Below are 72,089 nucleotides of genomic sequence, written 5' to 3'. Positions count from 1 at the left end.
CATCGACGGCAGCCCCTCATCATCCGAGAGTTCACCCACTCCGTTCGTATTATTCGCTTAGTGTTCCGGTTAGTCATTGCTAGTGCTTATTGGTTTATGAACTGTTGATAAATATCAAGATGATCTGTGAATGCATGACTAGTATGATTGCTTGTTAACTGGTTGGTATAGAATTGGGTTTGTTAACGATGCTTAATGATGGATGTTTGTGATCTTGACGGTTTGATTAATGTTTAATAGGGATGCTTGTTGTTGTCAAACTGAATAAGATGTTGATCGATGAAATAGATTTACTAATATTGTTGAATCTGATACCGTGATTGTATGTGAATGGGCTTGATGTTCTTATCAATCGGATGTTAAGTATTGGAACTATGTTTACCGATTTGATGAACACTGTATGATTTCTGTAGTATTACTGTAATCCATGAGATTGATGATTTGCTGAATGACTGTATGATTCTGTATGACAGCAATTAGGGTTTTCTGTTCGTAACTGTTATGTGACGTAACTAGCATTTTGACGAAACACTTGGCGATGAAACAGGCATGGCGAAACAAGTGTGTTTCGGCGAGACCATTTACGACGAAACAAATGTGACAAAACAGAAGTGTTTCGTCAAAGGGGGGGGCTCATGGCGAAACAAGGGTGTTTTGCCGAATGGGTAATCTGCACAGTAACCTGGTTTGAATCTGTTAAGTGCTAACTGGATTAATTAACTGCTGTTAAATGATGAGTATGACTTGTATGAGCTTGATTACGTGCCTTTTGTCATTCGTGATTTCTGATTGAATACCACTGTGGTTGTATATGTATAAGTGAACTTAGTGAACATAAACTGATTATGTATACGTGCGTACTTTAGAACTTGACTGATTATTTACGAGCACATACCTTAGCATACCGAGCAAACCAAGGTGAGTTCACACTCTTACCAAGGCATGGGATTCCCGGGGGTTGGGAATGGGATTGAATGATTACTTGTACTTACATTGTTACTGGGATTATGTACCACTGACCTCGTTAGGGGAAGGTCACTTATAGATACTGCTAGACTAGTAATACATGGGAAGTCCCCACTAATCTTCGCACACATACCTGGAATGGCCGCGATGCACATACTAAACTTCGCACACATGCCTGGAATGGCCGCGATACAAATACTAAACTTCGCACACATGCCTGGAATGGCCGCGATATCGATACTAAACTTCGCACACATGCCTGGAGGGCCGCGATACAAATATAACTAGTCTAGAATACATGGGAAACTCCCACTAATCTTCGCAAACATGCCTGGATGGCCGCGATACAAGTATATACGATACAGGGTTTAGTAAACAAACATACGGTTTACGAAATGATTGCTATAACTAAACAATCAACTGTGAACTCGCTCAACTAGTTTGTTGACTCGTTGTTACATGCCTTGCAGGTCAATAGGTACTAATGGAGCTTGCACTGGGAGGCGCAGTCGTTGTGGACAAGGATCGTGGATGCTTTGTTAAAACATTTATAACATTCTAAACTTATTACTGATGTTGGGTTTTACTTTATGCTTCCGCTTAACATTGAAACTATACTTATGTTTTGAACACCTTTCATATTGGTTGGTTGACGCCCTCAGTCGAAAGGATACTATGCCTAGGCGCGTACGAGCATTACAACTTACCATTCAGTCTAGTCTTCCTGTATAAATACGAGATGCTCAGGTAGAAGCATTGAAACCAGAAAATGTCAGGGCTGAAGCTTTACGTGGTTCACGGCAACGGTTAGAACAAAAGGAAGACGGCGCTTACTATGTAACAGGACGCATCTGGGTCCCACTTTATGGCAACTTACGCGAGCTTGTAATGGATGAGGCACATAAGTCTCGCTACTCAGTACATCCGGGTTCGGTAAAATGTACCACGATCTCAGAACTACGTATTGGTGGCCTAGCATGAAAGCCCACATAGCAACTTACGTTGGCAAATGTTTGACTTGTGCGAGAGTCAAGACAGAATATTAGAAACCATCGGGCCTACTTCAGCAACCCAAGATACCACAATGGAAATGGGAGGAAATTTCCATGGATTTTGTTACTGGCCTACCTAGATCCCAGCGTGGGAACGATACTATTTGGGTGATCGTGGATCGACTCACTAAGTCTGCACACTTCTTGGCTATCAAGGAAACAGACAAGTTCTCTACCTTAGCAGACATCTACTTGAAAGAAGTGGTTTCAAGGCACGGGGTGCCAACCTCTATTATCTCTGATCGTGATGCACGTTTTACTTCGGAACTGTGGCAAGCAATGCACAAAGCTTTTGGCTCATGATTAGACATGAGCACGGGTTATCACCCTCAGACGAATGGACAGTCTGAGCGTACTATCCAGACTATAGAAGACATGCTTCGTGCATGTGTAATCGACTTCGGCAACAGCTGGGAAAAACACCTCCCTTTAGTGGAGTTTTCGTACAATAACAGTTACCACACTAGCATTCAAGCCGCTCCATTTGAGGCATTATACGGGCGTAAATGCCGATCACCTCTCTGTTGGGCAGAGGTGGGCGATAGTCAGATCACAGGTCCAGAACTTGTAGTTGATGCTACTGAACGGATTGCACAGATACGACAACGCATGGTGGCAGCTCGTGACCGTCAGAAAAGCTACGCTGATAAGCGCAGGAAACCGCTCGAGTTCCAGGTTGGGGATCGAGTGCTACTCAAAGTCTCACCTTGGAAAGGTGTAGTTCGGTTTGGCAAACGAGGCAAACTCAATCCACGTTACGTCGGACCATTCGAAATCATAGAAAGAATAGGCAAAGTGGCCTACAAACTGAACTTACCAGCAGAACTCGGTGCACTTCACAACGTTTTCCACGTGTCGAATCTGAAGAAGTGTCTGTCAGATGAGATCCTCATAGTTCCTTTGAAGGAGCTCACTATCGACGAACAGTTACATTTCGTCATGGAACCTGTTGAAATCACGGACCGGGATGTTAAGGTCCTCAAAAACACCAGAATACCTCTTGTTCGAGTTCGATGGAACTCCCGTCATGGCCCAGAGTTCACCTGGGAGCGTGAAGATCAAATGGAACTCAAATATCCCCAGTTATTCCAGAACAATGCAACTACTACTGAGGCTGAAGCTACTACAGAATTTCGGGACGAAATTCCGAATCAACGGGGGGATGATGTGACACCCTAGGAAAACCAGTGAACTATACAACACAACTAGCTTCCTCAGTAACCACATGCCAAATTTCGGGACGAAATTTCTTTCAAGTTGGGGATAATGTGACAACTCGAGTTTCCAAGATTCCTTATTCACATTTATTGCACGTTGACTGTTTAGTTGCTTGATTGATTTCCTTGTAACTGTACACGGAATTATAAGATGAGACATTTGTTTGATATGCTATCTGCATAGCATGAGTAAAGTGTTTGATTGGTTAGATTCCTTGGGCATGAACTTGTATACTTACATGACCGTTGAGTTTAGAATCGATGAAACAGAGTGTTTCGCCGTAACACTTATTGACGAAACGCGGTTCGACGAAACAAAGTTGTTTCGTCACACACACCTCCGACGAAACAGTGTGTTTCGCCGGCCCAGAATTTCGCCAAAGCCCATTACGGCCCAGTACATTAGTATGCGTATAAGTTACACGGAACGGCTTCATTCGTCACACTTTAGTAGAATCGAAACCCTAGAGCTCTCCTGTACATCGACGGCAGCCCCTCATCATCCGAGAGTTCACCCACTCCGTTCGTATTATTCGCTTAGTGTTCCGGTTAGTCATTGCTAGTGCTTATTGGTTTATAAACTGTTGATAAATATCATGATGATCTGTGAATGCATGACTAGTATGATTGCTTGTTAACCGGTTGGTATAGAATAGGGTTTGTTAACGATGCTTAATGATGGATGTTTGTGATCTTGACGGTTTGATTAATGTTTAATCAGGATGCTTGTTGTTGTCAAACCGAATAGGATGTTGATCGATGAAATAGATTTACTAATATTGTTGAATCTGATACCGTGATTGTGTGTGAATGGGCTTGATGTTCTTATCAATCGGATGTTAAGTATTGGAACTATGTTTACCGATTTGATGAACACTGTATGATTTCTGTATGATTACTGTAATCCATGAGATTGATGATTTTTCTGAATGACTGTATGATTCTGTATGACGGCAATTAGGGTTTTCTGTTCGTAACTGTTATGTGACGTAACTGGCATTTTGACGAAACACTTGGCGACGAAACAGGCATGGTGAAACAAGTGTGTTTCGCCGAGACCATTTACGACGAAACAAATGTGACAAAACAGAAGTGTTTCGTCGAAGGGGGGGCTCATGGCGAAACAAGGGTGTTTCGCCGAATGGGTAATCTGCACAGTAACCTAATTTGAATCTGTTAAGCGCTAACTGGATTAATTAACTGCTGTTAAATGATGAGTATGACTTGTATGAGCTTGATTACGTGCCTTGTGTCATTCGTGATTTCTGATTTAATACCACTATGGTTGTATATGCATAAGTGAACTTAGTGAAGATAAACTGATTATGTATACGTGCGTACTTTAGGACTTGACTGATTATTTGCGAGCACATACCTTAGCATACCGAGCAAACCAAGGTGAGTTCACACTCTTACCAAGGCATGGGATTCCCGGGGGTTGGGAATGGGATTGAATGATTACTTGTACTTACATTGTTACTGGGATTATGTACCACTGACCTCGTTAGGGGAAGGTCACTTATAGATACTGCTAGAGTAGTAATACATGGGAAGTCCCCACTAATCTTCGCACACATTCCTGGAATGGTCGCGATACAAATACTAAACTTCACACACATGCCTGGAATGGCCGCGATACAAATACTAAACTTCGCACACATGCCTGGAATGGCCGCGATACCGATACTAAACTTCGCACACATGCCTGGAGGGCCGCGATACAAATATAACTAGTCTAGAATACATGGGAAACTCCCACTAATCTTCGCAAACATGCCTGGATGGCCGTGATACAAGTATATACGATACAGGGTTTACTAAACAAACATACGGTTTACGAAATGATTGCTATAACTAAACAATCAACTGTGAACTCGCTCAACTAGTTTGTTGACTCGTTGTTACATGCCTTGCAGGTCAATAGGTACTAATGGAGCTTGCACTGGGAGGCGCGGTCGTTGTGGACAAGGATCGTGGATGCTTTGTTAAAACATTTATAACATTCTAAACTTATTACTGATGTTGGGTTTTACTTTATGCTTCCGCATAACATTGAAACTATACTTATGTTTTGAACACCTTTCATATTGGTTGGTTGAATTATATTTACTATTTACATCATTCAATATGATTGGTGGCTTGATCCTGGTCATGTCACGCCTCCATGCGGTGGTACTCCGCGAGTGGATTTTGGGGGTGTGACAGATTCAACTATGTATGTACATAATTAACTAATTGTAAGTATAACAAGTAGGGTGAGGTTGCTCTACAAAGTGTAGTAAGTGATCTTGACGATTGGATGATTGTGTTTGATGGCTGAGATCATCTTAGTGGCATTTTGGTAATATGTATGTCTTAAAAATAGGATGATTTAATTAATTAGGGGTAAATGTGTCATTTAGCTTGTTTTAAATATGGAAATGACTATCATACCATAAACCATCACACATTTCTCGCGACTCTCTCTCTCTCTCTCTATCTCTCTTCCTTCTCCCCTTCGCGAAGAAACACAACGTTAAGAAAACACATCGTGAATCATACAATATAACATATCGTGAAAAAACCCAAGAAAACATATCGTAAATCATACAATATAACACAACGTTATTTAACTTGTATGGTGTGTTATACAATATAACACATCGTGAAGAAACTCAAAAAATTATAAAACACAACGTCAAGAAACCACAAAAGACATGTCATTTGTGAATCATAACTGGTATACCACATTGTGAATTAATCTGTAACTTGTAAAACACATCGTCAAGAAATTACAAGTATATCTCCTTCCTAAACACACAACGTCAATAGTTACAAACACATCTCCTTCCTAAAACATAAATTGCTATAACACATATCGTCAAGAAATTGTTCATGAAGGATTGTAGTTTGTAAAGCACATCGTTAAGAAATTGTTCACGAAGAATTGTAGCAGGTAAAACACATCTCGTTCCTAAAACACAAATTGCCATAACACATTGTGAATTAACCTGTAACTGGTAAAACACATCGTCAAGAAATTGTTCATGAAGAATTGCAGCTGGTAAAACACATCATTAAGAAATTGTTCATCAAGGATTGTAGCAAGTAAAACACCTATTCTTCCTAAAACATAAACCGCAATCAACCATGGCATTTGAAATCGTGATTTTTTATTAGTAATATGAATTGATCGAAAGAGATAAAATCTAATGGATTGTGTTTGTGAATTAGCGATGATCTTAGTATAAAACTAAAACTTCCGAATTTAAATTCAAAGAAGATATTCAGTTAACATAAATATCTCAAATTGGTTTAGGAGATAAAATCTTCCATAAATAAAATAATTATCCAATTACAAGTTTGCCCTTTTGCATAAAAATATTAATTGACACATGTCAAATGAAGAATGCTTCCTACACTTTGTAGGAAAATTTGGCTTTATAGCCAACTCCTATCCATAACAAGTAATTAATATATCCAATTCATTATTCAACATAATTAGAACTAAAATGATACAACATGTGCCTTCCAAATCAAATCTTATAAATGTTTTATTGATGAGAAAGTGGATATTGGAGCCGATGAGCACAATCTAGACTGAAAATGTTGAGGTGTAATCGTTGTTTTCTTTATGTTGTATTTGCTAATTTTGAGCCCATGCTTAGTGCAATTGGATTTGCCCATGGTTTTTGCTTTTGTTTTTTTTTTCTCTTCCTTAAGTTGGGTGTTATACCGCGTGGATCGCCCTCGGGGTGCTGATATGGATGGATGGCAGAGCGGGAAACACCGCGTCACTTGTCGCCCCTGTTCCTATAATTTCCCAGGGTGAGCATGGCCACGGTCACGTATGTACATAAATGTTGAATCAAACTTACGAGCTTTTGTGTGCGCAAACACGTGTTGTTCCCCTGTATTTTTTTAATGGCGTACGGTTAGGATGTCGTTAACCGAGTTAGTAGTTAGTATCACCAAGTTAGTATAAAAATTACCTTTGCCTGTATTTGATCCCAGAACCTCTAAGAGAAGCAAAGCTTCCCACCTCCCCATACCATGACCATTAGGCGAATAGATCATTGGTTGTTCCCTTGTATTGTTTTTATGTTTGTGTAATTAATGAATACCGGGTAAATTACACTTTTCGTTCTTTATGTTTGTACCGGATTGCAACGGATAGCCATTAACTTCAATAATTACAGTCACAATCTTTTTTTTGCAAAACTTATAACACCCTACGTCCTTTAGCACTAACTAAGTTAAATTTTTCAGTTAAATATGACATGTGCCTTGCACATAAGGGTAGGTTAGTAATTTTACTATTATACTTGAAATATATTTAAGAAAATAAATAATATCTCATCCTCTACCTCTCTATCTCTATCTCTTGTCTCTCTCCAATCTTTCTCTCTCAAACCAACCCCCACCACCACTGTGACAACCACCACCAGAACCACCACATCACCGCCTCCATATAGATCCACCACACCGTCACACCGTCACAACGCCTCAATCCTGATCCGCCACACCGCCACCTCCATCCATCCAAATCGCTACACCGAAGAGTCTCAATAACTCGACCCGACTCATCTCCAAAACAAGAACCGAACCAGATCGTCCTGCTCAACCCACTGACACAACACATGGTAATGATGAACGAGTTAACGAAACCGGGTCAGCCGCCAGCGAGTCAGGCGTCGATTGACGGTTTACCGACTACTGAGATTAAATGTACAGACAAGATTGAAAGTGGTTGAAGATTCATGGGTTGTGTCCGGTTTTTCGGTTTAAGATGCCGGTTGATGTTTCGGTGAGAAGATTAGGGGTGAGGTTTGGGTGAGTTTGGTGGTGTGAGACGTCAATCTGACTGAGGGTTTGGATGATGAATTGTCGATGGAGTCGTGAAAACATACTTTGACGATTAGTGGTACATTCGAATTTTAGGGTGGTATAGTGGAGATGAATGATTCATATGACAGTAGTAGTTTGTTGTTTTTAGTTTCTTAGTTTGTTCATCTTAGAACTTGCAGTTATGCATTTAGTTTGAACGTTATTCTTAGATCTGCAAAGGGTTAGAGGCGGTGGGTGTGGCCGGAGTTGTGGCAGCAGGATGAGGTGGTGGCGGCAGGATGAGGTGGTGGTGGCAAGATGTGGTGGTTAGGTTTAGGAAATTGGGGATGAAGCTTATATGCAATATTTTTTGTTTAATTTATTAACATTTAAATAAAAACATGATTTGACCAAAATACCCTTAAGTGAATAAATTTAACTGAAAATTTTAATCTGGTTAGTACTAAAGGACGTAGAGTGTAACAGGTTTTGCAAATAAAGGACTGTGACTGTAATTATTAAAGTTAAAGATTATCCGTTGCAATACAGTACAAACATAAAGGACGAAAAATGTAATTTACTCATGAATATTATACTATGACCAACTTTAATGTTTGTGTAACTAAAGAATATTATACTAGACCAATTTGCATCAACAAACCATGTGTGATTATTTTGATAAAATCACTTTTTAAGATAAATTATATATGTATTAAAAATGTTTATATATAAATTTATAGATGTCAAATGGTGTGAAATCATTTGATTTCAGAAAGGTTCGGTCGTCACAACATCATGAATAACACTTTATTGGATTTTCCTCTTCTCATTTTCATTAAAATATAATATTATTTTATCATTAAGGGAAGTTGTTTATTTTACAGAATAAATAATATCATTTGCTCTTAGAGTCTTAGTATTTGTAATAAATAAATAGAAAATAATTCTCGAGTTTGGCGCCAAAAAACTGGATGATGAACCAAATGGTCAAGAAAGCAAAAGCTCACAATATATGGCGCTTTTTTCGTCGGACCAAAAAAATATAATACATAATTATAAATGTAAATTTGACTAAAGATAATATAATACATTGTTGTGAGACGTTAGTTGTTATATGTATGATAACAATATTATGAGAGTTGAAAGATGTATGTCTGTATGATACTATGAAGTGGCGGAACTAGTCCTTTGATTCAGGGGTATCCCAAATTTTTTTTTTATCGTGCAATCACATAATAGAAAAAACGACAAAAAATAAATAAAGTAAAACAAATAAGTAACTAATTGGGCCACCATTTCAATCAATTATTATTAATAATATGGGCAATTGGGCAACTATTTCAATCGGGCTCCTACAAGTTTGGGTTGGTTAGGGGCATCCTTAGTAAAAAACTGAAAAAAATTAAAAATACACTACGAATACGCACTTGAGCCATAGCCTGTGCTAGGACTGCTAAAGAATTATGTCCGCCCATGATAGTATAGAAAATGAGTGCGCGCTTGAATTATGAATGAAAATTTGATGTGTTAGTTTGGCTTGAGTTTTCTTTGGTGTTTTATGTTTTTGCATTGGGGATATGCTTATGTAACATATTTTTTTTCGGTTACAAACTTGTTCTGTTATTATCTTGCCTTCATGTTTAGCTGACTTTGTAACAACATTTTACGTTGAATATATGATTAAAGATCAAACGTCGTTGCCTTATTTTAAATTGATTGTGTCTAGTAGTTGGTCTTGCCTTATTAGCTTATCGGTTGGTCTTACCAGAATAACAAGCCCCAGGTAGCACAACATGGCTGCCGCCTTGATTGTGTGTTTTAACGAATGTTGGGGGCAGAAAACTCAAAGTTTAGTAGGGTTTTATACTAGCCTATCTTGACAAGGATAGTGATGAAGTGGTTGTGGAAAGACTTAGTGTTCAAGTGTGTCAATGAGGTAGTGGTGGAGTGGTTGTGGAAAGACTTGGCGTTCCTTGTGACCCAGGTTCGACTCCCACTCTCCATTATTTTTTGCGGCATCTAGGTGAAGGCGAATACGGGTGGCGTTGGTTCGTCTTGGATGGGAGGCGAGGTTTTACCGATTATTTCACTGTCGTGCTTTCGGGCGGATGGAGATCGGGTTTCCGCACATCTGGGAGAGCCAAGTGGGTAGCGACGGTCGAGTAGTTGACTTTGACCACAGCGTCTGGTGTCACCGTGGTTAACACTTCGGAAAAAAAAGGTTCTAAGTGTCTTGTCAAAGGTATGACTTGTCATACACATGTCAAATAATAACTACTCAAGTATATCTTTATACCCCACAGTCAGATTTTGTGGCGGGAAGATATTGCAACCCCCACCATGTTCGCGCCATGTTGTGTGTAGTTGAATAATGAATCTCAAATTCAAATTTTCTTGTTTTCTACTTATATTTTAGTTTTAGAGAAAAATGCCCGGATAGTCCCTGTGGTTTCGTCTTTTTTCACCTATAGTCCCCAACTTTCTAAAACTACCTGAATAGTCCCCAAGTTTTCATTTTTTGTTCCCGGATAGTCCCTAGGTCTAACTTCAGTTTGTTTTCTCTGTTAAGAGGGTGTGCAATTACTAAAATGCCCTTTCCTTAAAAAATAACATATAAATAAAACACATCTCTATACTCCTATAGTCCTGTCTCTATCTATCTTTCTTCTCTCTCTCTCACTAAAACCAACCACCACCGTCACCTCCAGCGAGATCTTTCTTCTCCGGCGACGGCCTTTCTCCGGCGACTTACTTTGTATTTCGATTTGCTTTGTTTTGATTTTTCGATCTGTTCTTCATCATTTTCATCTCAAAACTCTTTATGTTTTAGATCTGTTCTTCGAGAGTAATCTGAATAGTGGCAACAGAGTAATCAAAACTCTTTATGATAATCGTACCTAACGAAAACGACGACGGTAGTTTAGAAGCAACGGCGGATGTAGCGAAAGCGATGACTGGATTACTAATCCAAACATGGTCGGTTAACTCCGATTTGGTTGAATCAGATTAACAGGTGAGACAGTGATGCCCAGGGCTAGAAGAGAGAAATACAATACCGGAATGTGTAAGGAAGTTGGAGATAGGATCAGTGCGACTTGATTTTGGGGAGTAGGGTTGGATTGGAGGAGAGAGAGAGTGTGTAGTCGGTGATGGAGAGTGGTTGTTGTGGAGGAGGGAAGAGGTGTCGGTAGGCGGAGGCTGTGGAAAGTTTTTGTTGTGGAATTGAAGCCGTTACGGGGATCTATGGAGGTTGTATCCGCCATTGAATTGTGGTGGTGGTGGTGGTGTAGTTTTATGATATGTGAAATACGAGTAGAAGATGAGTACAGGGAAAATGAGGAGTGCACATTTGATTTGTGAATCTGAATGATGGCAGTGGTGTAAGGAATTCATAAAAAGTCAACATCTTTGATTCTGTTAAATGCCTGGATAGTCAACATTTTGATTCTGTGAAGGGTGATGGTGGCAGTGACGGATGAGGTTGAAGATGACGGTGGGGGTGGGTGGTTGAAGGTGGTGTTGGGATAAAGAAGAGGTGGGTGGTGATTTAGGTGGTGGCAGTGCCCGGATAGTCCCTCTGCTTTGGCCTTTTTAAGGAAAGGGCATTTTAGTAATTTCACACCCTCTTAACAGAGAAAACAAACTGAAGTTAGACGTAGGGACTATCCGGAAACAAAAAATGAAAACTTAGGGACTATTCAGGTAGTTTTAGAAAGTTGGGGACTATAGGTGAAAAAAGACGAAACCACAGGGGCTATCCGGGCATTTTTCTCTTAGTTTTATAAAGTGTAGTTGAATAATGAAGCTCAAATTCACATTTTCTTGTTTTCTACTTACATTTTGGTTTTATAAAGTAATAATTAAAAAGTCCACTTATAAATAAATTATTTAAAATCTTACTTTCAAACCGACGTGAGATATGTGTGTTAATTTTCCCACACCTCTCATCTCTATCTTTCTCTTCTATCTTTCTCTGAACTTAAAAATATAGTTAAACTATAAAAAATTTCGTTAATTAACGGTATGACGTAGAAATAAATTATACATATTACCTTTCTCATATACTAAACTAGATTGTTGTCGAGTGTGTACGGTTTGGTTCGGTTTTCGTTTTTTGAAAACCGTTCGATTCCGATTTTGCAACCGTTTGGTTTGGTTTTTTTAGTTTTTTGAACAAATTACATAAAATTCAAAAATAAAAAGTATAATCCAAAGTTTAAGAATCTTTCTTAAATGTTTAAATTTAAGTTAATATATTTAATCTCTTTACTTAATATTGTTCACATAAATCTACCATTCTAATTTATTTTAATATTTATTCGAAGTTTTTATTAGGATGTTTTCTTTTATTATACTTTGAAAGTCATTTAATTTTTATGTTAAATTTTGTTATTTCTTTTATGCAATGAATAAATCATTTCAATGATAAATAAACATGTTAAATTTCTTATTATAATTTATAAATACTTAACATTCAATGTCCGAGCGAGTGTCTCTTGTGGTACTGATACTTTGTTGAGGACATCTTCGTGGTGAGGGTGATCTATGATGTTGATTTCTGTTTGATTGCTCTGACGACGCGTATGAAAGGGAATTTGAGCTGCCTGGGTGTTGGGGTCACCGCAGGGGCTTGCTGCGCTTGAGCTTGTGTTGGGGATTCAATTTGTTGCACACACATATCTGTACGTAAATAACGTTGAGTGTTGTGTAACCTTCGCATTTATGTACTTTCCTTATTTAGAAACTTGTATCACATTTCTATTTTTAGAACTTGTATTTATATCGTATTCGTATTTATTTCCAATCTTGTAATCTGAGGCTTTAATCATAATGAAAATTCATTTTTATACATATACGTGTTACATACTTGTGTTATACGCAATCAATCGTGGAATACATGTTATACGCAAATCCAAGACTCGAAATACTTGGAAATATTAACCATACTTGCATCGCACTCATACAATACTTTGATACACTTTAAATACCTAAAAAGACGTTAAAATACAAGAAAACAACATAAAATAACATAATTACAAAGTACAGGGGTCAAAAGTGAACAAAACAAACAATTTTTGAAATTCACCCCCCGCGCCACGCGGGAGATACCAGTCCTCCGTCGCGTGGCGCGACAGTGATCGATCTGCAGCCAGCTATTTTTAGCTCGCGGTTTGGTCCATTTTCCACCTCTTTTCCCCCCAATCACCTTCCAAGCTTTTTAAACCCGGACCCTAATCTTCCATTATAAATATATGTCTCTCACACCTTTCTAACACCTTTACACACTCTACAAATCACACCAAACATCCAAAAACTCTCAAGAATTCCTGTTTTGGGCAGGAACATCCAAGTGTTCAAAGTGAGTTTTTCTTCTTCAAACTACTTAGACAACCTCTAGGAAGGTTTCCACTAGTTTGCCATGGCAAACTATGGTAGAACCTCACCACATTTGAGGTCCAAAGTGGTATGAAAATTTTGTTTTGACTCATCTTTCTATTTCTTGTATACATGCCTTTAAACTTGATGGAATCTTACACCCACCTTGCTCTCAACCAAGCTCATAGTTATGGGTTTGTGTTTGGTTGATTCCACAAGAAACGAGGCTTAAAACCTCCACAAAATTCTGCCTTAAAGGTCCCAAGTGACCTACAAAGTGTTAGAACCATCCAAGCTTTCAACCTTCAATGTTGAAAGACTTGTGTTTTGGTAAATATGTGAACCATGGAAGCTTTGGCTCTCTAGATTTGTTTCACTACCTCACTTGTTGGTTTATTATCATCGTACCACTAAATCTCAAATAATTTCCATCAAAGGGACATGGCTACATCACGTCCCAAAACACTTCCATGTTTGGGATGCACGCATCTAGCTAGCTCACTTGGTTGTTTGTAGATTTAGTAGGTTTAAGTTCTTATTAATTTCATATTCATGACCAACCAAAATCATCAACAAGTTGATAATTTTGTGCTTTGGTGAATCATATAATGAAGTTAAATGGATGGAATTCATCCTACCTCCTTGCATAACCATTCTCATGGTACTTTAATTCACTTTCATAATATGTTAACTTTTAATTTCCGAATTCAATCCGTTAAACAAAAATCGCAACTCACACCTTCGTTCCCCTCTTAGGGTAACTCCGGTGTTCCAAATACTCAAGGCTCGTCAAACTCACTAAGTGGAATTACTTCCCAAACCGTGAGTATAAATGACCCCCTTTCCGTTTTCACAATTTTGGGTGCAATATATATATATATATATATATATATATATTGTATAAAAACTCACACAATCAAACTCATGCTAATACATTATTCAAGCAAACGAATTTGCTATACATGCTTTATACGTTTATACATTAGGAATAAATGCATGCTAGAAGCCATTATTGATTTATTGCACTATAGTTTGTCATTGATTTCGTACGAGCCTACCTCAATATGTATAGCGCCGTAGAAGTAACACACCTCACTTGTTGGGTCTAAAATGATATTAGAGAAAAGATGGAAGACTAAAAAAACAACCACCATTTCTCAGAAGACTAAAATAAACATGTAAAACAAACTTGAAGAGCACAATTAGCCCATTGAAACATCATATTAGCAGTAGTCCAATCAATAAGATAACTCTTACTGCAAAACTAATAGCATAAACCAATAAAACCTAATATGTTATGACTAAATGTGAATTGCAACTTAAAACAATTCACTAACACATGACAACAGCCAATTAATGCACAATCTTATAACGTAGAATTCGTTCTTATTTCGAAAAGAAAACATTTTCTAAAAAAAATCTCGTAAACTTTCTGAAATTAACTATATTTTGTAATGGTTTTCGAGACGGTTTACTTCTGATGAATTTATAGGTTCGTTTTTGTTTCATATAAATGTTTTAGCAAAAGTCCCCAAATGTTCTTTAAGGATTTATTTTCATCAAGAGTTATCGTTAAATCTTTAGATGCTTAATAATGATTGAAACTTAATTGCTAAAAGTTGAATTTTGATTTTGAAAACTTTATTAGATGCTAGTAATTACTAGAATACTCGTCTTTCAAATAATATAGTGTGATGGTAAGATGTTTCTTCACTATCAAGTTGCAAGTTGAAAGACACAAATTTTGTAAGTCGCAGATACAAAATTATTTAGGTGTAATGTTAGTTTGGCGTTCAAAAATAAAAAAAAGATACTTGAAAATACTTATCAAAATGCTTGTATCCAATGTACCAAGGAGTTTATTAAGATGTAATCCCTCCTAAAACCATGTGTAGTGGTTAAGAAAAATAATGCTCCTATCATGGGTCATTATCCGACACGTGGCAGTCCAGTCAGCATGGGGCGTTATTGCAAAAATGACGTAGTGGGAATGATGCCCAAATAATGCGCCTTCCAATCATTAAAGGAAAAAAAAAGGAAATTAATTTCTCATTGGCCAGTCAAAACTCAGTCAACCCATCACAATCCCTTTTAGGCGTTTTAAAAAACACCCCAAATCAATTTTTTTTTTCAAAAATAACCCCCCAAAACGCCCTATGTAATGGGAGGGGGGGGGGGCGTTTTTTTTTTTTGGATTTTTTTCAAAAATAATGCCACACTACGGGTGGTCTAAGTAGCGAAAGTTTAAATTCCATTGTGAGCAAATTTACGTTTTTAGAGGTAGATTAGCTAGCAGTTAAAAAACAACTTGAGCACTTGATTGAAAATTTTTATCTACGTTTAGTGACAGTTTAATTTCATTATAGGGGTGATTGGGATTCCTTCTTATAAACAACTTATTAACTTATATAAGTCATATAAGTTATAAGTTAGAATTTCTAACTTCTCAAAAAACAACCTCTCCACACACAAAAATAAAATCCAAACACTCTAAAAACAACTTATTAACTTTTATAAGTCAATAAGTTATAAGTTGCTCCAAAATAAGCTAACCCAAACACCCACTATATATCCTTCAATGACATTGTATTTCTCATGTGACTCGACTCAGAAACTATTTCTTTGAGTTGATACTCATTCAAACATCCCTATGTGAAGAAGAAATGATTTTTATCCCGATATTTACTCTTCTTTGTGTTTAATAAAAAGTTAATATAGTTTATTTAAAAGTAACCATAATTTTTATATTTTAATATGATCACGCAAAACGTTTCTGGTGTGCTTCTTATTTATTTTCGGAACCCCTGAGTCTTAAATTTCTAGTGTTGTTCCGTCTTGAAAGTGCTAAAGATTGCTTGGTCATGGATAGGTTAGATAAGAATATAGGTGGGTTTGTGGGGAAATGAATAATCTTATGACTCATTTGAATACGGTTAGGCTTACGGACCAAAAAGATACTTTGAAGTGGTTATGCAGCAGTGACAGAATATTCTCGGTTAGTTCGGTTATCAAATCGCTTATCATAAGTAGAGACTATAGTGGTATGTTTGTGATGAAGTGGTGTAATTGGCTTTCTTTAAAGTGTAATATTTTTATGTGGAGCGCCGAGATGAATCAGATCTCTACGGTTTAGACTATAGCTAAGAGGAACATTACAGCGGAGGACCAAGGTTGTGTGCTGTGTAATGGGGAAGAGGAAACTGTGGAACATCTTTTTATCGGATGTTACGTGGCAATAGTGGTGTGGTAGAATGTTGGAGCTTGGTGCAAACTGAAATCGGTGTTCACATTCTTGGTTAAAGATCTATTGTGTAGGGCTCAATTTTATCAAGGGTCTGATAATGCTAAAGAGGTTATTCATGGGATTATTATGGTTACATGTTGGTGTCTTTGGATATAAGGAACGAAAAGCGTTTCTTGGATAAGCCGCTAAAGATTGAAGAAATCTGTAGCAGTATCAAACCGCTAAGCTACTTGTGGTACAAAAATAGGTATAGGAACAAAAAAGTTCAATTGGTCGGATTGGTGTAAGTTCAAAATCACGTAAAAATAACGGGTTGGTTGTGTTTGTTTTGGCAGCCCGTTTTGGGTTTTTGCCTGTGTGAATGAAAGTAAATTTAAAAAAAAAATTAAAAAAAAAAAATTCACGCAAACGAATACCGTGTGCATGTAGTAGGAGTGTAGGACCGACATCACAGATATTTAGGTTGAAAAAAGGTGGGGTGTGGGTGACATCTGGCCATTTTGCCGGTCACGTGACCACTCCTTCGGTATTCAATTTTGGGATATGGTGGCAGCCTTATTGGCTTCACAACACTTGTACACCATGCATCAACACTTGTACTAGCAAGACCAAGTTTTCCACAAAAAATTTATTCATAAATTTGTTATAAAAATAATATAAATTAACTCAAAATGAAATGAGTACACTGTGTCACATGCTGATTGGTCCACCACTATTTTTTTTCATAAGTTTTTAAATCTAACTAGAATTACGACCCGCCGCAATGCGGCGGGAATTCTTAGTTATAACTAACTCGATTTAGGACGCGCACATTATGTTGAAGCTGTCAAACGGGGAAAAAAATAGACAATGTAAAAACGTTCACTCACACACGTACGTTGCGTCGTGTTAACTCGCAAAATTTAGAACGAAATATAAAAACGTTAAACCAAAGACGCACGGTGCGATGTGTTAAGTCACACAATTTAGAACGAAGCATAAAGAGAAAAATTTGCAGAAAATGAAAACTATAAAGGACCAAAGTTGAAAACAAAAAAAGTTGTGATGATAGATTGCAAAAGATAAAAAAGTTTTGTGTTAAAGGTAAAAAAACAAATAGTCTTAGGTTAAAAGTAATTTATGAAATACTTTTATGTGAAAAGTAAAAAAATCACTTTTTTTTTGTAAAACCCCCAAAGCGAAGGTTACACACATAAGTAAAAAAATGAAACTGGTTAAATCGCAAAAGATGGAAACTTTTGAATTAAAAGTGAAAAATCAAATTAATCAAAGAGGTTGAATTATATAAGATGAAAACTTTTGAATTAGAAGTGAAAATCAAATTTAGTTAAAGGGGTTAAATTACCAAAGATTAAAACTTTAAACTCAAATTGTCAAAGATTAAAACTTTAGGGTTAAAAAGGAAATAAATATTACCAAAGGTTAAAACTTTAAACTCAAATTGTCAAAAATTAAAACTTCAGGGTTAAAAAGGAAACAAATATTAAAACTTTAAACTTAACTTGCAAAAGATTGAAACTTTAGGGTTAAAAAGGAAAAATTCAATTTTTTTTGAGAAACTCCCGAAGCTAGTTGTACAAGTACCATATGCATAAAATAGTTGGTTTTTAATAAGGTTTTAATTAACCGTTTAAAACAGAATATTCTGAATTAAGTACTTATTCTGTTAATTGAAATTATTTGGCCAGCTGCCAGCATGTATTTTCCAAACATAAATACAAGAAAACCTTGTTAGATACACAAAATAATTAAACTCTTAACTAAAATATAAGGCTGGACGTTATGTGCTCCGCCCGCCCCGTTGCCGTGCCTCCTCTCCGTTTCCACCCCTTCGTCGTTGTGCCTCCGTCGTCGAGATCGTCGGGGGTGCGACGATTTGGAAGGGCCTCCTCCTCACCCTCTCTCACACACCTATACATACAACATATACATATATATTTAGGCTCATCCTTTATTTCTTTACCTCCATCCTCTTTGCCCGATCCTCACACCCGATGTACGTGATGCTTACGTGGCAGATCATTCTCCAAGGATGGGCCTCTACCATACCACATAGCTTAAAAGCAAAAACCGGCGTTAATTTTAGTTTGCAACTCGATTATAGTTAAAATATTAAATTAATAAATATCATATACTCGATTATAACAATTCTACAATTTTAATAGTTCTAAATTTAAATAGTTCGATACTAGTTATTGTATTTTTAAGTTGTATAATAATCAGTGGCGGACTTATGAATTTTTTTATGGGGGTGGGGAATATTTTTAAAAATTTTAGGCCATCTAGATATATAAATAAAAAATTCAGGTCGGGTCATGTAAAAAAAAATCAAACTAAAATATTTGAGTGTTCAACCATCAATATTCCTTAATTTTCAAGTATTAAATTTCAACTTTTCAAACCCTATATTAGAATCATATAATCAAAGTTGTATTTGGTGAGGCAGAGGGAGGGCGGGAATGTTGCAGTCGTCGTCGGGGATGAGGGTGTCGCAGGTTGCTGGCAGTGAGGTGAGGCAGAGGGAGGGCGGGAGTCGCACTTAAGTTGGCAGTCGGTTGGGTTTTTTTTGTAAACTGGACTGATGTTGTTTCATTAAAGTTGTATTTTGGTTGAGCTTGAATTGATAGTAACTTATTGGACTTGATGGAAGGAATTCAAGTTTTATTAAAGGGGTTAGTGGGCTAACTTGTTTACATAATTGGGTCGGGTTTTAATCCGTGTTCACAATTTTTTTATATAAATTCCTAACATTTTTTTCTAAGGGGTGCGAACGAAAATTTCCAAGGGGTGCGGTCGGAATTCTTCTCGAAAAATACCACTAATTTTTTTTTTCAAGAGGTGCGGCCGCCCACCCATCCCATAGAGTAGGTCCGCCCCTAGTAATAACATAATAATATACTAGTTTAAACATGCTTGGATAATCAAGGGAGAAGCTTAATGGGCCAGGGGCTCCCACCACCCCCTCTCATTTTTCACTTCTTAGTTATTTGGGCTTTTTTTGATTTATAGCGCCCCACAGCGCCTCGCACACCACGACGGGCGACGGTATGGGGATCTTTTTGGGGGTTAGGGGGAGGCGCCATGCATATAGCGGCGTGATGGAGGTTGTTTTCAAAACTTTGACCAATCACAAAAAATCAAGGGTTTTTATAATTAATTAATAAAAACGAAAAATAATAATTAGGTAGTGATGGTTAGGGACTTAATGACTACGGGCTCTACTGATATAACGCCCCAGTGTGACGTGGCCCAACACGTGTGGCATAACGCCCCAAAAGGGGCTTTATGACTACGGATGGCCTTAGTGTAATTTTACTAAAAATATCTGAATTTTTTGGCTCGTCTTATTTTTCGTTCAAATTCCGTCACTGAATTAGACCGATAACAGGTAATCTCATTACCTTTTTAACAGGGAATTTTCCTAACTAATCAACACCTAATTACCTTTTCTATTACATATCCTGAATGTTTTAAATTTTGGTTCTTCTTTTTCATCCCTAGTATTCAATTTTGTAATCGAGTTCACTCATGTGCAATGTTTTCAGAACTGGATTGGAGGTCAATCCGGTCGTCTTATGGGGTCAAAGGTCGGACCGGTCTCATTACCTTTTAAACAGGGATTTTCTATTTAATTAAATTATAATTATAATGATAACTATTTTCCAGGTGGCCAGCCCCTGCCGTTGCTTCTTTTAAAATGGTCCCATGGTTTGAAGTTGAAGGCAAGCAAAGGTGGCAGTGGACCCACACTCTGTCCTACATGGCATCCATTTCTACCTACACGTGTCAGTTGACTTGTTTAGAAAGAAATTGAAATACTTTCTTTCAAAATTCCGCCATCCCTCGTGATACCACTAAAGAAGATTTTCCAAATTGAACGAAATCTTTTATTACATAAGTTTAGAGCTAATACAAGGTAAGGCCGGACGAGTTACCATCTTTAAGATTTACCATCTTAATTATTTATTAATAATTCAGACTTTTCAAATCTAGTTTTTTAATTAACTATTAATAATAAAATCACACTCTCAATCTTTAACTCTTATAAATGTCATTACCAAAAAAAGATATTATTACAAAATTAAAAGCAATAAATAATATTTATACAGAATCCTAATAAATCAAATTTATACAGAATCCTATCATTAAATCCAACGATTCAAATGCTCAATTCAGTTTTTATAAAAAAAATATTCTTCTTTCCTATTTATATATACAGAATCCTATCATTAAATCCAACGATTCATACGCTCAATTCAGTTATTAAAAAAATATATTCTTCTTTCCTATTTAAATATTATTACCATTAATATTATTATTATTACTAATTAATAACTAAAAAAGAAAACCATTCCTTCAATATAAATAATCCGAATCATTCCCACTGGGAGACAGTTAACCGAAAAGCCTGCTTCACTCCCAATTTCAAGAGAGAGAAACAACAAGAGAGAGAAACCTCTCATGGCGGTTTAGTCGATAAAGCTACCAATTTCTTCAATTTTGGGCTCTCTCTTCTCTGTACTCTTCCGTTTTGTTTCTCCTCAATTTCCCCCCATAAAACCCACCCAAATTCAAACAAATTCTTCCATTAATTCGCCCAAAAAACACTCCAAGATGATGCAGATGGACCGGAAACCGGTTCTTGAAGAGTATGAGAAGCTTATTGTTCGTATGAATACCCCTAGGTGAGTTTCTTACTTTGTTTTCTTGTTGTGTATTGACTTTTCAGTTGACTTTATTTATGTTTGCTCTAAATTTCAAAATTTCAAAATTTGGGTTTTCTTTACATTATGCTTTTGTTGATTTTTTTTTTTTTTATTTAGGGTGATGATTGATAATGCTGGCTGTGTTGATGCAACACGGATCATGGTGAGTTTGAAGTTGGTTATTTGTTTAATTATTGTGTTTTTTTTGGTAATTTTATGGGTTAATTTTTGAATGTTTTTAGATTGATAGTGCGAGGAATGATGGAATTCTACTTGAGGCTGTTCAAGTTCTTACTGATCTGAATTTGTCTATTAAAAAGGGTTATGTTTCCTCAGATGGAAGATGGAACATGGATGGTAAGTTTATATTAACAAATATAGGTCGTATAATCCTTAAAAAAAGGCTATACGGGCCGTATAAATTGTGAAAAGGGTCATACGAGCCGTATCATTTTGTCACATATTTCTGTCTGCAACTTTTCTTTACTCATGTTGGTTAATCTCATCATCTACAGTTTTCCATGTCACCAATTTGGATGGCAACAAATTAACAGATGATAGCATCATCAATTGCATTGAACAGGTAAATATTTTCCCTTTTAATTAAAACTAGTTTTTTTGACGTCGTGCGTTGCGGTGAATCTGAGGAAATGATAATGTAAAACAAACTTGTTTTAAAAATAAAATATGTTGTTTAGAAAGCCAAACCATTAGAGCGGTTTAGTTTATCATCGTACCGTTTATGATACCAAATAAATATTTTATTTTGAGCACAACTTCATTTTTAAGAAAACTTATAACGGAATCTCAGGGAAAAAAATCAAGCACAATTATGTACTTAAATTTTAGAAGAAACTTATAAATGAAAATTATTAAAGAAGTATCAAAACAATCGACGAATTAATACATGTTCTAAAAAAGAAAAAAGAATTATTAAAAAATGGTAATATAATAATAGACTATTATATTAAATAAAAAATAATAAAAACGTATATAATAATATTATAAAAATAAAGTTACTTTTTATCCTCCTTCGTCAACAATATACATATAATATTTAGTATTTAATTCACATTAAGTTGATCAATCTGGACTAATAAATGGTAATATTCTCTCATTGTTTTAATACAGTCACTTGGAACCATACACAGAACAAGATCAAAGTCCATTGATGGAATGACAACACTTGAACTAACCGGAACTGACAGAGTCGGACTTTTATCCGAAATTTTCGCGGTTTTATCCGAACTCAATTGTGACGTTGTTGAGTCAAAAGTATGGACACACAACGGCCGAATCGCAGCCATAATTCACTTGAAAGATTGTGACTCCGGATCCCCAATCGAAGATGCTAAAAAGATCGACCGAATTGAAGCGCGGTTAAGAAACGTCTTGAAAGGGGATAATGACATAAGAAGTGCCAAAACTTCGGTTTCGCTAGCTGTCACTCACACGGAAAGACGGCTTCACCAGATGATGTTTGCTGATCGGGATTACGATAGAACTCCGATTGTAACGACTCATGGTCGATACTCACCGTTGGTTTCTGTTCAAAATTGTTCGGAAAAAGCGTACTCTGTAGTGAATGTTCAGTGTAGAGATCGGCCTAAGCTTTTATTCGACGTTGTTTGCACGTTAACCGATATGCAATATGTCGTATTTCACGCAACCATCAATACCGGAGAAGATGGAGCATATCTGGTACTTATTCAGCCTTCATAGTTCATATTATCATACATTTAAAAAAAAATATGAAATTGTTTTTGTTTATTTTGCTAAAATTGTTTTTTTTTCAGGAATTCTATATCAGACATATAGATGGAAGCCCGATTAGTTCAGAAGCCGAAAAGCAACGAGTGATCATGTGTTTAAAAGCCGCGATTGAAAGAAGGGCACCCGAGGGTGTGCGTCTCGAGCTATTCAAACCCGACAAACCCGGGCTGTTGGCCCAAGTGACACGAACGTTTAGAGAAAACGCGATGAACGTAACACAGGCCGAGATATCTACAACAATGGGTATGGCTCTAAACATTTTCTATGTAACGGACGCGATTGGAAACCCGGTGGATTTAAAACTCGTAGATTCGGTTATGCAAGAGATCGGGTCGGGTTATTTAAGAGTGAAGGAGCTACCTTTGATGTATCATCAGAAGACAGATAGTGATGAACAAAACACAAGTAGTCTTGGTGGTGCTGTTTTGTTTTCACTTGGTAGCTTGCTAAGGAGGAATCTATACAATTTGGGGTTGATCAAATCATTTTCTTGAAGTATGCATCAAAGGGTTGTACTTTGTGCATTAAGGGTTGGATTATCTTGATGCATTAAGAAAGGGGTTTGGTTTATTGTTTTGTATATATATAAAAAATAGAAGGAAAGTGGTTGAGATAGTTGGTTTGGTGGATACACAATAGGGTTTTGATGGTAAATATGGACTATTGGATGTTTATTTAGATATATTGATGTTAAATATAAATTGATATCTAGTTTTGGTTTCTAATTTTGTTTTATTATCGTTTATATTCTTAGAACAAATTGTCTAATATAACCAAAGTTTTCAAACATAAACATTCAGTTTTATAACCAAGAAAAATAAGGCGTTACATTTTATAACCAAAGTTTTCAAACTTGTTATAAATGTTTTCTTGTATTTTTCTAATGTAATAAGATATACACCATAACAATTTAAATGTATTTAAAAGTTGTAGTCTACTGTTAATTTATCATGGTTATAAGTTGGAAGTTTTCTGTCACTTATATATGTTGTAATTTTTCAAGTTATTAATAAAGTTACCAGTAAATTATGTTTTTGGCCTCTGTGGTTATATCATTTTTACTATATTAACCTAAAATATCACTAACCATTTTGATCCCTAAGTCTAACCATTTTGGCCCCTATGGTCTCTATAACTAACTATTTTGGCCCCCATGATCTCTAGACTTAGGGGTCAAAATGGTTAGTTATAGAGATCATGGGGGCAAATATATTAAAAATTCTTATTTTGGGCTAATATAGTAAAAGTGATATAACCACATGGGTCAAAAACGTAATTTACTCTAAAGTTACAGAATTGTCAATGAGGTAGTGGTCGAGTGGTTAGGGAAAGACTTGGTGTTCCTTGTGACCTACGTTCGACTCCCACTCTCCCTATTATTTTCTGCGACATCCAGGTGAAAGGCGAATACGGGTGACGCCGGTTCGTCTTGGATGAGAGGCGAGGTTTTACCGATTATTCCACTGTTGTGCCTTTGGGCGAGTGGAGGTCGGGTTTCCGCGCATCTAGGAGAGGCAAGGGGCTGGCGGCAGTTGAGTAGTCGACCTTGATTACAGCGCCCGGTGTCACGATGATTGGCACGTCATTCGTTGCCGTTTCAAGAAAAAAGAGTTACTGAATCATATTACGAATTTAGGCTATGTTGTTATATAAAGTACACAAATTTTAAAAATAGGAACTAAAACAAGCAAACTAGCTGCTTAGTTGACCATTTATTTTGAAACTGGAAAAGGATAGCACACCCTATTGCCAATAGATAAAACAAACTAAAAGGCCTAGTTTGGCTTCTTTTTCATCGATTAAGTTATGGCAGGCCAGCATGATTTTCCTTTCATTTTCAAGAAAAAACAATATACGCATTAAATTTATTGCTGAATATTATATATGATAGGGATTATATATGAAGGGGTAAAATCAAATAAAAAGTTTATTTTGCCTAAGTCGGATGAGAAGGAATCTTAACCATTCATTTTTTAAATCAATGGTTAAGATGAAAGTGTAGGAGAAAGGATGAGTGCAAGAGTATCTTAAGAAAATCATATTTATTTACTTTCTCTCTCCACATGCAAGGCACATGTATATTCCACCCCCGTTTTTTAAACGTTCATAACTTTTTTATACGACATTATTTTTTCATAAAAATTTCACCATAAAATCGAACCTCCTTTTATCTTTAATTTAAGTACCAAGTTAGGAGTTGGCTAGAAAGTCCAAATTTCCTAAAAAGTGTAGAAAGTCATAAAACACCAAATTGTCAATCATAAAACACACCAAAAACCCACAAATAACAAAATAAAGATTAATAAAACATCATATATGTGGGTTGTGTTTTGTGTTTTGGATGATAAGGCTCTGATTATCGAATAACAAATATTATTGTGTTTTATGTTGACTAGCATGTTGTGTTTTATATTCATAGTTCTACGATTGTGTGTTTTAAGTTTTTATGAACTATTCTAGTTTGAATATGGTGTTTTAGTAATTTTCACTCTGTTATTTGTGGGTTTTAAGTGTGTTTTATGGCTGAAATTAGAGTGTTTTATGACTTTTTACACTTTTTAGGAAATTTGGACTTTGATAATTCATTGTTATATCTTTTATACAACAACCATACCTAGTAAATCCCACAAATAACAAAGCTACTTATAGGGTCTCGGGAGGGTGGGATGTAGACAGATCTTGCCTCTATCCCTAGGGATAGAGAGGCTGCTTCCAGAAGAGACCATCGGCTCCAAAACAAACTCGTCAGGTATTATGTATGGTTCCAAACTCATCAGGTATCCATTACATATTTTCCATTCAGTTCTAGAGTATGCTTGTTTATCATCTTTAGTGGTCAAACATTATCCGTTGGAATTGAAAACTCACCGATGGACTAATAGGGACAAGTAATTTAAACCTCTTAAATTATCTAATTAATTTAATTAATTTAATACTAAATTCTGGTCTCCATGGGCGTTTCCTTGCTGATTAAAAGCGACAAGAACGAGTGTGTTAGGATTCGAACCAAGATACTTCACAACAATACACGTTTACACACATAGTTCCTCGTCTCGAAATCCCTTATTACCCCATGGTAAGACTTGGTGCTAGAACTCCTGTCACTGATTACTACCCTTTTTATCATCTTCTTTATTTTTCTTTGTGCCATTTTAAAGCTTTAACTTTTGGGTTTGAAGTAGACGTTAACAAAGACTCGGTACTAGAACTCCTATATTTTTGGACGACCTCGACATCTTACCATCACTATATTACAGCAGCGATGGGTGCACTTGCCCAACGTGAAGTGTAGTGTGATAGTATTTTATCGTGTTTTTATAAATATTAAAACTTGAACTCGTGCATAAAACAACTATAAATAACCATCTTTTTATATACACCCACATCATGTAAGTGTGTTAAGGTCCCTAACAAAGAACTACACAATTTTATGCATTAAGACACACAGTTCCTCTTTTGACAATCAAACCCTTGTTATCCATGGTAAGGTTTAGTTAACAAAGCATCAAGAGGTAAGTATATCCAAAACACCCATTTTCTTATCATTGATTACAACCCTTTTTATTTATCTCTTTATTTTTATTTTGAGTCATTTTTTAACCGTTAACTTTTTGGTTTGACTAGAAGTTGACAATGACTTGATACAAAGATTCACTGTATCATTGGAGGACCTCGGTATTTTATCATCACTATATTACGCCAACGATGGGTGCACTTGCCCAACGTGAAGTCTAGTGTGATAGTATTTTATTGTGTTTTTATCAATATTAAAACTTTAACCAGTGTATAAAACGACTAAAAATATACCACTTTTTACGTACACTCATTACCATGTCATTGTACCAAATTCATAACCACCAAGAAGAGAAGGTAATACAATATGTCTTTTCGGATATAATAGTGACATTTAGTCATGAAGATACTTTTAGATTACACCATCAAGATATCAACTCAAAAACTAAGCATATGATGAATTTATTTTCCACTCTTTTGGATATGTAGAAGTAGGCATAAAGGAATAGTAAGGAGGGGACACATTATCTTTCTTCTTCTCAAATGTGAACTAATCACCATCAGCTCGTAAACGGCATAACTGCCAAATAGAGATACCAAGGAGCACCGGCGAAAGCAACACAATTAAGTTCGAAATCAACAATTCTTAGAAAGGCCAGGTGGTGGATCTGGGAGAAATGAACTCGGTAATGTTTAAACAACTCCATCTTAAGGGGTGACAGATGATAATGAATCCCATAAAAGGAAAAAGATGGAGTATAAATCACCATATGCTTAGATGAGTAGGTCGCTGGTTCAGAGGGGCCAGGTAGACAGGGATTTAATTCCAACGGAATGTGATAGTTGGAAATATATGCTTGTAACTCCTCTGGAGTCACAATTGAGAGAATGGTGGATCGATCTTTGCGATTCATGGTAAAAAAGGATCGAGAAAGAGAAGGAGTTTTTGAAATAAGAAACGAAGAAGTTAAAGAATCATGGGGAAGATGATGATATATAAAGGATGGAAAGGCAGTAATTATCAAATCACGCTTTGAATGTAGCTCATCGGATCCCCCACGTGTGTACCTGGAAAAACCCCACCGTCAGATCGCGCGTCTGACAAGAAAGGATCATCATTAGGAAAAACAACCATAACTCAGAAGTTATTTAGTTAGAGGGCCCCACGAGAATCTTCACGAAAAGGAACTTTATCCAGGCCCATTCATAAATAAGGCGGACCAGGACTAAGGATGACTTGACGACGAGGGTCCATTACTAGACCCTTCGTCTAGGCTTTCCATTTCTCATTAGCAAGAGGTCCATCGTGTTTATCCGGAAAGTTAAGCCCAAACCCACAATAAGTCTCCTATTTCCATAAAAGGGATCCAGTCAAGGGTCTTAGAACCAGGTCCATGCCCAGCGTGCAAGGATACTGTTCCGGCAGAGACATGAGCGACATGACATATCAATGGAATTCAATGCCCGAACAGGAGAGAGAATGGGGCGACAAGGTTACTTGGTGAAAGAGATTAACACTAAATGAAAAGCTCTAATCAGATCTTACAAAGGGAACAAATCCTGTCACATATTCGGACGTTCCTTTTGTCTGGCGAATTATCCAGTAGTTTATGGCAGAGGAGGACCTACCTTGATAAGCCATTCTCCTTGTTATAAGCAAATGAAACGATCAAGAAAAGGAAAGTGAACGAAACCTACAACACATTTAACTCAAAAAACATTCTCACACACATTGAACTCGAACATTCAATTCATAATCCACACCAGCGCTCCGACCAATTTATTTTGTTGGATTCTTATTTATTACTCCGATCACAATCTTATTCTCATGCTGGAGCTTGGTCATTGACCCCCCCCCCCGGGATCCTTCGTAGCGAAGCTAACGGTGTTCTATTTTGTAGGAACTAATCCGGTGAGAAAGGGAACGTCGACGAAACCCAGTTAGCTTATGTCAACCGTTGGTTTTCCGGGATTCGACAAGTAGTGAAACAACACATGGTATAATCAATTATATTGATAACGTGCTGGACAATATGGAAATTCATAAACGAAGTAGTATTCACCTCAAAACGGGTCGATATTGCCAACCTTCTTGATGAAATTAAAACGATTGGCTTCTTATGGGTGAAGAATAGATCTAAAATTGAGCAGTTGGATTGGGCTCAATGGTGTGGGTTTTCTTTTTAATTTGTATATAATTAATCTGCCGTACGTTCTTTCCTTTCTGTAACTTTTGCTTAATAAAATTTGGCCTTTAGAAAAAAAAGCACTTAAATGAAAGATGAAACAAACTGTTGTTATGGATTATAAGTGTGTTTAGAGGTGCAAACGAGCCAAGTCGAATCCGAGCTTGATTAACTTATAAGAGCTCGAGCTCGGCTCGTTTATTATCTCTTAATTAATATAGTAAATAAAAATAATATATATAATCGAATCGTTTAGGCTCGTGAGCTCGATAAGTGAAGCTCAGGTTCCGGCTCGTTTACTAAACAAGCTTATTTTTAGGTTCGAGTTCGACTCATAAACAAGTTTAAATAAGCTCGGCTCGGCTCGTTTACTAGAGAACTTTTAATATAGGCTAAATGTTATTAAATCTATCTATATAATAAAAGAAACCACTTTAGGGACACTTGTCATCATATTAGGCCATCTCTTATAGATAATTATTATTTTAATTTAATCTCTTCTAATTAATTATAGATAATCCTTCTACTAAATATTATTTAATTTAATATCTTATATTATAGATAACCCTCCTACTAAATATTTAGTTTAATATCTTACTAGATGTAGCACCCGTGTAACCACATGGGTAGGTTTAGTAATGATCGAAATCAAATACTAAAAAACAGATTATAATATATCATTTAAATTTTGGTCTTTAGTTATATATCTTTATAAAGTAATGTTAAAAACAGTATGTGTGACCACACGGGTAGCTTTAATAACCATCGAAATAGATTATAATACATCATTTATATTGTTTGTATTTAATACAACTAATCAAATGTTATTGACCAGTTCAATAAAGCCCCTTATATTTGATCCAATTAAGCTTAATAATAGATTAGATTTTGTAGGCCCATTAAAACCCTTATATCAAATCCGGCCCCAAATTCTAATCACTCATCTACCGTTCCATTTCCATCTCCGAACTTCGAAGGGCGACAAACCAACGACGGGGAGTGTTAAAGATTTTTCCTTATCAGCAAAAGGTAATCGAAAACGTATTGATTCGATTTTGTTTTTCTGAAATCTTTGCATCATGTAATTTTTTATACCACGCTTGCATGTATGATTTTTCATCTTAGGTTTGTTCTTTTATATGAACTGTAATTTGTGATCATGTTTGTTTATTTGATTTGTTATACTTCAGATTCCATCATATGAATGTTCGTATTGATGTTCGATTGAGGTGTAGATATTTAGGGCTATGTTAAAAATGATTGTTTATCAGTTGTTGTATAAAGATTTTTTAAGATTATGATGTTTAGTAAACTTTCAGTTGGTGTTCTTGACAGATTTTATCAGAGTATATTTCACATGACAGTGGTTTTGTATCACACTGTCAAAAATAGAAACATATTAATAAGCTTTAGAAACTCTCGGCATCGAAAATAACATTTGGTATTTCACATTGTTGACATTGAATATACCCAAATAACCTTTTAACGTTATATAATATTTTAGTCTATTAGTTATACTCTTTTTAATTGCATTAATTAGAATAATCTTTTAACATTTTTCATAAATAATGCTCATCAACTTAAAATCATTGTTGTTGATACATCTGTTGACTTTGGTTAACAGATGGATGAAAATATATGTTTAAAATCACTGTTGGGTTAAACAGTGTTTTGAGGAGAAAACAGTGGTTTGTCATTGGACAAACAGTGGTTTGACCATGGTCAAGCAGACTTTTGAATCATTAAGAGTCATAGTTTTGCAAACAATGGTTTGACTTTGGTCAAACAGGCTTTGGTCAAACAAATTTTTTTTTTTAAAAAAAAGTGGTTTGACTTTGGTCAAACAGTGGTTGCATACTAATGCTATTTCCTTTCATCATGTTCTCTCAGTTACTGACCATCTTTTAACGTTTTTCTCTTTCTATAGAAAGATGTATGGTTTTGCTTGTTACATGACCGACAACCAAAGGAAATCTTTGGTTAGTATTTTAATCTCAGATATGGCGAATTTATTTTCTTTATAACATCATGTTATACAGTTCTGATTTTAATATACTTATACATAGGTTCTGCCAAAAAAGTATAAACAATGGATAAAAGAGTTTAACTATCCTGTTGGGTTTGTCAAAGTACGGACAACTAATGGGCAAGTCTTTCAAGTCAAGATATATGATATAGGAAACTTCTATTATCTCTACAATGGGTGGTATTCCGTAGTTCAAACTTTGAAACTACAATCTGGATCATGGCTCGTATTTCAATATGAAGAAGCATTATAAAGTTTCCGGATATTTTATTTCTATGACAATATTGCATTTGCTCCATCTGATTATTCTTACTACAGACCCAATGGCGATTTTGATAAACCTGGTGCTATGGTATGTAGTTCACAATCTGGGTTCGATATATTTATTATTGTTTCTTATCTACTATGGTTCCGTATATGAAACTACTAATATTTTTTTTCTCGTTGTAGCATATCAATCGTTTATTTGTACATCACAAGATGGACAATACCATTCCAAATTATCCGGTTGTTATTAGAGGCCCTGGGAAGCATAAATTTTTTGTTTGAATGGATGTTAGTGACAACTGGATGGGATCGCATTAAGAAGAAATTTTCACTAAGTGATGAACATCTTCTTGTGTTTGAAATGATTGATCTTCACACTTTTGATATGTCTGTTTTCAATTGTTCCAAGGATGCTGATTTAATCTTGCCACCAGAATTATATGCTGCTATTAAGGAAGAAGTGGTAGAAGAGGTTATCAGTATCTTTGATGGTGAAGATGTGGATGACATAACTAAGGACACTGAAACTGAAATGCTCGCTGTAACTACGAACAACGAAACTATTCCAGTAGTTTTCCGTGTGGACAATCATTTTGTAAGTTTCTGTAACCAAAAAGTAGTAACAGGACCTTACATTGTGTTAACCATATTATAATACTATCTTTTTAACATTATTTTTTGTTTGTTACAGCGCATTGAAAAAGTTCTTGCTAAAAACTTGGCTTGGATAGGAAAAGAACTTTAAAGATTGTAGATGCTGCTGGAAATGTTTGGGATGTTTGAGTTGGTATCGAGTCTCCTGATGATCGGTTTTACATAAAAAAACATGAAACCATTTATGAAGGATAAAAACTTGGTTCCTCGTGAAGAGTTTACCCTTAAGTTCGTCACGGGTAAAGGTATTTTCTTGTTTGACTGAATGGTTGTGGCGCTTTTTTAGATAAAGTTATTTTGTATGGAAACAATGTTTTTTGTTTGTGGTTGCTGGTTTGCTCAAAACACTTTTGTAAAGGTTGGTAGTTTAGTTTTGATGTTGGTGGTACGAAGGGTTAGCTACTGAAAAGTTTTTAATTCATATGTTACTGAACCACAAACAAACGGTTGAAAGTATTACTTGTATTAGTTATTTCTTGTCTTTTAGATATATGTTATTGTTATTTATCTTTCATTATTTTATAATTGTTAAAGGTATCATTTTTTAAAAATGTATACTATATTTTAAAATAGTTTTGTAAAATAACATCCATTATTATTAGATAAAAGAAACATGTTGATAGGATGTGCAAAACATAATACCAAATAACTTCAAACATTAAAAGACATTTCTTCAAAATGCTATTTCTACAACGACTATAGATTTTGTAGAACTTCTTTGTAGACCATGTTAGTTGTGGTTTTACACACTTGTTTTCCCCTGTCACATATCAAGATCTTCAAACCCTTCCTGCTCTTTACTCGTGATACAGCAACGTATAGTTGTCCGTGACTAAAAATCGGCATTGGAAGATATAAGCCTACACGTTCAAGTGATTGTCCCTGGCTTTTGTTGATGGTCATTGCAAAGCATAGAGATAATGGGAACTGTCTTCGTGCAATTTTCACCGGTATTCTTTTATCAGATGGTGTTAGTTTCAATCTTGAAATCAAAGTATGATGACCTATATTATTTCCAGTAATAATCTTTGCTTCGATTACAAGTTTTCCAAGTTTTGTTACTTGAAGTCGTGTACCGTTACACAGACCATTTGTTTGATCAATGTTTCTAAGTAACATTACCGGAGCTCCAACTTTGAGAACCAATTTATGGTTAGGTAATCCTGACAGATGCAATTTGTTTAATACATCCGGAGGAAACAATGCCATGTTAAGGTCGGTTTGATCCTCAGACTCACATAAAGTATCTAAACTGAGATATATCTTTACTTCACCAGGCATACTATTTAACAGTTCTGTATTTATTGAATCCACAACTTCATTTGTGGGTGCAAGAATGGCTCTTTGTTGGAAGTAATTTGAATTGCATAAGAACTTTTGCATATCTGGATATGTGAAAGCGATCAATGAAGATATAGGATTGACTGCATCGAGTATAAGTAAATCATCTGGAATTTCAATTTCCACTTCTCCATCATTTGGACCACCAAGTAGACCATCACCAAGCCTCAAAATCTATTCAGCAAATTCCTTGGTCTCATTAAAATTACTTGATTTGGTACCCATTTTTAACCTCATGTTTTCAGTTAACTTGAGTAACTGATAATCCTGCCATATATAAGAAGAATTCAATGAAGAATTTACAATCATGCTTCTGGTACCTTTTGGAATGACTGGAAGGATTTGTCTAAAATCACCGCCAAAAAGCCAAATCTTTCCACCAAAAGGTTTGTTCTGCAAGGACGGATTATTGGAATGGGCTATATCTCTCATTGTTCTATCCAGAGCTTCAAAACAATGCTTATGTGTCATTGGCGCTTCATCCCAGATTATCATCTTAGTTTGTTTGATTAAGCCTCCTAGCTCACTGTTTGGTTCAATAGAGCATATAGAATCCTCGTTAACATTTATCGGAATTACAAACCTGGAATGAGCCGTTCTACCACCATCTAATAGAAGTCATGCAATACCACTGGATGCAACATTCAACACAACTTCACCATTGGAACGTAACGCAACTGCAAATGTTTTCCACAGAAATGTTTTACTAGTTCCACCATAACCATATAGAAAGAAAACTCCTCCACTTCCTTTAACAACTGCATTCATGACGGTTTGATACACTTTTAGCTGTTCATCAGTTAAAGATTTTAGGGAAGCTGCAAGTTCCTTTTTTAAGATAGCCCGATCATACGAAAGTTCCTTCATTATCAATTGATTGTTCAATCCTGAAGTGTAGTTGTCAGGAACATTTGGCATGTCAGTAAAGTTGCTTAACGTACTTCCATAACCAAGTAACAGTTTTTCGATATGTGCCAAGCAAATGTTTTCAATCTCTTCCTCTTTAAGAACCAAATCTAAAAAATACAACAGATGTTTAGAAATTAGATTTTTTAAACACTTGATTAAAGTAAAATGGAATCTGAAATTTTATTTAAGTTTTTAAAATTACCAGGAATACCAGTAATTCTCTGTTGCTGATATAATATATCTTCACATAATAGAGATTTTGTTTCTTTCCAGAAAATACCCGGCCTAGAAATGGTGTTTGACATCAAGAGCATTACAAAAAATGTACGCAAGAAATCAGAAGTAGCCCATGCACTTGTTTAGCTGGCAGTAGTTATATGTAACAGTGGTTAAAGAGGAACAGATAATAAGCAGCTGATGGCCCTCATCCACTGTTTGTATACTACAACTGCTGTCCCTTAAGTACTGCTTGTGTACAACAACTGCTGAAGATACATTCAAACTCTATATTAAAAAAAGTAGAATTTAGACTATGTCAAACTAATTTAGACATCCCATATACTATATTCACAAATCAAAAGCACACATTATAACCAAAGATTATATTTCCCAGCATAATACAAAAAAGTAAACCACATAATGGTTTACCACATGTTCCAAGTTCATAAGTTACCAACATCTAAAACATAGAAAACAACTGTTTGAGTAGTTTAACACTTACCAACGACAACCAAACTTCAAACAACCACGTACTTAAGTACATACCAAAAAACATAGCATGTTTACCATCAAAATATAACGACGTGAAAAAAGCTAAGTGTTAAGCCTATATGGCTTCCTCCGGCTCCTTTTGTTGTTAGAAGAGAGTTCCCCAACATTTTGACCTTCCACATCCTGCAACAAACGTTTACTATTAGGACTGGTGGCCGAATCCTTCTCGGCTTCGACAACGGAAGAGTCGGCCATAACAGATACAACATCCTTCAATTAAATCACAAAACAACTACTAAGGTATCAAATAATGTAATATAATCTATACTAAACCAAAAAACAAAATTGTAGAATTCTTATTCACCTTTGAAATATCAGCACCGGCCATCTGTGAGGATTCAGATAATTGAACAACTTTAATTTCTGAACCTTCTTGACTAAACACCTAATATCAAAATATTACCAAAAGGGAATTTAATTAAGATATTTAAACTACAAAAATTGGGAAGAAAAAAATAAATCAATATAGGATATAGAAAAACTCTTACCTCATCAGCAACCTCAAGAGCATTTCCATTACCACCAACCAATTCAGCAATTATGTCCGGATCATCACATACTTTTTGGATAGTGTAGACGTGGTAGTCATGGTTAAGGTTGTAATCAGAAACTTCAATTTTAAACGCCAACTTCTTTTCAACCAACCATGATATTTCATGGGGAAAAGTTTCAGTATCATCGAGCTTCACTTGGCGTTCCCTTATATCATTCGCAGTTGAACCAATAAGCTTCATTACATCTTTATCAAACATCACAAAAGAAACGCTGCCAGTTTCATCTTGCACTCTCAGATGTACTTTGAACCTGTAATAAATGCCAAGTAAATTACAGCAAAAACCATAGCAGTTCTTGACATAAAAAGATCGGACATTAACTTACTTTATGGTTATCGATGTGCATTCTTTATCGCATTTCAGACAAACCAATGAAGCAGGTGACAGATTCATGACCTCATCAGAAATGGTTTTAGCATATTGTAAGTACTCAATTTTGGTCAACACCTTCTTGTTACAGTCTCGACATGCCGGATAAAACCATCCATAGTTTTGTTGAACAATTTTGATCGTTGCAACTACCACACATGACATTCCCTACAATATCACATATAAAGCTTTATTAACATGCTCAATTGATAAAACATAGAAAACATTAACAAAATTAAAATGCCTATGAATGTATATAGAATTATTCATACACTATCAATCTCAATAATTTCATCAACATGTCTCTTAGGAGTCTCAATTAGAAATTCTTGATGGACTGGAAATACACTCTGAGATGAAAGAATGGTTTGAGAAGAAGAAGCACCAGCTTCAAATTGTTTCACTAAAAGACTATAAAAATAAAAACACAATTAGCGTTAATACTCACACTTATGTTAATAAAAACATGAAAAATATGAAATATAAATCACGGATAGTACCTCTTACGAAGTTCATTAATCTCATCAATTTCTTGGTTGAGAAATAGACGACTTCCAAACTTATCACTCTGAACAGTATATTGACCTGCAAGAAACAATATACATATCCAACAATTCATTACAAATCACTAAAGCAATAAAAAATGTTCTTAAAAATGTAACAAAACGAAGATTGGGAAAACTAAACGAAATAAATCAGTCAAATATAAATTACCCTACCACTTCCTAATCCTCGCATGCTGAATGACAACCATCACAGTCTCATTCGGAGAGTTTTGAGACAAAAAATCATTAAATTCTTGTGCATACACATTCCACAAAGTACAACGGACTACCTCTCCCCTAAAAGAAAAAGATAAAAGAACAACATTAAAAGTTAAATACAATCATTTGCGTTCTTAAGCAGCTGTTTGCATTAGACTTTCCCCTTTAAAGTGGTTATAACATCCGAAGGCCCTCATCCATTGTTTATATACTACAATTGCTGTCCATTAAGTACTGCTTGTGTACAACAACAGCTGAAGACAAAGTGTTGCTATTTAATCTACTGCCCTAAGTCAAGTGCTGCTAAAGACCAAAGCCCTGCTTGGAATGAAGCAGTGGAATGAAGAAACAATTGTTTACTTTGTCTGTTGTAATAGTATCAGACCTTAGCTAGCAGTAGTTATATGTAACAGTGGTTAAAGGTTGTTAGGTTGTTAGATGGGGGAGCAACACAAAGATACTGCCATGGATCATTATAACACTGGTTAAAGGTTATTATAACGCGACCAAATAGCCAACTTATAAGAACAACATATAGCAGATGTTTTAACTCAAAGAATAGCATTAAAAGAACAACACTGAAAGTTCATACACTCATTTACTGTGAATATAGTATATGATTTACTAATCATTTACATTAAATAATGAAAATGATTTACTATGAATATACCATTAAATGCAATAAAGAATCTTATATATAAAATAATCTAATCATTGGTATTGTATTAAATAAGAACAACCATTTAATGAACTTTTATATAAAATAAACTAATCATTGGAATTGTATTAAATACAATCATAACACACAAACAAATTTATATAAATGACAAATTAGAATTTACTGGACATCTTGAAGATCCAAATTCATCTTTTTTCTTTCATTAGGAAAGATTTCCATATCTCCACACGAGACAACAATTCCAGCAACATCAAAAATGGTAAACATAGCAACAGAAATTAGTGACATTGAAAAGGGAGGCAAAACATATATCAGATTATCAGAAACACTCATACCGCATGTGAGCAGATCCTTTCCATCTCCATTAAGAATGTGTGAATGTGCGATGAAATTAAATCCGTAATCAACACCTTGCCAACCATTCGCACGTGTAACAACCGTACATCGGTAAAAGTTAATCTTGTAACCATGGTTAATAACTTTGTAAACATCAGTGTTTTCTCCAACACCAAATCTGGAGAGAATAACAACTTCATCCTCATGAAGCTGTGAGATAAACACAGGTATTAATGGAGCCTTAATCCCTGCCTGAATCTTACGGCCCTGACAAATAAGTGAAAGCACATACTTTAGAAACAAACAAACAAACAAACAGTATCTCAAAAAAATATAAAAGGTACATGTGGCTAAAGTCTCAACATATGAAGGATCAATAAGTAACTAATATTCATGTTTGTTTCATTGTGCCTAATCCTATAACAGGGAAACAAATAGTAAGTATCTATAAATGACCAAAAACCAACCCTAAATTACACAAAACAGAAAATAAATAACCATATAACCCTAAAACAAACAAACAAACAAAACAGTAAACAATAATCATCTACGAAGGACCATAAAACAAACCAAACAAATATTCATCTTTGGTTCTTTATATCTAACCCTAAATTATAAAGGATCCAAAAAACAAACAAAAAGCCATCTTTCTTTCTTTAAACAAACAAACAAACAGTCAATTTACAATAATCATCTATTTTGCATAAAAAAAACAAACAAAAAGATTTTCTTCTTTGTTTCTTTTTGTCTAACCCTAAATTACACAAAACTCAAAACGAAAATGATAAAAAGAGTAAAAAAAAAACATCAAAGATGATTGACAAACACTAATACCTTCTCATCGAGCAAGATCAGATCCATCCGAAAGGACTGAACCCATTTCTGGATGATTATACACTTGAGATTCCACATATCTTTAGACGGATTCAAATCATCAATGAAACTGAGTGACAAAGATGGTGGTTCACTGTCGGATTTCTTGCCGGATGACAGAGTTTGCACAGAAGATGCAGACATTTTGAAATGAGAAGAAAATGGTGAAATGGAATCAGTGAAGTTACATAATGAGAAGAACGTTTGAATAAAAAGTGTGAAGAAGAAGGAGAAAGAAAGATATGATTACTTCTTGCAGTGCATTCATGGCAATTTCTCCTCCCCATGCAATTTTAAAGTTCCCTCCTAAAGAAAACCTTTTTTTATAATAATAAAATCAGATTATATATTTGAAATAGATTTATGTAGATATAAATATTGCAAACGGAATTATGACATCAGCAACTCCATGTGGCATAGCTTAGAAGTTGACAAATAAGCAGATTTATATCAGCTCATAATCTCTTATTATAGATAGTATAGATGGATAATTACCATATTATAATTTGTAACATGTTGGTGCTTTAGTTAGTTGTACTCTAAGGTTAGGGAGTTTTCCAAAAAAAATTTAAGTTTTCATTTTTAATACAAATATTTTCATTTTTTGCATTTTAACATCTTTGGTTTTATTTTTTTTACTTTCAACTCAAATTTTTCTATATTTTGAAATTTAACCCCAATACAATTTTATTTTCAACTTTGATCCCCGTATTTTTCATCTTACGTTTCGTTCTAATTTTGCACGTGAACACGCCACAACGTGCGTGTGAGTTTCAACATTTTTTCGTCTATTTTTTCCCGTTTGACAGGACAGTCACAACGCGTCTATTTTTTCTTGTTTGACAGATTCGTCGCAAAACGTGTGGTCTTAGATCAACTTATTATACTCAAAATGCTAAACCTTATGAGCTTGCTTTATTTGTTTTGTCAATTATACATTTTTATTTATATACTATTAATTTGAAATATTTGTATGCATATTTGGTTGTAAGTTGTGCTTCAATGGTTGTACCTTAATCAAATATAGGATGTAAGTTGTGCTTAAGTGGTTGTACCTTAATCAAATAATAATGGTTTCATTACCACCAAATTCAATCTGTTTTGTATGCATGTATGGTTGTAAATTGTGCTTAAGTGGTTGTGCCCTAATCAAATAATGGTTTCATTATCTTACCATATTCAATCGGTTTGATCCATTCAAAGTTGTGTTGTTTTATTTGTAAATTATTTTTATTTATAATAATCTAATTAATTTAGCCAAAATTTTGTATAAATATAATTTGCAACATATTGCTGCAATGGTTGTTGTAATGTATGCATTATGGTTTGTATAGTGGTAATGGTATATATTATATATAGATTACGATGAACCTGTCAAACGATAAAAAATTGACGCGGGTTCATCGTAACGCACGAGTCCTAGATCAATTTAGTTATTTTATTCTATGTTTTACGTTTCGGTTTAATTTCTTCGCATTAACACCGCAACTTCAGTGTCGGTGGTCGTTGACAGTAGTGTGACATTAGTGCTCACCCCCGCCGCAAAGCGGGGGGTGCTTAATACTAGTTATTATTTAGTTTAATCTTCTTCTCATTTATAATATTATTTATTTGAATTAATTATATTTGAACGCTTTGTTAAGGTTGGTATCAAATAAATTTTACGAAACTTAAAATAAAATTAACTAATAGTATTTATCAGTTATACATTTACGGAGTCTTAAATAAATGGTCAAATTTATTGAGACTTCATTAACAAATTTTGCAACAACAGAATAGTCTATTTTTTTTACGAAAACCAAACTTTGTTTTAATATATTAAATATTTTTATTTTCACTATACAAAATTACATTTACTCGACCCATGTAACACATGAGGTTTTTTAAGATATAACTTTTTATTATTAGATATATAAAATTAGATTTATTCAATTCGTACAATACACGAGGTTTTTTTAAGGATATATATATTTTTTATTATTTAGTACAGAAAATTACATTTATGCAAAACGTGTAATGCGCATATTTTTAAAGATGTATTTTTTTTATTGTTTGGTATATAAAATTACATTTATTCAACCCGTTTAATAAATGAAGTTTTTTAAAGACGTATTATTTTATTATTTGGTAAACAATATTACATTTATTCAACCCGTGTAATACAAGTGGTTTTAAAGATATAACTTTTTTATTTGGTATACGAAATTACATTTATTCAACCCGTACAATATGGTTCTTATAGATATAACTTTTTATTATTTAATATATAAAATTATATTTATTCAACCCGTACAATAAATGAGGTTTTAAAGATATATTGTTTTATTATTTAGTATATAAAATTTATTTATTCAACCCCGTGTAATACACAATGTTATAACCTAGTATTAATATAAACTAATATTACACTAAGGCCTAACGAGCTTTATATGCCAGACTTGATAAATAAACGAGCTTTATTTTTTGCTCAAGTTCAGATCAGACTTGATAAGACTCGGCTCATTTAAAGCTTTTTCTTAAACCGCTCGACTCGTTTACACCCGTAATTACATTGTTCATTTTTGTAGGAAAATCACGTCATACATCACCGGCATAGGGTGTATGCTTGGAGTTCAGTCGGCTTGAAGTTGCATACTCGGGTGAGATCATTCTTTTTCTTGGCTTTAATTTTCTGTCACATTCATTTGCATAGTCGAGTCTAGGCATACTTGTTACCGGGCTAGACGGACCGGTGTGATTGAGTCTTATTGTTGCATTGTTCTTGATCGTATTTGTGATTGTTTACTTATTGTGTGAACTTAATTATAATATCTATTTGATCATTAATTGTTACGTGTTTGCTCTTTTTGGTTTATCGGGCGATTTGTAGCAATCATAGACGGTAGGTATCATGATACTTCATTGAGATCGTGTTCGAGGACGAGGGGTTCAGGGAGGGGAAAAAAGGGGGTATAGTTTGCGTGTGGCTTCGTGGAATGTAGGAACCCTTAGTAGTAAGTTGTTGGAGATCATAGATACACTCAAAAGACGTAGGGTAGAGATAGCGTGCCTTCAGGAGACTAGGTGGAAGGGACATAAGGGGGATGAGCGCAATGGGTACAAGTTGTTATATTCAAGGTCTGATGGGGGTAAAGAATGGGGTAGGATTTCTAGTAGATGTAAACTTGTACAAAAATGTGGTAAAGGTGATACGTCACAACGATAGGATCATGGTGTTGAGATTAGTACTAGGAGAGGAAGTGGTGACAGTTGTTTGCGCATATGCTCCACAAGTGGGTTTAGGGGATCAAGAGAAAAGAGATTTTTGGGACTGCCTAGACGGAGTTGTGAGGGCCATACCTAGGGAAGAAAGAATTTTCATAGGAGGCGATTTTAATGGACATATTGGTAGGCATAGTGATGGTTTTAGTGAAGTGCATGGGGGCTTTGCTTTTGGTGATAGGAACAACCCTGGTAGGGATTTGTCAGAGTTTGCGGTGGCCCACAACCTAGGTATTTTGAATTCTTTCTTTAAGAAGAAAGAATCACAGTTGATTACTTTTAGCAGTTGCGGACGTAACACTCAGATTGACTATATTTTGATGAGGCTAGGAGATCGAAGGTGGTGGAGGGACTGCAAGGTTATACCAGGGGAGGCAGCAGTGACTCAACACCGCTTATTGGTGGCAGATATAGTCATGAGAGGAAAGCTGACCAAGGGAGAGAGGGTAATGCGACCTAGGGTTAGATGAGGTATGTTAAAGGGTGACAAAATCGAAGTGTTTAGAGATAAGGTCCTCTTAATGACAGCGCCTAGAGAAGATGGGGACGCAAACCAAATGTGGGAGGACATGGCAAACACCATTACTAATGTGGCGAAGGAAACGCTAGGGGTCGTAAAAGGAAAGAGGTGTGGCCATAAGGAGTCATGGTGGTGGAATGAGGATGTGCATACTAAAATAAGGATTAAACAAGGGTGCTTTAGGGATCTTTTGAGGTGTACAGTCGAGGAGGAGCAAGCGGTTTTAAGGGAGAGATATAAAGAGGCTAAGAGAGAGGCGAAGAAGGCAGTGTCAGAGGCGAAGAACGCAGCTTACAAGCAGATGTATGATCGACTGGAAACAAAGGAGGGGGAGCATGACATGTTCAAGATTGCAAAGGCTAGAGAGCGTAGAAGGCAAGACTTAGGAGCAGTGAAGTTTTTAAAGGGAGAGGACGGATGCGTTTTGGTCAAAGAACACGACATTAAGATGAGATGGCAAGTGTACTTCTACAATCTTTTCAATGGCGGGAGGAATTACCAACAAGAAAATGAAGAAAATGATGATTCACCTACTCAAAGGCGACTACGGAATAACGGTTACTGTCGACGTATCACACGGGAGGAGGTGAGAACAACCCTTAGAAAGATGGGAAGGGCTAAGGCAGTTGGGCCTGATAACATACCAATTGAGGTATGGAAATGCTTAGGAGAAGAAGGAGTACATTGGCTAACCATTTTATTCAATCTTATCTTCAAATCTGGGAAAATGCCAGATCAATGGAGGAATAGTGTAGTAGTACCTGTGTATAAGAACAAAGGGGACGCCCAAAGTTCTGGGAATTATAGAGGGATTAAGTTACTAGGGCACACTATGAAACTATGGGAGAGAATAATTGAGTCGAGAATCCGAAGAGAAACTCAAGTCACGGTAAACCAATTTGGTTTTATGCCAGGGCGATCGACTACGGAAGCAATACATATTCTAAGGAGATTGATGGAGAAGTATAGGGAGAAGGAAAAGGGACCTACACATGGTGTTCATTGATCTTGAAAAGGCCTATGACAGTGTGCCACGTAAACTGATTTGGGATAGTTTGGAGAGTAGAGGGGTTCCTGGGAAGTATATAGACTTAATTAGGGATATGTATGTTAGGACTGAAACTAGTGTCTGAGCGCCTGTAGGGGATACTGATTCTTTCCCGGTGGAGGTAGGACTCCACCAAGGGTCTGCTTTGAGCCCTTTTCTATTTGTAGTTATCCTAGATGAGTTGACAAAGTTAATTCAGGGGGCTTTCCCGTGGTGCCTGCTTTTTGCAGATGATATTGTGTTACTTGCTGATAGTAAACAAAGCCTGAATGCGAGGCTAGAAGAGTGGCGAGCAGCTTTAGAGGGCAGGGGCTTAAGGATTAGTCGATCTAAGACTGAGTACTTATATTGTGACTTTAGTGGAGTGGACAACGATGAGGACATTCAGATCACCATTGACGGTCAAGCGGTTCCGCAGGTGACTAAGTTCAAGTATCTAGGATCGTTTGTCCAGAGGGATGGGGAGATAGATAGTGACGTTGCCCACCGCATCCAGGTTGGATGGTATAGGTGGAGAGCTGCCACTGGGGTATTGTGCGATAGGAGGTTCCCAACAAAATTGAAAGGGAAATTTTATAGGGTTGCAATTAGACCTGCTATGTTATATGGAACCGAATGTTGGGCCATTAAGGAAGTACAGACACGTAAGATGGAGGTAGCAGAGAGGAGAATGCTAAGATGGATGTGTGGGCACACAAGGTTAGACTGGATAAGAAATAATGTTTTTAGGGAGCGATTAGAAGTAGCTAGTATATCAGATAAGATAAAGGAGGGAAGATTAGATGGTTTGGGCATGTGAAGAGGAGGCAGATGATAGAACCAGTTAGAGTGATTGAAACCCTCGAGGTGGAGGGGAGAAGGAGTAGAGGTAGACCCAAAATTACTTGGCAGAGCGGATTTAGCAGGATTTGCAAAGATTGCACCTCTCTGAGAACATGGTCCATGATAGGAACTCGTGGACGTAGGATTAAGGTTAAGGATTACTAGGAGAGGTACAATTGTGTTTCTAGGTGTAGTGTATTATCGTACATATGTAACTATGTGTATAGGATGTTTTGTACAATTGTGTTTTTAGGTGTAGTGTATGGTCGTAGATATGTAACTATGTGTATAGGCTGTTTTGTGTTGTCACACTTGTTCTATTTTACCATGCACTCTTTCACAACTCATGCTACATTGGTAACTTCATACACACACACACCTCATGTTCTATTTATTTATTTCTTGGGTGTTTTGGAGCCGATGGTCTCTCTGGAAGCAGCCTCTCTATCCCTAGGGGTAGAGGTAAGGTGTGACTACATCCCACCCTCCCCAGACCCTACAAATAGCTTTGCTATTTATGGAATTTTACCGGGTATGATTGATTGATTACTTTTATGATCAAATATTAGTGGATAATTGTTGCAATGTTTCGTTTGGAAATTAAAGTGACTGTAAATTAAAAATGACTTGAAACATTTTGGCCTCTACATCAACGTAAACTAATATTTTATATTTTAAATTTGGCCTACTAATAATTTATCATGGCTGTTGAGAATAAAACGATTGTAAAATCTCGGATTAAACAGATAGAAAATTGGAATGACTTGAGTTGAGACCACCTTAACGTTATTATTTTTTTTAGTAATAAAATGTGAGTCTTGATTTTTATAGGTTGAGAGTTAAAAGCTATTGAATCTAGGCTTAGATGATTATATGCACTAAGATACAAAAAAGTTTATTTTTTTTTAAAACGATTAATTAGCAATATTTATTTTGTTGACCATTTTTTGGAAATGGATTAGGAAAGCACACCATATGACCAGAATATAAAACAAACTAAAAGAGGTAGTTTGGCTTCTTATGGGCAACAATTTTGTAGTTGTAAAGTCGAATATTACAATGGCCTGCTTTTTTTTTTCTTCCTATTTCTGTTTAAAGAGAAAAAAACAAGGAACAGGCATTAAAATTTAAAACTGAGTATTATATATGATAGGATTAAATAATAAGTGTTAATTATTAATGCATTACTATATTCTATTGGTTGATAACTAAATGATTGTACCAAACAAAAGGCTGGATTTATTCTAAAAATGCCATTTCAAGTTTTTTTTTTTTTTTTTTTTTTTTTTTTTTTTTTTTTTTTGAATAGCAAACGGGACTTTATACCAAAACCAAAGCCAAATCGCTGATTCTCAGCCAGGAACTGAGAGCCACCGATTGAGAGTACAAAACAGAATAAAAGAAAACAAAACGACACAGTTACAACATTTTGTTAAACCATCAAATTAAAATCCCACCATTGTTGCCTTGAAATTTCTCTAAATCTTGATCTTTGCTTTACGTACTGGTATGCCTCTTCCTTTATTTCATCCGTTGTTTTTTGTATTACACACCGTTTGCCTTTAAAAACCTTCTCGTTTCTGACCTTCCATATGTTCCAAAGTGTTTGTAGGACGATTGCATGAATTATCTTTCTCTTGTTCCGGTTGATATGTAAGTCATTTACCTCCTGTAATAGTTGTTTTATGGAACCTTCGGTACTTACTTTCCAGCATCTGACCCAATCGATTATAACTTTCCACACCTGCGAAGCAACTCTGCAGTGCATTAAGACGTGTTCCGCTGATTCTTCTTCGTTTTCGCATACTTTGCAGATGTAGTTTGGTAGTGTAAGGCCCCTTTCTCTCAATGCCGTTGCAGTCGGTATTTTGTTCTCCACAGCTCGCCACACGAACATATTACTCTTTCTAGACGCCCAATTATTCCAAACGAAATCACCGATTTGTAAGTTTAAGTCAATTTGTTTTGCCAATGATTGTCTGACCGATTTCACCGAAAAGCTTAGATTGTCATCTTCTTTCCAAAACCAAACATCACTCTCCTCTGAAATTGGATGATGTACCAGTTGGTTTTTTAGTTCCGACATTTCTAGTTTTTCCGTTACCGTTTCTGGTGTTCTCGACCATTCCCAATCCCAAATTCGGCCCCCATTATTTTCCTTGTAACATTCCTGTACACATGCACCTTTTTTCACAGCTAGCTGGTACACTTCTTTGTATCGATTCTTTAATGGTTCATTACCCAGCCAAGTATCTTCCCAAAATAAGGTTTTATCCCCAATACCGACTTTACTTATCAAACAAGTCGATGTGTTGATGTTGTTTTTTGTAAACTCGGCATCAATTCCTCCTATATTTTTCCATACGCCTGTATATTTTTTATTCACCGACACTGATATAATCTTTCTTTTCATACCATGGATAGCTTTAACAACTCTCACCCAAATTTGATCCGGTTCCATCTTCAGTCGCCACCACCATTTTAGTAGCAAAGCTAAGTTTAGATCCTTTATATTCCCAATTCCCAACCCTCCAAAATCTTTTGATGCAACTATTCTCTCCCATCAAAAAAAAAAAAAAAAAAATGCCATTTCAAGTGACCCTCAAATTTTTAAGTTAATTATTGTTCAAAATTAATTATTAACTACTAGTAGCGTTGATTAAGGACTCGTATATAAATCGTAAATCATTTTATAAAGATTTGAATTTTCACGTTTTGGTTAGGTTTTGCTATTCAAGGGGTAGCAGGCACAACCTGTTGTCCGTTTATTTGTCATTTATTGTAATTGATGGTTTTGATTGGAATTAATAGTATTCTTTATTTACGGTGGGTGCGAGGTGGTTAAGGGGATACGGTGTGGGTGCGGCAACCCAGCGGCAAAGACGTTTGCCGCGCGGCAAACACCGCCGCCGACCAACATTAAACGCGGCAAAACATTAAACGCGGTGATGGATTACCGAAGCGAGAAAGGTGATGGTTGCCAAATTTATTACCCCCCTAACGGTAATATTACCGTTTGATGTAAAAAAAAAAAATTGTTTTTTAAATTTTTTTTCACCCTATATAAATACCACTCACACATTTTAAAAAAATACACCTTTCTCTCTATACTCTCTCAATCTATTCTACACTTTGAAAAATATGGAAGGCTCAAAGAAGGGTGAAGGCAAGAAGAAAATGGCAGGGTCCGGTTCAAAGTCGAGGCCTCAAGATAAACGTGGTTCGGGTGGTAGTAGTGTCCCGTTTAATCCGCAACTTGGGTTTGCGAGTCACACCCAACCTCCATTTTATTTTAACCAACCCATGCATCAACCTTTCGGTTATGATACCCAACCCACCCAAAATTGGATGCAATACGGTCCGAGGATGACTCACGAGAAAGGAGAAAAAGGACAAAGGGCCGTCTTCAAAAAACGAAGATCCAAGAGATATAACAAGCAAATTCGAAGAGTACAAGGCCATGAAAAAAGAGATAATGGAAATTAAACGTGTACGAGAAGAAAAATATTTGACCTTGGCCGATGAGCAACGAGAGGCGTTGCGACAAACAATGTACGAGAAGGACTTTGAGTGGTATAATCGGCCTACCGACGACCTTAACCCGAAGATGTTGGAAGTCGCACTCGCTAGAAAACGGGAGATCGTAAAAAAAGATGGATGGCCTTGTGATTTTTAGTTTTTTTTTTTAAGTTAGATTTTATTAAAAATGTAATGTTTTATTTTTATTTAAGATGTAATGCTTTATTTTTAATTAAAATGTAATGGTTTATTTTTATTTTTAAAAAGTTTATTTTTTTCCATTTTATCTTAAATATAAAAAAAACATAAAATAAAAATAAAGTTTGCTACTCAGCAAGTGTTTAAACCAATGCCAACAATTTTCAGCAAAATTTAAACACTTTTGCCTAATTGACATGGCACGCTCTGATTGGTCGGTTTTTTGTTTTGCCACTTTAAACTGTTTAACCACTCCTTATACCCTAAGTTTTCGTTAAATTGAAATACTCTTAAAACTTCTTTTTTATTTTTGTACAAATATAAAAACAATCGACACGACATACCACGTAGACATTAGCAACAAGAAGATGAAATCATCATCACCATATATTGGACGAAAACATAGTGATCTAAAGGTCATACCGAAGTAGGTGGCAATGTTTTATTTGCGGCAGAAGCTAAAAGCTTAAGGATTTAAATTATGTTAAATCCCCCATCGATGATTCTAATGCATGTGGTTTAAGAAACCGAACAAAAGCAAGCATATGTTATTTCAATAAAAACATGGTTTCAATAACGTTCTTAGTGATGTGTTGGTGATGAGGTTGACAAGGAATCAAGAAGCTTTGTTTTATAAGTATATACCATGTTAACAACTTGATCTTCCAACTTCCAACCCAAAGTTATGGAAGAACTTTCTTCCTACAACTCTTTCTCACTTTGTAATTGTGATGATTGAGAAAATTTAGTGTTCCTTTGAGAGCCATGTAGAAATTCTATAAAATAATATATTTGGAACCACCAAAATTTATTAATTAAAAGAGTTATTAATTAATCGATAAATTAATAATTATTAATTTATATATTAACTAATATTTTATTAATTTATAGTAGAATACTTAGTTTACAGACACCTTTCAAGCTTCCACTTAATTATTGTATACAATGCATGTATATCAAATGAACGACCCAATTTGAAAGAAACCTTCAATCTCCCACCTTATTATGCTTCTTGTGTTCAATGTATCACTTTATGGACATTAAAAATATTTTCTATATAAATACAAGATCAAAATAGGTTAACACAAACAAATCATACACACAACATGGCTTCCCATCTCAAAGGTGTGAAAAAACAACAATGACAGACGAGATTCGAAGAGCATTATGGAAGCACAACAAGGGTAATCCAAGTCTCACTCAAAAGCAATTGCAAGAATGGGTTCATAGTAACTATGGGTTACAGGTGAGTCAAGCGATAATATCGAATACAGTCTAGCGGTGAAAGCACTCAAGAACTCCAGAATTTGATCAAAGAGTTGGGTTATCGCAATGCAATGGATGTCGAAGATGTTCTGACTCACCCAGAAGAAAATGTAGTTGCACAGTTGTTGACTGATGAAGAAATTATTGAAAGCGTTATTGGAATTAATAAAGATGATATCGATGAAGAAGATGATGAAAGTTCTACAATGGAGCCCCCTTCGCGAAACGAAGCTATTAACGTGGCAATCACATTGAACAATTTCTTGTTGAGCTATGAGAAAACAACACCAGAAGTTCTTACCATGCTAAGGAAAATTAAAGACGAGATTCAAGGGGAAATTGATTTCAACAAAAAACAAAAGCCAATTGAGTCATTTTTCAAGAAACCTTCATAAATCATTCATGTAATATGCTACATATAAAGAATTATTAATTTATATTTTATATGGGGTCTAAAGAAATTATCAAAAATGTATTATCTTATTATCTTAGCGAATTATTAATTTAGCACCCTATCCCCGAGTCGGGACCGGCAAAAAATATTATCTTAGAGAGTTTATTAAATAATTGAGTATTAATTTATCGAGTTTCTACTGTATATACTAAAATTATGGTACACTAATAGACACAAGAAAAAATGAAATACAATGAATACAATTAACTACAATTGGCTAACACCCCCTTCAAGCGGAACAACGGTGAACGAATTCCAAGACGATCTCGAAAGAATTCAAACTGGGATCGAGGAAGACTTTTAGTGAAAATATCCGCAACCTAGAGCTTAGTCAGAATAAAGCACATGTATAATATTCTAGAGGAGACAAGTTCACGAACAAAGTGATAATCGAGATCAATATATTTAGAACGCTTGTGAGAGACAGGATTTTGCGTCATGAACAATGCACTTTTATTGTCACACAATAACGTTGGACGATCAGGAGGGAGAGCGTGTAACTCATGTAGGAGGTGAGTAAGGCAGACAATCTAAGCAGCAGTGTTGACCATAGCACGATATTCAGATTCACAACTTGAGCGAGCAACAGTAGGTTGTATCTTAGCACTCCATTTCCTAAGAAGATTAAGTAACCATAGGTAGAGCGTTTGGTGTCAATACAACGAGCCCAGTCAGCGTTAGAGTACCCAAAAATTACAGTTTTCGCTGGTTTGTAGAATGTCAATCCAAAACCAATTGTTCCTTTTACATAGCGAAGGATGTGTTTGACAAGCTGAAAATGTGTGGTGGTAGAGGCCTGTGGAAACTAGCTGACTTGATTTATAACGTAAGAGATGTCTAGGCTAGTGATTATGAGGTACTGGAGGGCCCCAACCAAAGAGGGTATGAAGTGGGATCTGAATGCAATTCCATAGTCAGAGTCGTCCCCGAGAACTCTCAAAAAAATTTAGGCCTTGGGCGACAAAAGAAATTGGGCCCAAAATTGTGGCTAAGGGGAAATGAAGTAAAAAATAAAACCTTGGTGGCAAAGCCAAGACTTGAACTTGAGACATTTACATTATCTTGAGATGGTTTTTTCAATCTACCACCAATACTTTTTTGCATAATAAATGGATGCATATATTAAATTTATAATTTAGTATACAGATAAAAGCTTACAAAAATATTTCGGGCCCTTTGAAAATTCAGGCCTCGAGCGATGGCACGGGTTGGCCTGCCCAAGAGCCGACCTTGTCCCCTATAGCCGTAAGAGACTCAAGCGTTGCCAAAGGAGAATGAACGAGTTTTCACTCAAGAAGGTTTGCACGAGCAATGATGTCATGCACATATTTCGACTGAGTCAAGAAAAGACCATCAGTAGTGCGAGTGACCTCAAGACCAAGAAAGTAACTCAGATTGCCAAGGTCTTTAATAGCAAACTCTTGATTAAGGCGTTTGACAAAACCATCCATAACGGATTCTTCCTTATCTGTTAAAATCAAGTCATCCACATAGACATGGAGGCATAATACATGTGGGTCGCACTTATACATAAATAAAGTGGGATCAACCCTGCTACAAACAAACCCATTGGTTAGTAAAAAAAATACGGAGATGGTGAAACCAGGCTCTTGGTGCTTGTTTGAGGCAATAAAGTGCCTTGTTGAGCAAGTAAACATGTGTGGGGAATTGCGAGTTTTCAAAACCCGGTGGATGTTCCATGTCTACACGTTCTGAGAGATGACCATGGAGGCAAGCATTAATGACACCTAGTTGATGAAGTTTCCACCAATGGATGACTACCAATGATAACACGACATGAATAGTTGAAGCCTTGATAACCGAGCTGAATGTGTGAGAGTAGTCCAAATCGGGCATTTGACTAAACCATTGTGCAACTAAACGAGCCTTGTACATATCAATAGATCCACCGGACCGATATTTTGTACGAAACAACAATTTTGACCCAACAACATTTTGATTTGTGGGTTGCGAAACAAAGGTCCAAGTATTGTTATTCTGCAAAGAAGAAAGCTCTTTATGCATAGCGTCAAGCCAATGAGCATGTTTGCTGACATATTTGAAGCCTTTCGGTTCCGTGTGAGAAAAGGGACAAGGTAAAGATTATGAGTGTTTAGGTGAGTCAGGTTGGCCTGATGTTTAGGTTTAAAGATGCCAGCTTTGGCATGGGTAACCATAGGGTGGGTGTTAGTGGTAGGATGAATCAGGTTGAGGGGATTTGTGGGGGCAGACTCGGAACCAATCGTGGCATTGGTTTGAGGTGTGGCGGGGTGGGATGAGGTGGGAGTAGAGGAGTGTGCTTCGGTGGTAGCGGAGTGGATCGATTGGGCTGGTGAGTGAGTGGAAGTGGCAACAGGTTAGGCCGTGGTTTGGGCTTTAGTTGTTGGAAATGTGGGTGGAGTTAGGACTTCATCCTCTAGAGGGGTGGGCAATATTTAGGTTTCGGTTTGGACTGGTGGTATAGAGATATGGGCTGATTAGCGAATAGGAGAATGAGGTTGGGTTTAGTTGGGCTCAACACAATATGTGCAAGGAGTGGGAATTGATTTTGGTTGAGGGATAGTTGTAGAGGGTGAGTTAGGAGATGGTGTAGGAAGGGACACATCAGATAAGTTGTGCCAAGCAAGTGAAGACAAGTTCGGAGTGGCATTGTCCTCTTTAGTGGCAAGGTATGCTCGTCAAAACGAGCATTGGCGAGTTATATAAATTTGAGAAGTGTCCGGGTCAAGACACTTGAATCCTATATATTGAGTGCAATATCCATGAAAGACGCATGGTAAACTTTTTGGGTCCAATTTGTGTGCTGAGTAATCCCTAGATAAGGATATACACGACAACTAAACACCCGAAAATTATCATAAATTGGTTTATTTAGGAAGAGAATTGTTATATAATACTTTAGTTGGTAGGCGGTTAAAGATATATATCGCAGTGCAAAAAGCATGCGCCCAACATGTTGGAGAGTTGTGGCTATTGAAAAGTAGAGCCAAATCCGTCTAGACCATATGTCGATGTTTTCTTTCGACTGGCCCAATTTAGTGGGGAGTATATGGGCATCAAATTCTATGAAAGGTACCATTTTTATCAAATAATTGCTTTAAATGTCGGTTCACAAACTCCATGTCTCCATCGGTTTGAAAAATTTTAATTTTCCTAGAAAATTGAGTTTGACAGAACCGCATAAATGTTGCTAAAATGGTGTAAAACTTTGATTTAAACTTTAGTGGACATAACCAAGTGAAGCGCGAGAAGTCGTCCACAAAAATTACATAATACATATAATTCTCAAAGGTCGAAACCGGAGACGGGCCCCACAAGTCACAATGGACCAAATCTAAAGGATAGGGTGCACGACTTTCATTTACTGAAAATGGTAAACGTTTTCCTTTAAACAGTTCACAAAAAGTACAAACAATTGGTTTAGGCAAAATAGACGTGAGGTTCAATGACCCATTTTTATTTGAATATAAGATAGTATCAACGTAAACGTGTCCTAAGAGAGAGTGCCACAGTTCATAAGATGCTTTGGGAGGCCTTGATGAAATTGAGGGAAAAGCTTGAGGACCCGTATGCAACACATTTTGACCGTCTTCACATCGACCTTGGGCCACCACCTGTTTCATTGTGCGGTCCTGAATATAAAAATAGGGTTAGGAGAACAAAATATCCAAATGATTGTCAATGATAACCAATCTGTCACACCCCAACCGATGGCGGAATCATCGGGGCGCGGCACTAGGCGAACCAGATTGCTCAAGAGAATCCATAACAACTGTATTGCGATAATATTTATTACATTTGTCATCCCATACTAACAAACAATACAATCACATAAGTTATCACAGATTTCCTGTCCTCTCGAACAATTCAAAATCCGACAACCTAGATTTAAGGTGAGTTTCTAGACTTCCTAGCTTGATTTGATGTAGACTTCGACTAAACCTGCAACATACGTTAAAATATTGTCAATACAAAAGTATTGGCGAGTATACAGGTTCGATATGTAATAGTATAATAGATTAAAAGTGCTGCGAATTTCCATGTGCATAAACGTAATACACGACATATATACTCACAAAACTGATACTACCAGCTAAGTCCTCGATGCTCGACTCTTCGGTGGCATAACTAGACCCCGTCGGGCGCAATAGTAATATACTAGTCTGGGTGGGACGTCACGAGTATAAGTCCTAGCATACATGCAACTAGCATCACGTATATCTATGCAAACAGTTATTCGCAAGTGATAGATTAATAATTTGAACAATTCGTTTGATAAGTTCGATTTATAGGGAACGTATGTTACACCCAAAATTCGATAAAAGGGGTCAAGTATACTCACAGTGCGTATTCGGTTGGATTGACGGGATGGTGCCTGAGAATGTCCTGATTTCAGACTAATTGCATAAGTATTGGATTACGCGTTAAACGGTATCGAATTACGTGAAATTGGACGAAAGGTTGGATTGAGCTGGCCCATTCGGATGGACCGCTCGATCGGCCAGGCTGCTCGATCGAGTGGGCCGTTCGATCGAGTGGGCCGTTCGATCGGCTGTCCAGCCGATCGGCTGGGCCGCTCGATCGACTGGGCCGCTCAATCGACTGGCCTGTCCAGCTGTTTTCGATGATTTTCGAGTGTTCTTCGGTGTTTTCGGTCGAGACGTTGTTATGACGCGTTGAACAACTGGAATTCCATCAATTCCGACCTGTTCTATCGGCCGGGAATCACCCCGTTCCATCAGAATTGGCCGTTCTTGGCGGTTTTTCCGTGTTTAACCCGAAATTGGTCGTCTCTTTGGTAGGAATCAGATCCCTGACCAACACGACACTAAGAATGAGTAGAAGGTCGGTCTAAGCTCTGTTCCTACCATTTTTGTGTATGGATTTGATATGAAAAACCTTGATTATCCTTATGGAATTTCTTAGATCTGAGTTGCTCTTAGTGGAATGAGGCCAACATTTGAAGTTCATAAGAACTTTGTGATGACATCACTCTGAACATCACAAATCCATGACTTTTTGATTAGAAAACATGGATTTGGACGAGATTCATGAAGAATCGCATGGAAACCATTCGGATCTGAGTTGTTCTTCATGGGATGACATCACCTTTGAAGAACTCCATGGTGACATCACCCTAGAACACTCCGAATCCGTTGATTTCACGGTTAAAAGTCGGATTTTGAAAGATAGAAAGATGAAGGATTGCATATAGATCGAAGTAGTACAAGATTTGAGTTAAAAACTTACAAGAATCGCGAGAAATCAGAAGATTAAGGAGCTGGAATGTCTTGGTCGAGTGGTAGCAGCAACAACAAGTGCTTGGAGGGTGAAGAGGGGTATTTATAGGCAAGGAAGGAGGAAAAAGGAGGAAAAGGTGGCCTGGATCGGATGGCCCAACCGATCGGCTGGCCTGTCCGATCGGACGGCCCAGCCGATCGGCTGGCCCGTTCGATTGGATGGTCCAGCCGGATGGCTGTTCTGTCCGATCGGGCGGCCCAGCCGATCGGCTGGCCCGTCCGATCGACTGGCCCAGCCGTTTGGCTGGCCCGTCCGTACGGAAGCCCTTGATCCTAGTTTTTTGTGCGATTTCGACAGTTTGAGCCATAATTTCATATATTTATATAATTATTTAATTATTTATTATAATTAATCACAAAAGGGTCGTATATACGTATCTATATGTCCACTATTCGGTGTGATGATCGAGTTATGCGTGCCTTCGAGTGCGTTCTTCGATGTGATGGGCCACAAAGATTATCGGGGCACTACTTGCTCGTGTTGCCGTCATCGTCACGATGGCTGGAGACATGGTACTCACCCGTTAGTCTTTGTTAGCGTTGCTTGTTTACGTTTTGACATCTCACGGTTATCGAGGAGGGTAGATTAAGTCCTCACTCAACGTCATCGTGAGTGTTATAATTTATTGAAAATAGGTTTGTAATAGCGATAGAATATGCATAATTTTATTCGATTATACTTCGATTTAGCGATAGATCTGATATAGTTACATTATGATCCGAATTTCTGGTGCTAGGCGTAACGAGTGTATCGAGTAGTAGCAACGCACGAAAGTGCGGGTTGTTATGTAATCTCCTGCTTAAGGAAATTTCGTCCCGAAATTAATCCATTAGTAGGGTCGTAAGAGTTGACGCGAATGAGAGTAACGATTAAAAGCGTCTAGATAAGCGAGCGATCGATTAAAGATTCGACGAGTGAGAGCGGTGAGAAGATACGATTCGAATAACCAAAAGCGATGACACACACAAAAGCGATTCCGTAAAGTTTTAAACTTACCGATAATCGATTAGTCTTCGAAGATATTTAGGAAAATCCCCTCATGGCGCGGTGCTAACTGCATCGATGTCCACACCCACGCTATGGGGAGGGTTTTTGTTATTTTGATAACAGATTTTCGAGTTTTACATTTTAGAAGAATTCGGCGGCAAAATAAGTTTTAAGAAAATTTTCCTACAACGTGAGTTCGAGCTGAAACTCGAGTGTCGAACCATCGTTTTCAGAAAGATTTCTCTCTTTTTTTTTGTCATTGCAAAAGTTTTTTTTTTAAGGAAAAACTGAACTTATGAACTTCCTTTGGGCACGTAGCCAAACTGAGTCGATGTTTTCTTCATGTTGTAAGGAGATTTCACTTGTCCAAGGTTTTAACAAAATTTTAGAAAAATCGGTTTTCCTTAACAATACGGAAAAATAATTTACATCAAGCCCCACGTGGCACTTTCCCACGAAAGTTTGTTAATATGATTAAAACACTTATATATAGGAAGTACCAGCGGCGTATCCACCATGTTTTACCCATATTACCTCTGTTTCGTGAGGCTGTGTCACGCGCGCCGATAAGACACAGATAGAATTTCGATCCCTTGGTCCAAGCGATAGGACGCTAGACCGAGTCTTGAATTGAAGCGACTTGGATGCAGACAAAGCGTTGATAGCGAGTGGGTGTAGTTTGATCATACGAAACATTGATATGGCACACTGGGTTAGACGACGGTTGATAAGCGATAGCGAATGACGCGATTTTGATTCGACTAGATGCGATTTCGATTGTTCCACGTAAGACCTACATGGCATGTTTCCACGAGAGTTGCTAATATAGAAAACACCGTGTTTCCCATGTTAGTTCTGTCTCGTGAAGTGATGTCATGTACCCTAATTCTACACAACTGCGATGACTTCCAAGCGATAACCGAATATTGGTAGGCAATAGACCCTGATAGATGATAGGTGATGATCATTGCGTTGCGAACGATATTGAGTTGAATACACCGCGAACAGTAACCATTGCTAGCCCGCATGGCCCTTTTCCACGAAAGTCCGCTAATATGGTCAAAACACCACCATGTTTCGACCCTCTTAGTTTTGTCTCGTGAAGCGAGGTCGTGCCCGCTCAGATAACACAGATAACACGAGTATCGATGAGTGATAGCGACACGCGATGAGAGTATTGAGTCGAAGAAATAGGCACGAAATACGTTAAGGCGAAAAGCGACGAGTGATTTTCGATACTCGTCTAGCGATCCACAATAAGCGATCCACACCAGGCGGTAGAAGTTTTCACAATAGCCAATAATTAGCGTTAGAGATTGCGAGATAAACACCAGATACGATTGCGATTTCGAGCCGTATATCGAGTGATTTAGATTGCGAGATGGATCCAGCAAAACTGCGATTGAGTTGTATTCTAGACTTACGACCAGTCTTGCGTTGCTCCAATTGCTCTTCAGGGTGAACTTACCTAAGTCCATCGTTGTGGCAATTGTGTTGCGTACGCAGACTTACGAGTAGTCTCGCAGTGATGCGATTTTTAGTTTTTGTTACGCCTTGCGATCGATTTGCATCGTGTTGAAAATAGGTCTAATAACGTCCAACTCCACATGACACTTTCTCCACGAAGCTTCGGTAGTATGGTAAAGCACACCTTGCGCTACCCTTACTACTTATGCCCCGTGCTTTGGTGTCACGCTTTGTTGACATGGCCAAGACCCTTGATCATGCTTTTAAACGTCATGGCACCATTAGAACCTCACTACGATCTCCGTGCACTGACCAAAATAATCCCGTGTGCACCCGCGATTAGTTGTTCCTTGCACGTATATCGTACCTCATCCTAAGAGTGTTGTAAGGGTAAAATACATTATATAGTACATAGTGCTAGCGTTTAGGTGGTGCTAGAGTAAAAGAGAAATAGAGTCCACATGCGACGATAGACGAAATAAGCTCCACACATAAAAAGGAAATGATAGCGATAAGTCATATTATTACAACAACATTAGAAGCAAAATAACGTTGCTGTGGAGAACACTAGCGGAGACTACGGCTGTTGTTGACTTCCTTCAGAGTTGCGGTCATGCGCGGCAGTGCTGTGTACGATGACCATACTAGTTGCAATTTGTGCAATAGCGACAATTTGCTTCTGGCGGGTGATGATACGTGCACGTGAAACACAGGGGATGGGCCCATTGTAAGCACGTTTCGGTTGAACTGGGACTGATTGGAGAGGTTCGGGTTGCGGCAATCCAGTTGTTGATGAGTCTGGGCTCACGGTCTCTCGTTTGCGGCTTGGTTGTGCTTCCTGAGATGATGCAGTGTCGTTGTCGGATTCGCCTGATGATTTGATGGAGACATTGTCGGAGCAATCCTTAGAAAAGCTTCCAGAGGAGCTGTCAGATGATTCCTCGATCGATTCGCCAGAGGGATCGTCGGATGAGTTGATGATGATTGTTTGACGAGCTTGTTTGACAGGCTTCTTGGAGAAAAACCCGTCCAAGACTCATTTGCTGTTGATCTCTGCGGCTAAACGGTAGGCTTCTTCGATGGTAGCAGGTCTTGCCGCTTCTACAAAATCACCCACACTCTCAGGTAAGCCGCGGAGGTACTTCGCGATGGCTTTCCTTGGAGTGTCAACTTGACTTGGGCAGATTGCACTAAGCTGCTTGAACCTTGCTGTGTAGTCAGCATTGTCACCTCCGTTTTGCTTGATTTCCCAAAATTCGTTTTCTAGCTTCTGGACTTCGTGAGGGGGACAATATTCTTCCTTCATGAGTTCCTTCAGCTCGTCCCAAGAGAGGGCGTAAGCTGCGGAGATCCCACGTTTGTTGCGTTCGGCGGTCCACCAGTCGAGTGCTCGTGATTGAAATACCCCGGTAGCACAAGTAGTACGGAAACCATCGGGACACCCACTTTGTCGAAGGGTGACTTCGATAGAATCGAACCACTGGAGCAGTTGGGTCGCACCTCCTTCACCTGTGAATTCCATCGGGTCACAGGCTTTGAAGTGTTTGTAGAGGAAGGTAGATTGCGGCAATTCCGTCTTAGAGTCCTTCGTGGCTCGAGAGTTACTAGAGAGTGCACTTGAGCAACAATTTGAGGAATGAGCTTGACCACTTCCTTGGTCACAATCCAGGCAATCCTCTTATCGGCGCTTCGTTTGGCTCTCCTCTTAGCTATTCGTCTCGAGATAGAGTTGTTGGAAGGCATCTAGACAAAGATAGATTTGGAATGAGATTCGATCATAATGATTTCGAGTTTACGATGCGATTGAGCGCGGTCGAAACTTGTAATGTGCAGTATAAATAGACTTCACATAGGAGCCACATAGGAGACACGAAACTTCCTAGATTTTCACACAATGTCTTGATTGTACTTAGATATAGATAGTTATAGTTCATACCTACACACATATATTATGGTTTAGAATGTGCGAGGACGCGTTAAGGGAGGGATTGCGAGGGAAATCGGACAATTGGACATTCGTTTTGTTGCGATCATTCGGTCTTTGTTTTGGATTGCGATGGCTGTGCGAGTTGTGCGTTTTGTAAAACAGGGAGCGAAAATTGATAATCGCAATTAAACACATAAAACGTAACTGAGTTCATCAAATCGTAAAATCCGGGGAGTTGTAGGCTTAGTAAGATATTCGGAGTGCCTCGGGTGTTTAGGGGTAGAGTAAGATATTCGGAGTGCCTCGGGTGTTTAGGCGTCGACTACCCAAGGTAACTCAATGACACCCAACAAGTTCGTGCACACGCGTTGACTCTGGGGGTTTATGCTTCCACTGGGATGCAGCTCATGGCATTCATCCTCCACATCATCGCGAGGCTCGAGTCATTGTGATGGTCGAGTCCCTGGTGAGAGCTTTTTGAAAAATATTTTAGGGAGTGGAACGGTTCATTAAGGTACGGGTTTCACCCGTGACTTAACAGTTTCGTTCCTAATTTGTGGTTACGCTCATCGAATGAATCCGAGAGCTTCACTAGAAATTCGAAAGGGAGGCTTTCGTCGAGGTATGGATGTCACTCCTGGCTCAACGAAAGATTCTCGTGCTAGGAAAATGCGCTGAGTGAGCAATCCTATCGAGAGTTACTGGTTTTCACACCTGGTCTTGACTGGATCGCTCGGCTGTGAGATGCGAGTATTTTCGAAAACATGTGTATTATGTCTGCCTTAGGAAAGGCTAATAGTATTTCAGCCTTAGGAAAGGCTTCTTCGTGTGAAGTTGTAGTATGCGGGGTTCACACAAAGTCATAGTTTTTCAATTTCGATCAGAAGCATCAGGTAGGCACAATACAAACCCTACTGGGTTCGTACGAGGCAGCCGGTGGGTGCTTAGACTATAGACTAGGTCATTCTCTAAGACGTCGACCCGGACTAGGTCGAGTCTCGCCTAATTCCCTATAGTTATGGCTCTGATACCAATCTGTCACACCCCAACCAATGGCGGAATCATCGGGGCGCGGCACTAGGCGAACCAGATTTCTCAAGAGAATCCATAACAACTGTATTGCGATAATATTTATTACATTTGTCATCCCATACTAACAAACAATACAATCACATAAGTTATCACAGATTTCCTGTCCTCTCGAACAATTCAAAATCCGACAACCTAGATTTAAGGTGAGTTTCTAGACTTCCTAGCTTGATTTGATGTAGACTTCGACTAAACCTGCAACATACGTTAAAATATTGTCAATACAAAAGTATTGGCGAGTATACAGGTTTGATATGTAATAGTATAATAGATTAAAAGTGCTGCGAATTTCCATGTGCATAAACGTAATACACGACATATATACTCACAAAACTGATACTACCAGCTAAGTCCTCGATGCTCGACTCTTCGATGGCATAACTAGACCCCGTCGGGCGCAATAGTACTATACTAGTCTGGGTGGGACGTCACGAGTATAAGTCCTAGCATACATGCAACTAGCATCACGTATATCTATGCAAACAGTTATTCGCAAGTGATAGATTAATAATTTGAACAATTCGTTTGATAAGTTCGATTTATAAGGAACGTATGTTACACCCAAAATTCGATAAAAGGGGTCAAGTATACTCACAGTGCGTATTCGGTTGGATTGACGGGATGGTGCCTGAGAATGTCCTGATTTCAGACTAATTGCATAAGTATTGGATTACGCGTTAAACGGTATCGAATTACGTGAAATTGGACGAAAAGTTGGATTGAGCTGGCCCATTAGGATGGACCGCTCGATCGGCCAGGCTGCTCGATCGAGTGGGCCGTTCGATCGAGTGGGCCGTTCGATCGGCTGGTCCAGCCGATCGGCTGGGCCGCTCGATCGACTGGGCCGCTCGATCGACTGGCCTGTCCAGCTGTTTTCGATGATTTTCGAGTGTTCTTCGGTGTTTTCGGTCGAGACGTTGTTATGACGCGTTGAACAACTGGAATTCCATCAATTCCGACCTGTTCTATCGGCCGGGAATCACCCCGTTCCATCAGAACTGGCCGTTCTTGGCGGTTTTTCCGTGTTTAACCCGAAATTGGTCGTCTCTTTGGTAGGAATCAGATCCCTGACCAACACGACACTAAGAATGAGTAGAAGGTCGGTCTAAGCTCTGTTCCTACCATTTTTGTGTATAGATTTGATATGAAAAACCTTGATTATCCTTATGGAATTTCTTAGATCTGAGTTGCTCTTAGTGGAATGAGGCCAACATTTGAAGTTCATAAGAACTTTGTGATGACATCACTCTGAACATCACAAATCCATGACTTTTTGATTAGAAAACATGGATTTGGACGAGATTCATGAAGAATCGCATGGAAACCATTCGGGTCTGAGTTGTTCTTCATGGGATGACATCACCTTTGAAGAACTCCATGGTGACATCACCCTAGAACACTCCGAATCCGTTGATTTCACGGTTAAAAGTCGGATTTTGAAAGATAGAAAGATGAAGGATTGCATATAGATCGAAGTAGTACAAGATTTGAGTTAAAAACTTACAAGAATCGCGAGAAATCAGAAGATTAAGGAGCTGGAATGTCTTGGTCGAGTGGCAGCAGCAACAACAAGTGCTTGGAGGGTGAAGAGGGGTATTTATAGGCAAGGAAGGAGGAAAAAGGAGGAAAAAGTGGCCTGGATCGGATGGCCCAACCGATCGGCTGGCCTGTCCGATCGGACGGCCCAGCCGATCGGCTGGCCCGTTCGATTGGATGGTCCAGCGGGATGGCTGTTCTGTCCGATCGGCCGGCCCAGCCGATCGGCTGGCCCGTTCGATCGGGCGGCCCAGCCGATCGGCTGGCCCGTCCGATCGACTGGCCCAGCCGTTTGGCTGGCCCGTCCGTACGGAAGCCCTTGATCCTCGTTTTTTGTGCGATTTCGACAGTTTGAGCCATAATTTCATATATTTATATAATTATTTAATTATTTATTATAATTAATCACAAAAGGGCCGTATATACGTATCTATATATCCACTATTCGGTGTGATGATCGAGTTACGCGTGCCTTCGAGTGCGTTTTTCGATGTGATGGGCCACAAAGATTATCTGGGCACTACTTGCTCGTGTTGTCGTCATCGTCACGTTGGCTGGAGACATGGTACTCACCCGTTAGTCTTTGTTAGCGTTGCTTGTTTACGTTTTGACATCTTACGGTTATCGAGGAGGGTAGATTAAGTCCTTACTCAACGTCATCGTGAGTGTTATAATTTATTGAAAATAGGTTTGTAATAGCGATAGAATATGCATAATTATTCGATTATACTTCGATTTAGCGATAGATCTGATATAGTTACATTATGATCCGAATCTCTGGTGCTAGGCGTAACGAGTGTATCGAGTAGTAGCAACGCACGAAAGTGCGGGTTGTTACAAGCTTGCTTATAAACATAACATTTTTCATAAGGTTACGAATCATCAACACATCATTAAATTTTATATTCTTAGAAATATTGGAATGACCAATATGAGTGATTGGTAGAGAAAGTCCATTACCAAAAGTTACATTGTGATCACCTGTGTAAGGAGCAGCCCCATTCAGATTCACAGATAGATTAGCCATATGGTCCGTGGCACCTGTGTCACGTACCCAATCAAGACCAGAATTGATAACATGACATTGGGCATGAAAAGCCTTGGCGAAGTTAAATATAGAACAATTAGCAAAATCATGGAGATTGGGACAGTTGTTGGCATAGTGCCCATTGAAACCACATAATTGGCAGTGCGTGGTGCGGCCTCCACGACCTCGAGAAGCAACACCACGAGTGAAACGAGTTCCACGACCACGATTGTTGTAACATCCAATATTTTTCCGATATGCTTTATCATCCAGCCTAGTTACCATTTTCTTTATATACCTACCTACCTTGATTAATACAAAGCCTTTGATTGTTTTTCTTCCTTTTACATAACCTCGTTATTATATTTATCAATTCATTCAATTAACTATTTATAACCTCGTTATTATATACTTATGTAATTATGTACCCTATATAATTTACTCTAAATAAAAATTATGTGTTTCATTACTTAAGTTAATTTATTATTCAATCATAATTATGCTTCATTGTAATTCGTTTTGTTAGTCATGTTCATTGGCTTAGAGTATAAAACTTTGTACAGTTGACATACGTAGTAGTAAATGATGATGACTAGGATGATGATGATGATTTGACCATTCTCTATTTTTTATGAATCTTAGTTCATAAAATAGAGAGAAATAAGCTCGTCCCAACGGTATATTCGTAATTCTATAAAACGTTATATTATCCGAGTTATTCAGGATAAACGAGTTACGAAGCTGAATAATTATATATATAGAGTTAAGTTCCTGTAAAAATAAAGTTATCGTACGAAACGTACGAAGTGAAAGAAAGTCAAAAAAGTGGCGGTGGCATTTTGGTAATTATCAGCAACTTCAAAATTACTCTAGTAGAGTAATTTTGAACTTCTGTAGGGTAATTTTGTAAAAGTTCAAGTAGAGTAATTTTGGTCGTGTAGGGTAATTATCAAAATTGTAGGGTAATTATCAAAATTACACTAAACCCCCCCCACCCCCCAAAAACCTAAACCCCCCCCCCACCCCCCAAAAACCTAAAAAAACCTAAACCATTGTAAAAGTTCAAGTAGAGTAATTTTGGTCGTGTAGGGTAATTATCAAAATTATAGGGTAATTATCAAAATTACACTAACCCTCCCCCCCCCCCCCAAAACCTAAAAAAACCTAAACCCCCCCCCCACCCCCAAAAACCTAAAAAAACCTAAACCCCCCCTCCCCCCACCCCCCAAAAACCTAAAAAAACCTAACCCCCCCCCCCCCACCCCCCAAAAACCTAAAAAAACCTAAACCCCCCCACCCCCCCCCCCAAAACCTAAAAAAACCTACCCCCCCCCCCCCAACCCAAACTAAAAGCTAAAAACTAAACCATAAAGCTAAACCCCATAACTAAATGCTAACAAAATTACTCTACAAGACATTTCCCAAAATTACCCTACAGAAGTCAAAATTACTCTACTAGAGTAATTTGATAATTACCCTACATTTCCTAAAATTACTCTACAGATGCTCAAAATTACTCTACAGAAGTCAAAATTACTCTACCAGAGTAATTTGGAAGTTGCTCATAATTACCAAAATGACACCGCCACTTTTTGCTTTTTCCCTCAATGCGTACGTTTCGTACGTTAATTTTATTTTTATTTGATCCTTTACCTATATATATAAATGTAAATATACCAAAAACTATTTTAGTGTAAATATACCACAAACTATTATCCGAGTTATTCGCGAAAAACGAGTTACAAAACTATTAAAGAGTCCAGCAGCCCTCACCGATTTAAACACTATCTTTATGAGGGGCAATCACCATGCTATTAAACCCAATGTTCTTAAACCCGGACCGGATCGGCCGGTCCGACTGGTCGGGCCGGGATCCGCTGCTTACACCGGTCCGGTTCCCCACAACAACCCGTTCTTGCAGTTGGCCGGCGGCCGACGGTTCGGCCGGAAATCCAGTGAATGGTCGGACCGGTTTCAGTGAGTTCTCAAACTTTCCGGCGACCTACAGTGATTTCTCAAACTTTCCGGTGGAAAAAAAGCAAAGAGAAGAAGATAAATGGGTTTTGGGTTTTGAGCTCTTAAACTTTCAGATGAAAAAAAAAGCAAAAGGAAGAAGATGGAACGAGTATTGGGTCTTGTGCCTTTTATTACTAAATTAATATGTCAAGACTCTAGTACACTTATTTTGAAATGACCACTCAGTGTCTTTTGAAGATGAAGATGAATGGATCCAATTTTTCTTTACATAAATGGGTCCTGTGGTTTATACCTAATTTCGCCTTTTTGTACTAACTTTATTTTTTAACAGGTTTAGGTTCTATGTTTTCAATTTTGTAACACATTTGGGTACTAACACCAAAATTAGTTAATTAATGACTAAAATACCCTTCTATTTTTTTAAGTTTATCAATGTAACACATTTGGGTACTAACACCTAATTTTATTTAAGTTTAAATCAATTTTACAAAATCAATTTTTTTTTTATTTTCATCTTTTAATTATATCTCTTAATTAACATAAACTCTATTTATTTTTTTTATTTTCATATTTTTATTTAACATAAAATCTATTTGTTACACCAGTATTTTTTTAAATAGTTATTTTAAATAAAATCTACTAGCTATATAGTTTTATGTAAATTAAATTTCTTACTTGTTTTAAATAATGTAAACCTTAATCATTTTCAATTTTGGATTGAAATGATTGATAATAATAAATATCTTTCATGTAAAAAAATTTAAGCCTTTTTTTAACTCGTTTTTTTTTTCATTTACATTTTACTATTTTAGAAAGATATTTAATTTACATAAAACTATATAGCTAGGTATTTTAGATAAAACTATATAGCTAGGTATTTTAGATAAAACTAAAAAATTTAAGCCTTTTTTTAACTCCTTTTTTTTTGTAAAAAATATATTTAATTTATATAAAACTATATAGCTAGTAGATTTTACTGGTGCAACTAGTAGGTTTTATGAAAATTAAATATCTTTCTAAAATAGTAAAATGTAAATGAACAAAAAAACAAGTTAAAAATGGCTTAATCTTTTTTACATGAAAGATATTTATTATTATTATCAATCATATATATCCAAAATTGAAAACGAGTAAGATTTACATTATTTAAAACTAGTAAGAAATTTAATTTACATAAAACTATATAGCTAGTAGATTTTATTTAAAAAATCTATTTAAAAAATACTAGTGTAACAAGTAGATATTATGTTAAATAAGAAATTTAATAAAAATATGAAAATAAAAAAATAAATAGACTTTATGTTAATTAAGAGATATAATAAAAAGATGAAAATAAAAAAAATAAATAGATTTTGTAAAATTGATTTAAACTTAAATAAAATTAGGTGTTAGTACCCAAATGTGTTACATTGATAAACTTAAAAAAAACGCAAGGGTATTTTAGTCATTAATTAACTAATTTTGGTGTTAGTACCCAAAGGTGTTACAAAATTGAAACCATAGAACCTAAATCTGTTAAAAAATAAAGTTAGTACCCAAAGGCGAAATTAAGTATAAACCACAGGACCCATTTATGTAATTAACTCTTGTTAATATTTATTAGTTTTATCGATAGATTTCTTTATTAATATTTAATTAGTTTTATGAATAAAAATTGATGGACATATTTCTTTATTAATATTTATTGGTTTCATGGATACAAAGTTGTATAGCAAATGTTGGTATTTTCCCTTTTATTATTTGATTACGTTATTACATGTTTTTTATTTACTTATCATATAGTTGGCTTTAGTATTTTATACAAATTTCTGTCATAATGTTAATTATATTGTAAAAAAATATATAGCTTATTTCTTCAAAAAGTAGAGATATAATTTTAGGAACATAATTAGGTACAAACATTATCCTCCGGTTCGTAATCCGGTCGAACCGGTCCGACCTTTGACCCCGTAAGGCGATCGGGTCGACCTCCGGTTCAGTCCTGAAAACATTGATTAAACCATAGTTGTTTCTTTTATATTGGTTTATGTTTGTATCAATTTCATCTGTATAATAATTTGCCGTTAAAAAAAATAAGCATTATGAAATTTATAGTAAAATTCTTATTATTACTTTCGTTCAAGAGAAATAAAAAGAAACCAATATGAAATATTTTGATATCTGACGTGTTAAGTAGTAAATACACATTATTTGATATAAGTTATATTTATGTAGATTTATATCATCAAAACATACATTTGTAAGAATATAAAACTGTATTATTGTGATCAAACATGAAACATCAAAGTGAGATACCGAGATAAGGCCATGCAAACTAGCAATACCTCTTCTTTGGATTTTGTTTCAAGGCCCAACAGCAAATACCTCTCTTTTAAGCCATAAAATTCAGTTCATATGAAACCCAATATTAGTATATAGGCTTCGTTATTTTGCTAGCCTATTCTAGTTACCTAAATCCCTAATTTTAAACATGTTCTTATTCTTTTTTATTTAACTAGTATTAAGCCCCTGCGTTGTAGCGTTTATCATAAAACTATGTTAAGTAGTAGCAATACTATATCATTGTCAGTGACTACCAACACCGGAAAAGCTCGTAAAAACAAAATAAATAAAAACGGGAAAAAAATAACGTCGAGCGAAAAACAAAAGTAAAATCTTTAATTCACGCACTCGTTGCTGAGAAATTAAACTGAAACGTAAAAAATAGAAAAAAATAACTAAGTCCATCCAGGACCCGCGTGTTGGACAAACTTGTCAAACGCAAAAAAATAGAAGTGACCCGCGTGTTGGACGAACTTGTCAAACCGGAAAAAATATACGAAAAAATGTTGAACCCCACACGCACGTTGCGATGCGTTAACTCACAAAATTTAGAACGAAACGAAAACTTGGGAAAGATGAAAAGTATGGTGGACCAAAATTGAAAATAAAAAAGAGTTGGGATTAAATTGCAAAAGATGAAAAACTTTTGGTTAAAAGTAAAAAAAAAAACAAAGGGTTTAAATTACAAATTTAAAGTTTTTTTTTTATTAATTTTAGATAAAGATAAGGATAAAAATAAGTGATATCTATATATTGGCTATTAATTAATATTAATATTAAAAGAAATTTATTAAACAAATATAAATAAAATTTATGAGGTTGAAGGAGAGAATGACATGTGGTATTATTTGGAGTCTTTTATTATAAGTTTGATGATTAGATGATTTAATTGTTATTTTAGGTTCTATGTGAAATAAAAATGAGTGAGTTATAGTTTTAGACTTTTTGATATGCTCAAAGTATGACAGTTTCTCATGTGACAACGTAAACTACTTGTTAAAAGTAATAATTAAGTTGCAAAATATAAGTAGAGTAAGTGATTAACTTGTAATAGTTGTTTCAATGGAATAGATTGATGGTTGGGTTACAAGGGAGAAAACATAGGTCGTGTTGTAGTCTTAGCATAAAAGTTTCAGGGCCTAGAGTTGACAAGTAAAAAAGATGAAGGGCTAAAGATTGAACTCGTGCATTGGTATAAGTGTATAAGGGGCTGTTTGGCAACTTCTGAATGGTTAAGTACTGAAACAGTAAGAGGTCTGAACCATTAAGAGCCAGTATAATGCTTAACCATTCATAGGCAAATGTATGACCAATTCAGATTAGAGGTCTTAACAATTCAGACTCAGTATAATGCTTAAACATTCAGAGACAAATGTCTGAACCATTCAGACATCTGCTCTCGAAACAAACAGTCTAAACCATTAAGTGATGAACAAGTAAGAGGTCTGAACTATTAAGAGTCCCATTAAGAGCTAAACAAACAGCCCTAACATAAGAAAAATGCCATAAAACTCCTAGCCTCTAACACTACTCACTACCATCTTCTTTATGTTTTTTATCTCATTTTATCTTCGGTGCTGTTTGTTTTTTCTGGGGAAAAGGTCTGCAGTCTGCGGACCACATCTGCAGGTATCTGCAGGAGAAGAGGTGGACCAAATGTCTGCAGTCTGCAAGGAGAAGAGGGTTTGTTTTTTTCTACAAAAACCTTCTCTTCTCTTCTCACACACAAATACACAGACCTCTCTTCTCCTATCTCTCTCTGCTTCATCTTCCACCACCACCGAACCACAACCACCACCGTCACCTCTACACCACCGCTACCACCGTTACCACTACACCACAACCACCACCACCGAAGAGGGTTTGCAGATCTGAATAAGACGCGAGAAGAGAGAGAGAGAGAGACGCGAGGAGCGAAGGTGATGCCGGCAACGGCACGGCGAAATCGACGGCAACGAGTGGCGTTTCAGGTGTTGATGGTTGGTTGGTGGGTGTTTCTTCTTAAAACCGGTAAGTTCTAGTCCCTTCCTCCTGCAAGATGCCTGTTGAATTTGGGGATTTTGAGTGGGTTTTTGGAGGTGGGTGGTGTTGGTAGTTGCTGGTGGGTGATGGCGACGGTAGTTGTGGTGGTGACCGGCGGGAGTAGGTGGGGGTTGTGGCAGGTGGATGGTGGTTGCAGGTTGTGGCAGGGATGTGGGGGTGGAGGTGTGGAAGAAGACCTCTGTGCCAAGAAGAGGTTAATGTCTATGCCAAGAAGACTTGGGTCATTGTCTGCATGGTGAAGAGGTCTCGCAGACCTTTTTTAATGAAAGGTCTGTGAGAAAACAAACAAGCTGCAGCATCCAAACGTCGGCGCGCGTCTGCGTGGCTGTTGAAACTCTATGCTATTGGACCTGTCATTCTATTGGGTTGTATGTTGGGCCTTATGAAGTGGGCTGTTTGTTACTAATAGTTGAAGTTGTTAGTCTGTTGTAACAGATTGGATGGGCTAGATATTTAGGAGGGTGCATGTTGTAACTTTCAGGGGCTGCGATCGTCATTCAGAGAACTTGTGGTGCAAAGTGTAAATTGTTCAGTGTTGGGATATAAAAGGCTTTCTCTCTCTCTCATAGATCAGTTGATCACTCTCACAAGTTGTTCACATCTTCTCCGTTTAGATCTAGGGTTTCTCTGCAAGAGTTACTGCTATATTTGTTCTTGTTGATATCTCTCACTTGTTTTTTGAGAGATTATTCATACGGTTTGGTTGATGATCATCATCTGTAGATGATCATCAGATTTGTTTTGTATTTCTGTATTTGTTAGATCTTACTATTGTAAGATCAGTTGGGATTTGGGGGGTAATCTTTTTGGTTTGGGTTAAATAAGAGTTTTGCCACCGTTTTGTCGCTAGATCTGTGTTTGTATATTTTGTGTCTTTATTGAATCATCTTCAAACCATGATTGTTAACATGGTATCAGAGCTTTCAAGCTCCTGTTGATGATTTGTTTGTATATCCGCTGCATTTGATCTTATCTTTTCTGATTGTTGTTTTGTCTTTTTTGTCTAGGGTTTCTGTGCTCGGAAACTCCTGTTGATAACAGATCTGATTAGATCTGTTTATTATTGGTGGTGTTGGACGAAACCCTAGCTTAGGGTTGCTGGTTGTTGGTCTTCTTTGATCAAGACTTCTGTGTTGGTCTCTGAATCCTTAGGAGATTCAAGGCAAACTAACCAGAAGGGTTATCTTGTGGTTTTCTTCTTTATCAGATCTTGTAGTTCTTGAAAACTACAGATCTGGTGTTTGTTGAAGATATTTGCGCCCGCTGTAAGATCGTTCTATTCTCTCTATTTTTTGATTCTGTTGTTGGATTAGTTGAAGTCGGGGTAGTGAGGACCGGCACTTTTATTTTGTTTGTGATTTCTGTTGATCTCTAGGGTTAGAGTGGCTCCTGAGTAAAGGCTTGTCCAGGCACCTCTGAGTGATGAACCTGGAATCTGGTCCCTGACTCAGCTTCGCCCTTTGTTGTTTGCTATTCTGTGCATTATTTGTTGATTGCTTGTATTGTCTGTATTATCTGCTGTGTTTTGTTTGATTGTCTGTTGTCATTATGACTGGTGGTGAGGGAACTTCTGTTACCCTTATCAGTAAGTTGGACATAGGAGACCCACTTTACTTGCATCCCAGTGACTCTAGTGCCCTGACTATAGTTAACATAAAACTGAAAGGTACTGAGAATTATTCTGTGTGGTCCAGTGCAATGAAACTTGCACTGGAAGCAAAGAACAAGTTTGGGTTTATAAATGGTAAATGTGAAAAACCTAAAGATAATGAGGTGCTAGCTGGTCAATGGGATAGATGCAATTCTGTGGTGTTAACTTGGCTGTTGAATTTTGTATCTGAAGAGTTGTTTTTAGGGCAGGTCTTTTCCAAACTTGCTTCTGAAGTTTGGACAGATCTGAGAGAGACTTATGATAAGGTTGATGGTTCTGTTGTCTATGACTTATATAAAAGGATTAATTGTATTTCTCAAAATGGTAGTTCTGTGGCTGAGTATTATAATAGATTGACAACTATGTGGAAGCAGTTTGATGCTATGGTGCATCTGCCTTCATGTTCTTGTCAAGCAGCCAAAGACTACAATGATTTTTCTACATTAATCAAGTTAATGCAATTCCTCATGGGTCTTGATGATGTTTATCAACCTGTGAGGACAAATCTGTTGACAAGAGAACCATTCCCCTCTGTTAAGGCTGCATATGCCTTGATTTCTAGAGAAGAGTCACATAGACTCTCAAGTAATGGGTCAAAGGGTCAGTCTGTTTCATATGTGGCCAAGTCTAACCAATCTAATCAAAACACTGCTAGAAGAAATTTTAGAGGACCTAACTCAAACTTAAAATGCACTCATTGTAACATGTTAGGTCATACAATTGATAGGTGTTTTGAAATAATTGGTTATCCTCCTGGTATGAAAAAGAGAACTAGTGGGTCATTTACTAGAAACAACAGTGGAAATAATTTTAATAAATCTGGTATGTCATCTGGTCCATCTAGTTCTGCTATGTCTGCATTACCTTTTACTCCTGAGCAGATTGCGAAATTAATGAGTTTAGTTGGTGAAAAATCTGATGGGGATCAGGAGAAGTCAAATATGGGAGGTATGTTTGCTTGTGTGTCTGAATTTGTTAGTTGTTCTAGCAGTGTGAGTTTTAGTCATGATTATAACTGGGTTGTTGATTCGGGTGCTAATCAGCACATGATTAAGAGTGATAAAGATATGTTTAATTGTGTTGATGTTTCTGAATGTGGGTTAAAAGTTGGTCATCCTAATGGGACTAGTGTTAGTGTGCTAAAAATTGGTGAACTTAGGCTGATTAATGATGTGGTTATTAAAGATGTGTTCTATGTTCCTGATTACAGTGTCAATCTTTTGTCTGTTCACAAGTTAGCAAAAGATAATAAAATAGCTGTGTTGTTTAATGAAAATAATTGTATGTTACAG

The 72,089-nt window shown here is 36.9% G+C and overlaps 4 protein-coding genes across 4 annotated transcripts; 2 read left to right on the top strand and 2 right to left on the bottom strand.

Moving 5' to 3' along the window:
• Positions 1–21,044: 21,044 nt before the first annotated feature.
• On the top strand, positions 21,045–23,851 carry LOC110921328 (ACT domain-containing protein ACR8). The gene is made up of 6 exons (XM_022165629.2): positions 21,045–21,346; positions 21,485–21,530; positions 21,610–21,724; positions 21,883–21,950; positions 22,499–23,068; positions 23,164–23,851. The coding sequence occupies exons 1-6, from the start codon at positions 21,276–21,278 to the stop codon at positions 23,632–23,634; spliced, it is 1,341 nt and encodes a 446-aa protein (XP_022021321.1). The 5' UTR covers positions 21,045–21,275; the 3' UTR covers positions 23,635–23,851.
• An 8,631-nt stretch (positions 23,852–32,482) lies between these two features.
• On the bottom strand, positions 32,483–33,559 carry LOC110895371 (ATP-dependent DNA helicase PIF1-like). The gene is made up of 3 exons (XM_022142689.1): positions 33,448–33,559; positions 33,378–33,394; positions 32,483–33,301 (listed from the first exon to the last, which is right to left on the bottom strand). Exons 1-3 carry the CDS (start codon positions 33,557–33,559, stop codon positions 32,483–32,485), a joined length of 948 nt encoding a protein of 315 aa, XP_021998381.1.
• A 186-nt stretch (positions 33,560–33,745) lies between these two features.
• On the bottom strand, positions 33,746–38,526 carry LOC110895362 (replication protein A 70 kDa DNA-binding subunit B-like). The gene is made up of 10 exons (XM_022142677.1): positions 38,344–38,526; positions 37,337–37,776; positions 36,556–36,572; positions 36,231–36,315; positions 36,003–36,141; positions 35,687–35,898; positions 35,296–35,611; positions 35,112–35,192; positions 34,921–35,017; positions 33,746–34,143 (listed from the first exon to the last, which is right to left on the bottom strand). The coding sequence occupies exons 1-10, from the start codon at positions 38,524–38,526 to the stop codon at positions 33,746–33,748; spliced, it is 1,968 nt and encodes a 655-aa protein (XP_021998369.1).
• Positions 38,527–41,474: 2,948 nt separating this feature from the next.
• LOC110895353 (craniofacial development protein 2-like) lies at positions 41,475–42,113 on the top strand. The gene has a single exon (XM_022142665.1). The coding sequence runs from the start codon at positions 41,475–41,477 to the stop codon at positions 42,111–42,113; it is 639 nt and encodes a 212-aa protein (XP_021998357.1).
• The last annotated feature ends 29,976 nt before the right edge of the window (positions 42,114–72,089 follow it).

Source organism: Helianthus annuus, chromosome 2, assembly GCF_002127325.2.
Source record: "Helianthus annuus cultivar XRQ/B chromosome 2, HanXRQr2.0-SUNRISE, whole genome shotgun sequence".
Lineage (NCBI taxonomy): Eukaryota > Viridiplantae > Streptophyta > Magnoliopsida > Asterales > Asteraceae > Helianthus > Helianthus annuus.
Note: the sequence above shows the minus strand (reverse complement) of the source record. Positions and strands in the feature narration are given on the sequence as shown.

Coding starts and splice junctions, on each gene's coding strand:
- LOC110921328 (XM_022165629.2), top strand. CDS start 21,276: ATGATGCAGATGGACCGGAAACCGGTTCTTGAAGAGTATGAGAAGCTT. Junction 21,531..21,609: donor TTGATGCAACACGGATCATG/GTGAGTTTGAAG, acceptor GAATGTTTTTAG/ATTGATAGTGCGAGGAATGA. Junction 23,069..23,163: donor GAGAAGATGGAGCATATCTG/GTACTTATTCAG, acceptor TTTTTTTTTCAG/GAATTCTATATCAGACATAT.
- LOC110895371 (XM_022142689.1), bottom strand. CDS start 33,559: ATGAGAGATATAGCCCATTCCAATAATCCGTCCTTGCAGAACAAACCT.
- LOC110895362 (XM_022142677.1), bottom strand. CDS start 38,526: ATGTCTGCATCTTCTGTGCAAACTCTGTCATCCGGCAAGAAATCCGAC. Junction 37,777..38,343: donor TGATCTTGCTCGATGAGAAG/GTATTAGTGTTT, acceptor CTTATTTGTCAG/GGCCGTAAGATTCAGGCAGG. Junction 34,144..34,920: donor TTTGTTGCAGGATGTGGAAG/GTCAAAATGTTG, acceptor TGTATTTTTTAG/ATTTGGTTCTTAAAGAGGAA.
- LOC110895353 (XM_022142665.1), top strand. CDS start 41,475: ATGGGTACAAGTTGTTATATTCAAGGTCTGATGGGGGTAAAGAATGGG.